Below are 60948 nucleotides of genomic sequence, written 5' to 3'. Positions count from 1 at the left end.
TTTCCAGAGCTCTTGCCCATTGGAACCTCCATCCCCAGGAACTGCTACCAGGGAGAAGGGCTGTCAAGAAGGGAGTCAGAGAGCTTCCAGGAGAACTGCCACAGAAGGAAGACACTGAGCTTGAATTTGGGGTGGAAGCCAAGGGGACCCATTACAAAGAGTCCCATGCTGTCTCCCAGGGCATGTCAGCCTTTATAACCCAAGGAGAGAGCATTGGCCTTCAGCATACTTCTCTGTTCTTTACCCAGGAAAACTTGTGTGGGGCTAAAACAGAACCAGAGCCCAGGAATAGTGCTAGGAAAATACATCATGGTGTGGGATGGAGGAGAGGACCCCACGGTTTTGCTGTGTCTATAGAAAAATGATTACTGAGAATCCTGAAGCATTCACCTTCAGGTTGTAAGTGTCTCTGCCATTCACAAACCAGAAGCCTTAATTAAAATGCTGCTAAAAGAAGCAAATCAATTAACAGATACCTTACAAGATGGTTTATTCTATCTTACACACAGAAAATTCCTTATGAGTATCATGTTACTGCTTTAGGTTATCAGCTAACAAAGGCTGCTAATGAACTACGTTGTTATCAAGTCAGATAAAAGACGCCCTGGGAATCCAGGCAAATTATTATAACACAGCACTTTGTTTTGAAATATTGCTCATCTTTCATCACACACAAGGAGAGTAACCCAATTGGAGGAGAACCAGCCCACGCAACCACCTGGATTTCTGTTGAACTGGAAAGGCAAAGAGTATTCCATAATGCAGCCCCAGAAATACAGGGTTAATAGTATGGGGGAGAGAAATGTTAATGGGGCTTGTGCCACACAGCCTTAGGTTGATGGCAATAATAAGAAGATGGGGATTTCCTAAGCCTCTGCTAGTCATGTCCTCCAGGCAAAAGCCATTCACATTTGTACTAATAACCACAAAATAATGCTATAACATAACAATAATCCCTTACATCTGTGTAGGTCCCTATAAAGTACACCATCGGCTTTTTCATTTAATCCTTTGTTGGCTCCATCATTTGCAGAGCTGCAGGCCATTCCGTGGCCATTGAGACCCCTTCCTCTCACTCCGGCCCAGCCCTCCATTTCTTCCCGTGGAAGGTCAGTCTTTCATTCATGAGACCAGAGACTACTCCATGGTCTTCATGTCTCAAGGACCCTGAATATTCGCAGGGGGATTCTTATGGCAATGGAGATGGTGAGGCCATCAGTTCTAGAAAATGATGCTTACCTGTTGATAAATGGTGGTGCTAAGGAGGCTGTGTCTTGACTTTGGTCCCCATTTCCATGAGCCATTTGCTATGGGTAGGTTCCATTGATATGGACACAATGCTATCATAGAATCATGAACAGCGCCATCATGGAGGACCAGGATAGACAGTGTGGATTTATTGGTTTCCATCTTTTCTTACTGCTGGATAATGTGCTCATGCCTCCCTCTATGCAGTCAGCTTCTCGTGGAAGAGGATTGATATTTTCCTTCAGGACAGAAACACTGTAGACTCTATTCCATCTCTCACGTGCCCTGGGCATTGAGTTCCACGTGAAGGTCCATCACCAGCTTTGGAAGCTCAAATTCATGACATCCCTGAGACTGAAACTGTCCAGACTGCCCAACCTCTCCTGAAGAGGCCACTCATTCAGAGCTCAATCACTTGTTCACCTCTGGAAAGGAAGAGAACCATCAGGAAGACTTATCGACAGAGTGATTATGCTCTCACTAATCATGGCATATGCTGCCACACAATTAAGTAGGTATGAAGGAATTCATCAGCATATCTTAGCAAGGGGAGACATTTCCTTGTGCAACATAGAAAGTACGTGAAGACCAGTGGCTTCTAGATAAAATGGGGAGTTTTTCAGATAGAGCTCAACTGAGAGGTTGTTTTCTGCCTGCCAAAACTCGAGCCACAAAACCTCACCCACTTTGGTGGCAGAAAGGGAAGAAGTCATTCCCCAGGGTTAAAAGGCATATCTGCAGGAAAATGCCACTTTCTGTACTTGAAGAGATTGCCCTGATCTGGGAAGATGCTACAAGGGACCAGGTAGACAGACCTGTGCAAATGTAACTAGAAACTGATACATTCAAGTCTGAACTTGTGCTGTTACAGAGCGTGAGACTTGTCCACACATAGCGTATCTATCTCTATCTCTATATCTACATAAAATTGGGATCACAGAAGAAAAGACGAGGTCACCAAACCAGACCCTAATACGGTAGAGCTCAGGCTGAAAGTAGGGCGCAGACCCTGCTGTGGCCAATTTCAACTACAGGCCTCGCCGACACCTCCATGCACAGAGACTGAATTCACACCAACACTTCACTGCAGTTTCTCATAACAGTCCTAATTTTAACAGAATGGCATATTTATGTTTACATTGAATGTTGCATACTTGTTTATGCCGTTCGATTGTGCATGCTGTCTCAATGTCTTGATATCTAACATGGGAGAAAGTACAACAATAGAAAGATGGGGCAGAGTGAAGCATCGATTTGATAAGCCAAGCCGAAGGCCATAAAAGAGACAGTACCTACCTATCCCATGTGTGGAGGACCAAGGACACACATTGAGGTCAGGGTTACAGAGCTTGATGGCCACAGAGGCAACATGGAAGATAAGCAAGTTGGAAACAAGCAAGGATGGTGACAGAGAAGTCTAAAGGGATTCCAAGAGAGTCTAAAGGCTGTCAGATTTTTGTGCTTCTCCTTTAAAATATGGTAGGCCCAAAAATCAGAGTTTAAGTTGGATGGTCTTGAGGTCCAGGAGCTCAACAGAAATTTCATCCCTTCTATCGTCTTTAACAAATTCTGAGTTCAAATGGCCCTTTCAGGTGTTGTTAAGAGGATCCAAAGTGGCTGGGCCTATGCAGCGTTTGCTCTTGAAATACTGATGTCTACAGAAGATGGGAAAACCAAGAGGGCAGCCTCCTCCCACTCCTGATGGCCCTGAGCTGAGGAAGTGGCACCTGTGAGCTCCTCCAAGGAGGAAGTTGTTCTCTGACGAAGCAGTCATTCCTTTGCATACAGGTGTTTCACCAGCCCCTAGACAGACAGGCACAATATACAAGAAAAGATAGGCAGGACAGAGGCTGGAATATTAGCTGCTGGCTGGACTAGCAGGTGAATCAGGATGCAGACCCGGGCTTGGGATTAAGAGAAAAAGAAAAAGACTTTTGGAGACTGTATCTGCACTGTTCCCACTATTATTTAATACTGCTGGTTTTAGCCAATGCAATCACAGAGGAGAAAACAGAGGCATAAGAACTGGGAAAGGAGATCTACAATTTGGCAGATGACATAATATTATGAAAACTCAAGGAAATCCAGAAGAACACACATACAATTAAAGCATTCCGTAAGGCTGTCACGATAACATTAACATACAAAAATAATCCATAAGCAATCAATGACCAAGTAGGAGACATAATGGGAAACTCCATTCATAAAAGCAACAAAAACATAAAAATATTTAGGAATAAACTTAACAAGAAATGTGAAAAACCCATAAGGTAAAAGCCAAAAACTCTCTTCAGACACATAAACACAGACTTGCAAAAAAAATTCACCTTTCCAGGAAGGACTGCTTAACATCATAAAGAAGTCAATCGTCTTGAGCCTCATACATGAACGTAATGCAACCCCAACAAAAATACAAAGGTGTTTGTTCCATGGGTAGATTCTGGAGTTGGTTCTGAAGTTCATATGGAAACACAAATGTTCAAGAATAGCTAGAAGAGAATAGCAAGAACGTGTCCCTGAATAGAAAGCACAATGGGAGTGCGCCAGATAGTGGAGCGAACCATGAAGCACGCACGAGTAAGAGCATGGTACTAACACATGAATACTCACAAATACCATGGAAAATAATATAAAGTCTAGGAATAGTCCAAGTACACATGGAAATTTAGAACACAATAAAGATTGCAAATAAAACTGGGGAAAATAATATTTTCAATAATGATACTGAAATAGATTGCCATTTGGGAAAAAGATAAAATTGGGAAAAAGACAAAATTGCATCCCACACACCACAATAAATATTAAATGGATCAGAGATCCAAATAAAAAATAAAGCCTTACAAGAACTAGAAAAAATATATATATGTACGTATGTAAACATTTTTTAATTTTATGGAAATTATATATATATAATTTTAATTAAATATATTTTTTAAAAGGAATATGGGAAGATAAAGCAGAGACTCTTGAAAATAGTTACCTCCACGCAGTGGGTGGGGACAGGATAGAGTAGACAGGTATGGGAGTGAGACTTCTCTGAGTTTGCCTGTTTACATATTTTTTATCTTTGAACCATATACATGTTTTACAAACTCAAGAAAATAGAATTAAAGTAAAAGAAATAAGGAAGGAAACATTAAAATAGCACACACATGGAAACAAACCCTATATCAAATTGATAGCATAACCACACAGAGAAAATAATTAGTTCAATTTGAATATAATACTTGATACACACAGAGGGCTAAATTCTAAGAAGAAAAAGAACTGCAAAGAAATCTTCAAGTTACTAAGCAAGTTTGTAGTTGTAGAGTGCTGTGATTGTGGAAGTATTGTGGGTAGTACTAGAGGATAGAGCAAAAGGGTAAAAATATTTATATGGAACAGGGTTTTCACTTTGGAGGAAGCAAAACAGAAATACCCAGTGAGGAAAGCTTAAGTAGAACCTTATGGTATTGAGTTTGTGATTTAAATACACATTTCCTGACTCTGCCCATTGAGAGGGCCTAGAAGCAATGATGTCTCAGAAGCCATGAGCACACATTGTGCCCACATCTTGGCTTCTAAAAGCTATTCCACATAAAAAAAAGAAAAAAGAAAAACCAAGGATCTAAAGGGTACATGGGTGATTCCAGGTACGAGCAGGGATAGTACAAGGTGAGCCTGGGATACTGTGTTGTGTGGGGAAAAAAAAACCAAAAAAAACCCCAGAAATCTAAGAAATGCTCAAAAGCTACCAAGAAGTGACTGGTACTGGACAAACTGGGGACAATTTGAGCATCACAAAGATCCATGATGGCAATGAATTATATAATATGTTGAAGTCCACAGTAATGGTATTCAACAAGTAAGAGAGAAAAGGGGGAAGGAAAAGGTCTTTTTATCCAGAAGAATACCAGCTATTAAATGCAGAAGGGATGCTAGAGTTAGAAACTCAGTGTTTTGTAACCCCCCAATGCAATAACTGAATCAAACATGGATCATGAACAGATGTAAAATCATTGGGTGAAGAATCATTGGGGAGTCAGGATGTTCACGTGGTCTCAAAGTATCACCCTTCAGATTACTAATTACAAAGAGGAAAATTTGTCTCCCTGACACAGGGATCTAGCAGTCACTTCTTTATTCAAGTGATCAAAGGCAGGGACACCTGGGTGGCTCAGTCAGTTAAGCATCTGCTTTCGGCTCAGGTCATGATCTCAGGGTCCTGGGATCGAGCCCCGCCTCGGGCTTCTTGCTCAGCGGGGAGCCTGCTTCTTCTCTGCCTGCCGCTCTCCCTGCTTGTGCTCACTCTCTCTTTCTGACAAATAAATAAAATTTAAAAAAAAGTGATCAAAGGCAGCATCACCCACAGTGACAGAGCCTGGCGTCATGCGCTTCCTGACACAGTACAGTGTCAGACACGCAGTGTCACCTCCGTGGTGTTCTTGACAAAAGTCTCAATCGGCATCTACTCAGGAGGAAACAATCAGACCAGTCCTGAAGACGGGACATCATACAAAAGTACTTCAAAATTGATAATGCCGCAGGGAAAGAAAGCAGAGAAGTTGTCCAACACAAAAAGAGACGAAACAGAGACAAAAATCAAATACCATGGATCTGGGTTTGGAAGACTGAAACTATAAAGATACTTTTGAAACAATCAGAGAGATTTGAATATGGGCTGTGTAATAAATGACATTCCTGAAATATTGGTCATTTTCTTAGGTGTGGTCATCATATAGTGATTATGCAGGAGACACTTGGTTACGTAATTAGGGGTGAAATATCTCTACTAACTTAGGGGTGATATTCCTACTAATTTTTAAGTAGATCAGAAAAAACTGCATGTATACAGAATAAAGCAAATGGAGGGAAATATTAACTTGGGAATCTAGGTGAAAGATGTGTATGTTTTTGTTGCACTGTTCTTTCAACTCTGGTGGATTTGAAGAGTTTTCAAAAAGAAGGAAGGTGAGGGGACGTGGGTAATGCATGAGGCGCAGGCAAGTGGGCCTAGGGAGCGTGACCTGTGACCAATCCTGCACGCTCAGACCTCGTCCACTGCGAGACCCGAAAGCAACAGGGGAAACAGACACTTCAGCCAAATCGATAGCTTGAGGACGCAAAGTTTTGGAATTTTTTTTTTGTAATCACGTGGACTAAGTTGGAGAGTTCATGGTTTGATTGACCTTTAGGGAAAAATTTGACAAAAGAAGAAAGTTAACTATCCTGTTTCTAAAATCCCATTTTCTCAGCTCTAATCAGGAAAAGGTCCCACGGCTTCATTTTAAATCATCCTGAAGTACCACTAAATTAAGACTTTCTGGAGGGAAAAAAAAAAAGAAAGAAAGAAGAAGAAGATGTGGACTCCTGGTGTCCCAGCCAAGGCACGAGGAGTCGTGGCTCGTGGTTAGCAATCCCCTCCCGTCCTGCATGGTGGCCGCCTGGGGACAGCCACCGCCTTTCTCCCTTTCAGAACCAGTGATCGCTCTCACAACTCACCTTTTGGAGAAACTGAGGTTTGACCTGCAAAACAGGAGAATCGGATGTTCATTAAATCATTCCTACGTGACAAAAAGCACATGCGAAGTTTTGCTCCAGGAGAATGGCTTGCCTGTCCTTAAATTTTCCTTTCGGGTCTAACTTCTTCCTGACTCAGCCTGACTCCATCTAGTGTTACTTTTGGAAACTTGGAGTGTGCCTCCCTTCTCTTCCACAGTCCCTGTTTGCGGAGGAGCTCTGGTGTGATCTGTGCCGAGAACAGCTCCCCGCACGTGGTGGGGGGCTAAATGCGGGGGGGGCGGGGGGTGTGGGCAGGAGGGCTCCCACCCAGCCGCCCGCCGCACCCCTGCCCTGCATCTCTCCCTTCCCTCCCTCCAGCCACCTGCGCCCTGCCCGTGTTCCCTTTCTGGGACTTCACTTTCACCATGGTCGTCTGTGAGTGACCTGCGCAGCCACCCCATCCGGATGGACGATGGAAATTGCCTCCTCTGGTTCTGATGTTTCAAAAGAATTCAGAACTTCCAAACGCACACAAAATCGGGACATGATCTGACATGCTTATACATGGGAACATAAATCCGCAGCGACCGTTGCTTCAACAATGCTTTTAAAGTGGTCGGTTGTACTGCACACAGCGGCATCTGCGCACGCGCACACGCGCACACACACACACACACACACACACACGTGTGTCAGTCACTTGCTACAAACCATCACAGCTTCTCCATCCCCCCCACCCCCCAAAACACATGCACGGGATTGGAAATTAGGATTTGGGAACTCTTCCTTTTTTTTGAATTCCATGGCTAAGAGCCCTGACACAGTGTCCGCAGAGACTTCTGGGGGGCACTGGAGTTTCCAAGGCAAAGTACCCTAACTCCAAGTGCCCTTCCATGTGTGGGGGTGGTTTGGCCAGGGGAGCACGCCCAGCCCACGCCCCGTGGTGAGATCACTACGACCACTGACTGGTGACAGAGGGCCACAGCCTGCCACAAAAGTCTGCAGCCACGGGCGCGGGCGCCTCCGCCACCCAGCAGAGGGCCCCGGAGGCCACGCGGTGGGTAGAGGCCACCATCACAGACATCCCCCATCTACGCAGGACTGACTCCCATCTTGTACTGCCCACCACAGACACCAGCTGGACCCCCAAAAGGCAATGCAGGCTCTAGGTCTGGGGTTCATCTATTCATGTCCAGGTCCCCTCTTCCTGCACATCGGGAGTTAATCCTTCTCATCCTACCAGACTCAGTCCGTGGCCTCCCATAGCCCCGTCTGCCCAAAGCCCTGTTTGAACCCCTGATGGAGGTCAGGCTGCCTAGATTCTATAGTGGGAGAGCCTGAGTCAGCACCCAGCCCAGAGCAGTAGGAGTGCTGCCCCTGGGTGTCCTCCTGGCAAGGGGACCCAGCTGCAGCCTCAGTGGAAACTAGCACCATGCCAATGCCCCAAGGGCTGCCAGGAGACAGAGCTCCCCGGGCGAGAAGGCCCCGCAGGGCTGGGAAAGAGAGGGCCAGTAGGAGCCAGCAACTTGGAATTCGACTTTCCCCTGTAAGTGGTCTCATGGATTTGGTGGCACTTGAGAGCTGTTTAGCATGTTTAGCATGTTTCTTCTATAAGGACGAATGGGACAACTCAGCCAGTGTGGGTGACAGGGTGGTCCACCTGTAAATGCCCCCAATTCCATGACACGTTTCCAAAAGCTCCCTGGGACGGGTCACCCAACCCTCCCCTGCGCGAGAACCCCAGGTGCAGAGGAGGTGACCTTGCCAGCAAGAGGAGAACTGGGTGGCCACAGAGGGGCCTGGAGAGCACTGTCTCATGGCCCCACTAACCCCAGGCTGGCCGCATGCTCCAGTTTTCCTAGAACTATCCAGGTTTACACCTAGATCCTAACACGGTTATTAGCAATGCCTCTTCACTCTCCCAAAGTCCTGGTTTGGATGATAAGGAAAATGATCACACTCCTCTCCCCCTGTCCAAGCCCTTTGTGGGAGGGCCAAACAGCACGGGCTGGGTGGGGATTGGGGAGGATGGAACAGAGAGAGACAGTGAGAGTCAGAGAAGAAGAGGGGCAATGCTTGCAGGCAGAGCTGATGAAACACTCTTCAGTAAGGGCCCGGAAACCAGAATATCTGAAGGAGGGAAGATCCTCAGGAAAGTGAACTTCTCAAGAAAATCTGTTTCCAGTTCAGCCCCGGGCCATCACCCTGACGACAGCGTGCCACGCATCTGTCTCTCTCTTCCCTCTCACGTCCACCTCGCCTCCCATACACACGCCATAGCACTTACTGAGCGCCAGGCTCCGGGGAAGAACCGGAGGGGAGCCCAGGTCCCCTCTAAAACCCACCACCCCACCCAGCCCAGACCTCTGTCTGCATGCCAGCCCTTCTTGAGCACCCCCTCTACATGGAAGTCTCCAGAAGCCTCAGGTTCACTGTGTTTAAAAAAGGAGTCCCCATCTCAGCCCCCAAGTCCATTGCCCAAACCTGCTCCACCACCTACTTCCCAAGGGCACCACCCCTCTGGGGCCTCTCCACCCCCACAAACTCTGTACTGTTCTGGATTCTTCCGTCTTGGTGGCTGCACCTTCGCTCAGTGCCTCAGTATCGCTCCGATCCTTGCCCAGCAGGGCTTTGCAGCAGGTCTGAAGCCCTCAAAGGGCTTCCCAGCAGGTGTCCCTGTCCCCAGCGCCCTCCCCACCCCCCCCATGCCACTACAGCGGAAACGCTCTTCCATCCCTCTCCTGCCTAGAATCCATCAGGGATTGAGCAGAAGTTTCAGGATAGGGTGCAGACTCCTTCACTTAGCATGTAAGACCCTGAGTGAAACCACCCCTCTCTCCAACCTTTTCTCTGCAGACCTTCGTGTGAAGCATTGGCTCCTGTCACACGGAACATTTGTTCCCTGGGTGTGCACACTGACACACCTCAGCGTGCCTTCTGCCTGTGTACACTTCTCTTGCTTCCCCCAGGGAAACTTCTTCTCATCCCTCCATATGCAATCCCAGTGCTGCCTGCACTCCTAGACGTCCTGCTTCCCAGCTGGACCCCTCTGCATCCCCCAGGCACAAGGCAACGCATACTTAGCTGTGTCACAACACCCCCCTGGTCCCAACACCCTGCAAAGAGCACCCAGGATGTGCCTGTGTCCCCTGCAGATGGAAAGGGAGCCTGTCTTCCCTTATTCCTCAGCACCTAGCCCATGCCTGAACGCCCATTCACTCATTCATTCAACACATATACAAGTACCTGCTCTGTTCCAGGCATGGTGCTAAATGCCAGAGCCACAAAGATGAAGAGAAAGACCCCACCCTCAAGAACCTTACACTTCAGGGGGAAAACCATCAAAAGAAATAGACGAAGAAATATATCACATAATGTCAGTGAAGGGAAAGTAATATGAAGAAAAATAAAGCTAGGTGAGGGAAAGATAATGATCAGGGGAAGGGGTTTCTATTTTAAACAGGCCATCCAAAATGAAATGGTGGCCTTGAAGCAGAGATACGAAGGAAATGAAGGGCAAAGTTTATAGGTATCTGGGAGAAGAGCATTCCATGTAACAGAAAACAGCAAGTGCAAAGGTCCTGAGGCAGGGCTGTCCTCAGAGGACATATAGTCTCCGTGCAGAAGAGCAGTGTGGCTCATGGCAGCAGGGAAGCCAAGTAACCTGGAGCAGGCTATATGGGCTTCCCAAGTAGGTCATGGCAAGGGCTAGGGACCTCATTCTGAGTTCTGGGGGGAATGTACTGAGGGGTTCTGTATGGGAGGTGGGGCAGAATGTAACTGAGAGTACGCAGAGGCAAGCTCAAGCCCCCTTTGGCTACTGTACCCTGTGGCCCCGCACTCTCATGACTTCTGCCCACTGAAGCAAAGAAGGGAAAAGGGGGCATGGGGTGCAGTCTAGTCTCCTAGGAAGCATTTTGGAGTGGAGAGAAGAGCTAGGATGACAGGCAAAGAAGCACAATGAATAAAACAGGAGGGAAAATGATACCCCGCACTTACCACGATAGTGACCTTACCTTGGGACTCTCTTCTTTAGTGTGATGGTGTCTAAAGAGAGAAAGCAGGGCATTAGGAAGGGGACACTGTGATCAGCGGCACGGCTCACTCAGTGTCAGGCAAGCAGGAGCGAGGCAGAGCCAAGCTGACTCGGGCAGCTCCAAAAGGCTCCCTGGGTTGGGGCCACTGGGGATGGTGGTCTTGGGCTGAGTGCTCTTCATCCTTCTCCTTTGGCTCTGTTGGAGCTTCTCTATCCAGGTCCCATCACTGAGCCCCCCTTAGCTGGGCACTTAACTGAACCTTCCCTGGAGCCTTCCTACCCCCATCACTCCTCATCACCCCCTTCGCTTGCTGCTCCCAGACCCTCTTGGTCTAAAGGGATCTAGCACACCTCCCACTATGTGATGAAGAGGCTGTTTCTTCTCCCTTCCTAATCATAGGGATACAAAAATAATGGCAAATAAACACCTATGACCAGTTAAACCCCTCGTGCAGTCGAGCATGCTGGCATCCCAGGAAGCCCTGGAGGGCTGTGGTTCCTCCCCCTGGCCCAGACTCCCCCTTCTGCATATCTTCGTGGATAATAATCACATTTTCCAGAGACACAGTGAGGCTCCTTCCTCCTCATCCTCTGGAAAATGTCCTGGAAAACTGCATGATGATCCCATTAAGCAGGCTGACAGGACTGGGAATGATTTTTGCAAGTCCCATCTTGAGAGAAAGGGGATGCAGATCAGTGCTGTATTTTGCTATCAAAACTCACAAACTGACTGCTGGGTCTGTGGGTTGAGCTTCCCGGCAGGTGCCACAAGGACACTGAGAACCACGCCAGGGTTCACATCAGCCCAGCCCTGTTTGGACCAAGAGGACACAGCACGGCTCCGAGTAGGACCTGCCCAGTTTATGGAAAAAAAAAAACTCAGCAGCACGTCCACCACCCTCCCAGCCTCATCACCTCCTGGGATCCATTTTATCTGGTCACATTTTTGGATACAGAAATAGACATTTCTGTCCGAAGCCTGCTCACCTCCATTCCCCCACCCTTTCTCCAAGAAATCTGATTCTTAGAAATGGAAAAGTACAGAGAGAGAGAGAGAAGTGGGGAAGGGGAGAGATGGACAGAGACACAGAGAGGTCACTGCATTTCTTTTCAACCCAGTCTGTCAGTCTTTCTCTAGCCAAGTTTTGGAGGGGCTCTCAGGGCCTCAGGCTGCCGGGACCGATCCTGGTCTGGGCGGGGCAGATCCGGGCCAGAGGTCGCTGCTCCCTTACCGTTGAAGCCTGGGTTGGTGCTTCTCAAGTCCGAGGAGTCAATATCAAACAAATGTTTCCTGATCATGCAGATCTTCAAGACCAGGAAGACAGCTGATATGGCGACGCCCAGAGCCGTCCCGATGATGGCGTACTTGATGTCTGCAGGGCAGGGAGGAATTGACCAATGGGTATCCATCAGGCACCAGCCTGCAAAGGTCTTTCATCTACAGCTCCCTTCACATTCGGGGTGAAGTCCAAAGTCACCCGAAAACTCCACATTCCAATCGGCTGAAGCCCAGGGCCACATCCTCCCCCTGCCCCTCACCCACCCCCCATCCCCTCCTCCTGGAACCCCATCCGGCTCTCTTCAGCCGTGGGAGTCATTCCCCAGCAGCTGATGGCTCCTTTCTCTGGCCTCCCCTAGCCCTACCTCACTTGCCTTTGCGTTAATTCATTTATCGAGCACGTGTTAATTGGCTGCCTGCTCTGTGGTGAGCATGGAAGGCAAAGGAAAAGATGTGACTCCGTCTTGAGAGGCCTGCAGTCAGCGGGGGTGGATGGGAACTCGCCCTAACGCCAGGGTAACGGGCTGGCCTGGGCTGGCGTGGAAGCCGAGAGCCTTCCCGGAGGAAAAGGGGTGAAGATTCTAGATCACAGTCTGCAGACTGCACCGTGCCTGCTGAGGGGAGCCCCTGAGGTGGAGAGGAGCTGGGACTGTGCAAGTGGAGGGAGGAGGGGGAGGCATGGCAGAGTGCAGGGCGCTGTGGGGGCTGGAGCCGCTCATCCTACAGAGAGCAGAGAAGGGTGGCCCTGGTGACTCCCGTGCCCTTTGGAGACAGGCTCTCAAGCAGGTCCCTGCCCCTGGGGTAAAACTGTGTTAGCTCCTCGGGCAGATGTGGAAGTGAGTGCTGCCCCTGTTCGGTGAAGACTGGCAGGAAACCAGCCACGCTCCCAGCACACCCCACCCCTGCCCCTCCCCCCCCAGCCCTGCACAAAGAGGAAGCTGGGCAGCCACCCACCGATTTCGGCCCCAGCAGACTTGCCCGTTGCTAACACTGGAGCTCCTCCAACATCTGCAAAGAAAGAAAACCCAGAGTCTGGTTAGAACCAAACTGGTGGCCATGATCAGACCAGGGGTGGAGGGCCAAAGCCCTGTCCCCAACCACTGTGTCCCACAGGTCCGGGAAGGCCTGGCACAGGTACCTCTGCTGCTTGGCGTCCAGCCTCCGGAACACAGAGGGGGGCTGCTGGTTGCCATGGAGCGTCCTGGAGCCTGGCAGGGACGTCAGCGCCCTCCTCCCACCCCATGCCGGGAGCACGGTTCCATTGAGCTCCGTTCAGCCGGCTCTTCCGCATGGCCTCCCAGACCCACACTCTGACCCCTGCCTGCTTCTTTAGCCCCTTCTGTCATTCCCACGAAGCCTCTCATCCCAGCCAGACCGCACTGCTTCTAGTTCCCCACCCAGGCTGGGGGCTCTGCTGCCTCTGGGCCCTTCCCTCTGCCCGGCCCCGTCTTCTCGCCTCTCCTCCTTCCCCTCGTCTCGGTTCCCATGTTGCTTCCTCCTGAGCCCCCACGCCTGGCTCAGCTGTGTGCTCCACGGGGGCTGTTCTCAGCCACCGTAAGTGACCACATCGTTTATTTAACGATGTTACGGAGCACTGCTGTGTCCTGAGAGCTGCTCAGCTATGAATCCACTGGCTGCGCCTTCTCGCCAGTCGCCCCTCTGTGCTGTCTGTGCCCTGTGGAATGTTCTACCCCAGCACTTGACACAGCATCTGGCACTGAGGAGGAATTAACAGACGTTTGCTGAATGAATGGTGGTGACAGATCACACTGCAGAGATGCCTCATGCTTCCGGCCAGAGCTTGAAAGCTTCCATCAGGAGACGGGGCTCAGGCTGGGGCCACGGTCCCTGCAGACCGGCCCTCAAAGACCCACAGCAGAGCTGTAGGCCTTGCAGGGGAAGGCGTCCAGTAATTGGCCACTTACTTCGAGGCGAAACCAGGTGAGGCACTTGCAGGAATGCACTTAGTACTCGCAGCAACATCGCTGGGAGCTAGGTGCGATTATCTCTGTGTGATGAATGAGGAACCAGAGGCACTGAAGACTCGATAATGGGCCCAAAGTCCAAGGGAAGTGGAATGTGGCAGGGCCAGGGTCTGAGCCATGACACTTGCACTGGGAGCCTGTGACGCCCTGCAAACTCGAATCCCAGGGAACTAATGGAATGATGCCACAAACCACAAGGTCAAGGGCTGGAGGGGCTTGGGCTGGGGTGAGCGGATGATGAGACCCAAGCCTGGTTCTAGGTACAAGCTTCCAGGCAAAGGCAGAAGCAAGAAGTGCCATGACCCCCGCTTCTCAAAGGAAGCAGGTGACTTCATTGGGAGAGGCCGAATCTTCCCCAGCTTAGCTCCAAGAGAAGTTCGCCTCCCAATTCCCTACCTATCGGAGCTTGAATGATGGCCAAGGGCCACGTCTGCTGACTACAGACAATGCTGCCTGGGGTGACGTGTTGGGTCGACACTCTACAGAGGACATCTTGCTCTGCATGTGTTTGACGGGGAAGGGATCATCATAATGGACTTTGGGATTTTTCTGGTGGCTTCACTTAGTCGATGGATAAAGCTGGGGAGTTATGCAGCAAAAGCACACAACCTTGTTCTAATCACAAGTCCTCTTAGAAATTCAATGATTTCTGTCTTTCTATCCACTCACACAGACACCCCCACATACAATATGACCTTGGTCTTGTGGGTTCTCCCAAGCCCCTGCTGAGCTCCATTGTTTCTTCACATTCTTTACATTAAACCTGCTGCTCCAGCTAGGTTGAAAACCACTCCAGGGATGGGACAAAATCTTCTGTTTTGCACATGGTTGGACTGGGCTGTTATGAGTAGCTGGGCTAGGAGCTGACTTCCAGACTGATGCCCAAAATTCAGAGCTGCATATGCCCTGTGCTCACCCTGGCTCCTTTCCTGACACGAGTCTGGCCCGTCTCTGCCATTACTGGGCAGCAGGCTGGGGACAGGGCAGGGCAGAGCATCAGCAAGTGGGGCCAGGCACACAGACGGACAGTCTCTCCCCTGGCCCCTTCATACACAAACATCTTTCCTGTGTCTTCTGCTGGTGACCATCACTCTCCATGTGATGCATTGTGATGCATGCAGTGTAAAAACTTTATATGAGCCCGAGATGAAACTTAAATGGAGAAAGAAGAAAGAACACAGGTCAGGAAAAGCGAGATGGAAAATGTCGGAGAGCCAGAGAGAAAGAAACACAAAGAGACTTGGTCACACAGGGACGAATGGAGGCTGGGCCATAGGAGCTCAGACCTCTGGCGGCAGGGCTGAGAAGGAAAGAGGAGAAAGAACATTGTCAAAAACCTGCCAGGTCCTGCCCTCCCTGAGAGCACTGGGTCCCAGTGCTCAGCAGGCAGCCCAGCCTCCCTCATCTGCCTGGCCCACCAGTGACACTGTCCTCAACCTTGGCTCTTTCTGCACCCCCTGTCAGAGACTCCATGGCTGGGGTTCAGCTCAGCCCTCACTCCTCACCCCAACCCGCACTGAGACACCACTCTCCACGTTCCATTTTGTATTGGCCCCAAGCCCTGAGGCGGCCCCTAGTCCCTGGCCCCAAGCAGGCTCTCGGGGCTTCAGGCTCCCCTACCACGTCTGGGGTCAGGGACTGAGTGAGTACCCTTCCAGCTGCAGGCAGACAAAACGGGGCCGTGGACACATCGGTCCCAGTAATTCCTGCTAGCCAGCCAGATGGCCACTCGGCGGCAGCCTTTCCCCTCCTTGGGGAGGGAACTCCCTCCTTACAGCCTTCCCCCTGCACTCCGTGTCTCTGCCCTGCGCTCTAACAAGGCCCCGGGTGAGGATCCATCATAAGCACACTAGCCCAGCCAACCCTAGCCCCGCCTCCTGCCAGGGTCTTGAACAGGAGAAGTCCCTCCTGGGCCATAGACCCCCTTCGAGGCCCCAGGGCTCATTTCCCCTGGTTCTGCAAACTAGCTGGAGGATGGATGGCCCAGCAGCACAGCCAGAAGCCTCCAGCACGCTCCTGCATTCAGATCTGTGAGAGCCCCAGGAGCAAGTCGCAGGGCACGTTCTTTGCTGGAATTCTCTGGGTTCTCTTTGCAAACAGGAGGAGGAAGCTTGGCATCCAGAGGACAGACTCTGCAACCCAGGGGAGAGTCCAGGGGGGCCGGGCAAGGGCTGGCTGTACCAAGGCTCGTCTCCCTGGGGGGCAGGGAGGGACTGTGCGGACTGGTTCATCAGGCAGTAGCAGGCGCAGTGCTGGCCAGCTCCGACTTGGCCGTCGGCACTCCTCAGGCTGAACCAGGCACGGGGGACAGGAGCAGAGACCTCAGAGCCCAGCCCTGGCTGCTACCTAGTACGGAGAGCTGCCTCGAGATGGGTCTCCACCCTCAGTCTCCCTGTGTGCCCAGGAGCTCCCACCAAGTCACACACCTGCCGAGGGATGGTGCCTTTCCCTCAGGTGCACAAAGGCACTTATGGCTCTGAGTCTAGAGTCCCTGCTTCCCCTTCGTGCCCCCTTTGAACATGCTGCTGCCCAAGGACGCTATTCCACCCCTCCCTGCCGAAATAGCCAGTCTCCAGCCCTCCTCTCTGCAGCCCCTCCCACCCCAGTCATGTAGAACACCGCCTGCTTCTGCGAGTGATTTCCAAACAGAAAGGAGCCTCCTGCAAGAGTAAATGGTCCTGAGGCCTTGAGGCTTGCTGGGTCCCCTCGCCTGAGACACGAGAGGGCAGCCTTCAGGGGAAGGCAGCGATGGGGTTGCTCTCTGAGACGGAGCTGAGGGTGCAGTGTGGCCTTGCCCCATCTCAGTTGGAATCTAACCCACCGAGAGCCCATCCCTGACGTCCAGACCTCCTGTGCTGTCCATGACACCTGTTGGGCCCACCCTCAATGGGGGCTGGAACTCTTCACCACCCTTATTTGAGCGGAATCCGGCTATGCGGTTCCAATTGTGGGCTAGTGGGTGTGCGAGCACTCAGATGTCGTTCTATAAGTGTCTGAACTAAAAATAAGGAGAAGCCGCCCTAAGTGTTTGTCACCTGATGCCTGGTCATTTTCATCTTGGAACTTAAATATTGCAGAATGGCTCCTAACTTTAGATCTCATGGATTCTAATGTTTCCAGCCAGAGAAAGGGGCTTCAAGTGTCTAGACAGGCATCCGTCCTCTCCTAACGCTGTCAGGAAGTGCCTGCCGTGTGCTCTGGATAGGGCATCCAAGAGCAACCCAAGACCCCTGGCCCGGATAAAGGAGCTCATGCAGTGACAAGGGAGACAGAAAGAAAACTCAGTGTCATGGGCAATGTCCAGCACCTTCCTGCAAACCTCCGTCTCCACCAGGTAGAGGAAGTCTGAATGGGGACATGTAGGATGGACGCTTGCTGTGTGGCCTGCACGCCTCCCCGGGCCCCTTGGCTGCCAGCAGTCCCTTGGCTTTCCTTTGGGGAACCACTTCCATAGGATTCCCCCAGGGCTGGCTCCAGGACGAATACATGAATACCTGATTAATTAACATATTCCAGCTTCCTGTCGGCAGTGATTGGTTGAGGGGTGGGGCAGATGATCCAATTCAGGCCAGTAAGACTCAACTCAGGGACTTTGAGGGAAATTTGGAGAAACAGGAGTGTCTTCTGGAATTGGTAACAGTGGGGCTGAGGGAGGCCCACTGGATGGAGAGAACCTGCTGGGACTGAAGCCCCCACAGAAGAGCGTCAAGCCGAGACCAAGTCTTAAAGATAGATTTTGAGTGCCTGAATCCAGCTGTGCCTGAAACACCTCTTCCTGACTTACCAGTCACCTTAGTAAGGAAACACTTTCTTTAGCTTAATCTGATCTGAGCGAAGTCACTGTCATCCGCAATCAGAGGAGTCCTGATGACTTGGGTGGCAGGTCCTTCATAAAGCATCACTGGAAATCAGGTTGGCGAGGCGGGGAGGGAAGCAGAGAATGCTGGCTGGAAACAAGCTGCTCACAATACAGCCTCTGATAAATCCAGCTAGGATCCACAGGCTAAGCCACCATTGCCCCTCTGCCTGGCACATGCTGCTGTCTTTGATGCAACGCCTTCCTTGTTCCCGTGGAAAGTTCTTACTTTCTTATCCTTCAAGGCCTAGCACAAAGCCACCTCCTCTGGAAGTCCCCTTTTTCTGGGTTTGTTCAGGATCACCCCGCCACCTTGTCGCTCCTCTGCCCCCACTCCGTGTACACCGTCCAGCAGGCTGTTCTACGGCACAAAGGACACGCTTCAGGATAAGCAGCTTCTCTCCAGGACCAGGATGAGAGGTGAGATTCCTTGGAACTCAGTTTCTCTTCCTGTGAGATGCAGAGAGAAGCTGGAAGGGGAGAACCTTGAACTAACTGGGAAGTGACCCCAAAACCACTGAACATGAAACCAGAAGTGGCTTCAAGTGATGAGACTGAGTATCCAGTAGTGAGTGATACTGCAGGCTCGGGAGGGAGGTGAAGTTCAGCCAAGGAGAAGCGAGGGACCATTGCTGCTGTAACTCTGAGATGGGAAACTCTCGTGGCACCCCCACGGAACACATGTGGCCCACACGTGGCTGCCATTGCTGTGGATGCTTCTGTCTCCATGGCCTGAGGTCCCGGATCAAGTACAGCGCAGCGAGCATCCCGCCTCAGTCCTCTCCTGGGCTGGCCTGGGTGACGGAGCGCTCCGGCTCCCGGCCGCTGCTGGGGGTGCGCTGGGGTCTGACACAGCTGTGACTTGCAGAAACCTCAGGCTCCCCATCCCCAAGCCCGGGAAGCTCCCGAAACTGCTCTTGCTCCATCTCACCTTCTGGTCTCATTGGCCGAACTGCAGCGGCCAGCTCGGAGTGAACAGACCTTGCTGCTCCTCTCCCAGGGCCGCGGTGTTCCCCGCTTCCCGGCAGAGCTCCTAGACCTGGAGCAGAGCCCGCACCTGCCGGAGCCATGCACAGTCCAGAGATAGAAAGTGAAAGGAAAACTGAGGACAAAGGACAGCAGAGCAAAGACGGCTCCGAGGGGCCTCGGTCCACGGCCAGAGGGCACGAGGAGTCAGACCACCAGCTCCGCAAACCCAGCTCAGCACCCCCGGCCCAGCCAGCCGTGCGCCCTGATGCCCGCTTGAACCTGCCCACTGAGAGGGAATTCCTTGCACAGGGTCCCTGTCACACATGGAAGTACGCAGCCATCAGCCATCTGGGAGGACAGAGGGGGGCCTCCCCCAGCCTGGGGGAGTCAGAGAAGGGCCCCTGGAGTAAGCATTATTTAAATTAAAAACAAAAAGACAAGTAGGACCTAGTGAAGATGGGGGGGGGGCGGGTAATGGGGCCAGGCAGGGCAGGTGTCCAGGCAGAGGAAAAGGCAGCAGCAAAGGCCAAGAGGCCGGAGGGGGAACAAGGGCTTGGGAATAAAAAAGGCAGCTCAGCGAGTCAGAGCAGCGAGGGGGCACCGGTAAACTGAGGCTCTCGGGGCTTTCCAGAAGATGAGGACGGGACAGCTAGCCAGGACACACCTGCCCTGAGCAGGAACCAGAGTCCGGAGGCCACCAGGAGGAAAGAGAGGCTGACCCGAGGCTCCCAAACGCAGGGGAAAATGCCTCCAGCCTCCAGAAATAGCATCATAATTAAGAGGAAAATAATACTGGTGGGTGACCAGACAGTACCAAAACTTGTGCCCACTTTGTTTTTCCTGCGCAGTCTTTGCTAATTAATTCTTAAAGATTCACACACGGGGATTAAAACACTCAGCTACAGAAGCCAAACTGATCAATACCTTTCCAGGCTAATGGAGGAGCTGAAGGCAGGGAGCCGGCTTCGGCCCAAGGTAGAACCAAGGGCACTCCAGGGATGGGGAGCAGTCCCAAAGGGGCAGGGCCCCCCAGGGCGTCCCAGGCCCATGCTGGCCAGCAGGCGGTGACATCAAATGCTGTCACACCTAGCAGGGGAGCTGCTGAAACCTTGAGGGAGCCGGAGGTGCTGGAAGCCAAGGGGAGCTTGAGGCTGCCCTGGTGGGGTGCATGGTGGTGTCCAAGGAGGGCAAGACCAGAGGACCCACCATGGGGCCACCCAGCTAACCCTGCACACACTGGTTAAGGGGGTTGGTCCATCTTTGACTGTCTCCAGGGGGGCATGAATGCTTCATATGACTGACTCCATGGTGGGTAGAAAGGAATGACACTTGGAACCAGAGCATCTGAATCTCCATTCTGCCACTGCTCATCCAGTGGCCTGGGGCCAGACAGGACATGACTCGCAGCTCGGTAGCCACTCTGCAACGCGACTGACCAGGAAGCCTCCTCACCACACACAGAGTGCTGTGAGGATCCCCTGAAGGTGTGCGGGCATGGACCGAGGTGCAGGAGGGAACTCTCCTCCACAGGCCCTCAGCCACCCACTTGAGATGGTATCTTCAGCTTTCCAGAGGCCACGGGAGATGCAGGGAGCATTGCATGCCAGGAAGCGGCTCTGGGCAGGAACTCAGGTCAGAAAGATTGTCCTCCCCGTCAACATTACCGGAAGTCGCAGAGCCGGGCAGAGGCCTCCAGAAGGCTTGTGAGGCCAGGTGGGGGGCAGCCCACCCACTCAACCTCGGGGCTTCGGACCAGGGAAGGCCCGTTTGCAAGAGTGCCTTTGCAGAGAGAGCTAGGGCAGCTGGAAGCAGCGCAGAATAACTAATTAATGATGGTAAAGTGTTGTGGAAGGGGGAAAGCGCTGCGTAACCGCTAAGTGGTGGCGTGCTTATTATTCATGCAATATTCATACTGTGCTCTTCAGCCTCTGAGAAGCTCCGCTCCGCAGTCCTCGGGGACCGGCTGAGGGAAGCATGAGCCCCGGGGGCGGGGCTGCGGGATGACTGCTGGCCTGGCCCACGGGCGAAAGGCCCATGACACTGCGGCGGAAACGGCAACACCCAGCCAACATGAGAGCCCCGGGGCCTTGGCAACACCCCACCACCTGCCTCCATCTACCAGGACCAAGGTTGTCTGAGCCCTACTGTGTGCCAGGGTCTGCGCTGGACACTTCTTTTTCAAGGCAGCTCCTAACATTCGCAGAGTCCAGGGCGTGCCGCAGTCTAAATATTTAAAAGTTAGAGATCTATCCACACATGACCCAGCCCGCTTGCCCCTCAGGGCCCTGCAGTCCACTCTCCAGGGGTCATCTTTCTGAGGGGGAAGCTCAGCCCTGCCGAGGGCCTGAAGGCTGGCTGGCTGGTCTTCTGGGCAGAGCAGGAGGAATTGGAGCCTGGCTGGGGTCTCCTGGAATGCCAGGATGCTGCGGGAATCAGGGCAGGGCCTGGCCCCGTCAGCCTTCCCACCCGGCCTTCTACCCAACACCTCGCCTTCCCCCCCTGGACTTCTGGCCAGCGCTGAGGCATGCCTCCCAAACTAGCTTGCCAAGTGGAGGAAGGAAGTGAGATTTTCTGGTTATCTGCCAAGAAATGCCTGTTGGTCACTGAAATAAAAGCAGTCCCCCTGTTGCTGTCTAATTCCCAGGCCCCCACAAGGCTGGGTTTCCTCCCTGGACACACCACCCTCACTATTGGTGGCCCAGTGCACAAACAAGCCCCCCTCCCTTATGGGTGCATGCTGACCCAGTTCCTGAACTTTGAAAACACTTTATGACAAGACCAGAAAGAAAAAAACTCCTTGCATTTGAACGTATGTATGATATGGGGGCACACATACATTCACACTCCTGAATAGGAGGGTCCTGGGGTTGGAACCTGGGTCAGCCTGGTTCCAGGAAAGGGCCTCACATTGGCACATAGGCTGGACAGTGGCTCCAAGTTGACCACAGTTTCAATAGGACTCCCCCTCCAGGAAGCCCTCCCAGACACCCTAGTTCGGATCAGGGGCTTTTTCTCTGTCTCCCTCCATGTTTCCTACATCTCAGCACCTAAGATACCACATTGCAACTGTTCTTCTGGTAGATTTTCAACTCCTTCAATCGGGGCTTAACTCTGTGTCACAGCAGAGCCTGATAAAAATCATTATTTGCTTACTGTAAGCGAAAACTCTGACGTCCTTGTGCCCAGCTCCAGGCCCTTCACCTCATCCCCTGGACAGCAGCTCCTTGACAACATGGCCCAAAGGTTTACATAAGTTTCTGAGGGGCTGCAGCCAGGTTCCAGGCAGAAATTCCCCAGCTGCTCATCTGTTTTGTTCAGACGAGCAGGAGAGAGCAAGCCAGTTCATCTTACTGAGAACCATTAGCCCGTTATTTAATGGAATCAAATTTAATAAAAGGAGCAGTTCAGGCAATTCTGGAGAATAAATGAGGGTCTGGATGTGACAGAGATGCTTACAGTGACTTTCAAGAGGAAGCACAAGTGGTTTAATTTGGAAGTGAGTGAAAAAGTCTGCTGATCTCTGTGATGGCCACACCAGCTCCCGTCCAGGGTTCAAGGACCACCGGGAATTCCCAGCAGGCACTTTGCCGAGGTCACGGCGCTGCCCTTACCTGAGGGCATTTTCTTCCCTCAGGATCCCCCAGGATCAGTGCTGTGTGTCTGAGAGGAGCCCAGGCCCCCCTCCCCAAAGAGCTTCCTCCCAATCACCCATCCGCCAGGCTCTTAAAAACTCATTTCAGAACTCCATTTCTGGAGAGAGAGACCAGGCTTACTTTTCCCTATTCTTCTCAATAAATATAGCATAAAACCTAGATATTATACAAAAACAAACAAACAAACATAAGAAGATCCTGAAAGATGGAGAGAGGAAGGCAAATGGGCTGAGGACCCTGGAATCCCCACTGGATGCAGCATGTGGCCTGAGGTCGAAGTGTGGCTGTCACAGCTCATAAACATATGAGTCAACAAAACAGACTTTCATTCTCCTCTAAGATTTCTAAATTCTGTTTGACAGTTTAGGCTAAAAAATAACATGTCTAAAATAGGTCTCAATATATGTAGAGGAAATATTTAAGAGAGGAAAAGGACATAGAGACACAATTTCCACTTTTCACTAGAACTGTTATAATGTTGACAACAGTAGATGGTGATATGTTATGTATATATATATATATATATAATGTAATACCTACAGCAACCACTGAAAAGGGTATGAAAAGAAATATGTTCAAAAACACTAGAGACAAATCAAATGGAATTCTAAAAAATGTTCCAGTAACACACAGGAAGGTAGGAAAAAGAGAAATGAAAAATAGAGGACAAGGAGAAACCAAAATATAAAGTGGCAGACTGAAAGCTCCAATATATCAAGAACTACATTAAATGTAAATTGCTTATATCTACCAATTAAAAAACAGATTTGCAAAGTTTACTTAAAAAATGATCAAACCATATGCTGTCTACAAGAAACTCACCCCAAATATGATATAGATAGGTACAAAGTAAAAGAATGAAGAAAGAAAACCAATCAGACATTAACAAAAAGAAAGAAGAATGGTTATATTTATATCAGATACATTTTAGAGCACAGAAAATTATTAGGGCCAGAGATATTACATGACATTGTATTATATTACATAATGATAAAAGAGTCAATCCACCAAATAGACACAGTAATCATAAATCTCTATAATCAAACAACAGAGCTGTAAAATATGTGAAGCAGAAACCGATAACACTGAAAGGAAAAATAGACTGATGCACAACTATAGTTAAAGGCTTCAATAGCCCTCTCTCAACAATTGATATAACAACTAGACAGAAAATCAGTAATAATATAAAAAATTTCAACCATACTATCAAGCAACAGGACCCAACACCAGCAGAATATGCATTGTCTTCAAGCTCTTATATAAGATATATCAAGGTATCTAGACTATATTCTGCATCAAACATCAACAAAATTAGAATAATTTCACTCATACAAAGTGGGATCACAATGGACTCAACTAGAAATCAACAATAGAAAGATAACAGGAAATTTTCCACACTTGGAAACTAACGATACTTCTACAAAATTCATGGGTCAAAGAGGAAGTCCCAAGAGAATTCAAAATATTTATTAACTAAATGAAAATGAAAACACACATATCAGAATTTGTGGGGCATAGCTAAAGTGGTGCTGAGAGGGCAATTTATAGTACTAAATGCTTACATTAGGAAAGAGGTAAAGTCTTAGAACAATAATATCTCACTTGAAGAAACCAGAAGAACATCAGAATAAAGCCAGAACACACAGAAAGAAATAAGTAATAAAGACAAGAGCAGAAATCAATAGGGTTGAAAACAGAAAAAATAATAGGGAAAATGAGTGAAACAAAAATCCAATTCTTTGAAAAGATCAATCTGACAAACCTCTAATGAGACTGACAAGGGAAACAAGAGAGATGACACCATATCAGAAGTGAAACAGGAACATCACTACAGATCCTATAGACATCAGAAGGGTAATAAGGGAATATTATGAACAGCTCTACACATAAAAACCTGGTGACTTATGGACACCTGAGTGATGCAGTCTGTTAAACATCTAATTCTTGGTTTCAGCTCTCAGGTCATGATCTCAGGGTCCTGAGATTGAGCCCCATGATGGGCTCCACACTCAGTAGGAAGCCTGCTTGAGATTCTCTCTCCCTCCCCATCTGCCCCTCCTCCCCATGTGTGCACTCTCAATCTCTCTCTCTCTCTCAGAAATAAATAAATCTTTAAAAAAAACCTGATGACTTAGATAAAATGGGCCAATTCCTCAAAAAGTACAAACTGTCACAACTCACCCAATATGAAATAGATTCTTTGAATAGCCCTATAACTATTAAAGAAATTGAACTCATAATCTACAAACCCCAAGGAAGAAATCCTCAGGCCCAGACAGTTTCAGGGGAGAATTCTAACATATGTTTAAAGAAAAATTAACACGAATTATGCACAACTCCATCCAGAAAATAAAAAAGAAGGGAACACTTCCTAATTCATTTTATGAAACCAACATTACCATGACATTAGAACCAGAGAAAAAATGGTGCAAAAAAAGACAACTACAGACCAGTGTCCCTCATGAATACAAACTCAAAAATCCTTACCAAAATGTTATCAAGTAGAATTCAGCAAAATAAAAGAATTACACATCATGACCAAATGGAGTCTATTCAAGGATGCAAGGCTGGTTTGATATTCAAAAATCCATCTGTGCAATCCACCACATTAACAAACAACAGAAGAATAAAATCACATATCATATTGAGTGATGCAGGAAAAGCATTTTCAACAAGATTCTAAACCCACTTATGAGAAAAATTCTCAGAAAACTAGGAAAAGAGGGAAACATCATCAACTTAATAAAGAATCTATGAAAAAATCCTACAACTAATATCATACTTAGTCGTAAGAAACAAGATGTTTTCCCACTAAGATCAAAGACAAGGCAAAGCTATTTGCCATCGCCCTACCTGTTCAACATAGTACTGGAAGTTCCTGCCAGTCCAATAAGGCAAGAAAAGGAAATTAAAATGGCATACCATTCAGAAAGGGAAAAATACAACCATTTGCAGATCATGGTCCACGTAGAAAATCCCAAGGGATCTAAAAAAAAACTCCTAGAATTAATAAGTGAGTTCATTAAAATGGCAGAATAGAAGATCTACATACATAAATCAATGATATTACTATATACAAACAGTTACACAGAGAAAGAGAAAATTTAAATACAATACAATTTACTATCACCCCCCAAAAAATACTTAGATGTAAACCTAATAATACATATACAGGTCTCATATATTAAAAAATCCACAGTGGTGATGAGAGAAATAAAAAAAGAATCTTTTTTTTTTTTTTTTTTAAGATTTTATTTATTTTTTTGACAGAGACACAGCGAGAGAGGGAACACAAGCAGGGGGAGTGGGAGAGGGAGAAGTAGGCTTCCCGCTGAGCAGGGAGCCCGATATGGGGCTCGATCCCAGGACCCTGGGACCATGACCTGAGCCGAAGGCAGACGCTTAACGACTGAGCCACCCAGGCGCCCCTAAAAAAAGAATCTTATTAAATGGAAATACAAACCAAGTTTACCGAAAAGTCAGCATAATAAAGATGTCAAATCTCCCCAAATTGATCTATAGATTTAATGTAATTCCTATCAAAATCCTTGCAAGATTTTTTTGTTGATGTAGATAAGATTATTTTAAAATTTACATGGAAAGGTAAAGGAAACAGAATTGCTAAAAACCTTTTTTTGAAAATGAAGAATAAAGTAGGAGGGATCACTCTACCATCTTGAAACTTACATACCTACAGAAATCAAAACTCTGTGGTATTGGCAGAGGGACAGATCTATAGAAAAGAAAAGATGACCCAGAAATAGTCCATACAAGTATGACCAATTGATTTTGGACAAGGGAGCAAAATCAATTCAATAGAGGAAGAATAGTTTTTTCCACCAATGGTGCTGGAGTGACTGGATATCTATAAGCAGCAACAACAATAAAGTATGCTGAGCTAAATTCACAAATGAACTCTAAGTGTATCATAGATTCAAATGTAAAATATAAAACTATATAACTTTGTGAAAGGTGAAATAGAAATAGGGTGTTTAAAAGGGAACCAGGAGGCCATTAAGGAGATGGACCTTATGCACGTCCTCAGTGGGTAGAACCATAAACTTTTGAACTGATTCAAACTGCAAATATTGCAAGGATTCAGCCAGAACACCTGGGACTTGCTAAGAGAAGTTAAGAGAAGGCTTAGTGATAGTCTTGGCAACCAATTATATGCAATCAAGATTACTTTTCTGCTGCCAACACCAATCAAAATTCTTTGTAAACAACAAACAAGTATTCCCTTTGTCTTTAGAAATCCTTGACTTTTGTCTCCTGGGGGGGTGGTGGGCGGGGAAGGGAGAGGCAAACTATTTGTGTTGCTGCCCAAATCTTCTGTGTTCCTGAATTACAATTGTGAGGTCCCCAGTCAATGATTTTGTTTTTATTTTAGCTCAGTCTTTTTTTTTTTTTTTCAGTTGACAATTTTTAGGAGAAAATATAAGATAAAATCTTGGAGACTTAGGCAATTGAGTAGTGAAAACTTCTCAGATGTTCTATCAAAAGCATGATCCATAAGAGAAAAAAATATCAGTATATTTAAAATTAAGTACTTTTGGGGGCGCCTGAGTGGCTCAGTCGGTAAGCATCTGCCTTCGGCTCAGGTCATGATCCCAGAGTCCTGGGATTGAGCCCCACATCAGGCTCCCTGTTCGGCAGGAAGCCTGCTTCTCTCTCTCCCACTCCCCCTGCTTGTGTTCCCTCTCTCTCTGTCTCTCTCTCTGTCAAATAAATAAATAAATAAATCTAAAATAAATAAATAAATAAATAAAATTAAGTACTTTTGTTCTGTGAAAAACCCTGTGAAGAGGATGAAAAGACCAGCTAGAGACTGGGAGAAAGTATTTTCAGATCACATATTTGACAAAGGACTCACATTCAGAAGATATTAAGAACTCTTAAAATCCAATAGTAAAGGAAAAACCAAGCAAACCAATTAGAAAATGGGCAGTCATGAAGAGAATGCTGGCTTGATCAGGACATTTCTCCTCACCTTCCTGGGGTCCTCCCTTTTTCCTTTATGTTCCACTGATTTTCTGAGTGACCCTACTGTATTGTTTTATTTTGTTACATTTGTGATAAATTGTTGCACAGCAGAAGAAAACTAACATGTCAAGAATTCTTTCTTCCAGGAATCCACTCACTGCATGATTGTGAACCATTGTCCTGGCAGGAATCTGAAACGGGAAAAGCTGTCAGGAAAGATTTTTTACAAAGATCTCAGGGACTAAGTTAGAGCCAAGGAATAAAGTGATGACTTTGACTTGTAAGATAAAAACGAATTTAATTCTCTTTACCCCGGCCTCTGCCATCTTTTCATTATAAATTAAGGGCGGGAAGAAAGCCTCTGCTCTCTTCAATAACTCTGGCTCTTTCAATGAAGAATGTTTTAGGCACTGAAACATAATTAAAGTGATATTGTATTTCTTTTATTATCATGATTATAATAATACATAGATTTCAGCGGGTGCTTTCTAACAGAATTAAAACGGAGACAGATGGCTGACATTTTGGTCGGCATTAAGAGTCCATAGGAATATTTTATCTGGCAGCCTTTTAAAAAGGAAGGTGCAAACCTCTAAGAAAATGCCTAGAAATTTCACCAGATATTTTCAATAGCTATTCTTAGAGCAATATTTTAGCAAAATTTAACAATATTGATCGGTTGGTAGTTAAGCGGCAAATAATTTATTTAGAATTGTGACAACCGTAATCCAAAATCTAGCTTCAAGTCTTTTATCATCATGTCAAAAGAACATGAGCCTTTCTCACATAGGTATCTTCTGCTTCCAAATGTGAAACCCTGAGAAGGACCCAAGAGCAGTTATGCATTGTCTAGTACAGAATGGATAAATGAAATCACTAGAATATCAGGCCAACTCCAAAATGAGGGATGTTCTTTGAAAGAAAAGGAGATGGAAGCTTCTAAAATACCAATGTCATAAAAGGCAAAGGCTGAGGAGATGTTCCAGGTAAAGAAGGTTAAAGAAACAAAGTTACCAAATGCAACATCTGCCCCTCCATTGGCTCCTTTGCTGGACCACAGCGAAGGTTACAAAGGGCATTGGTGGGTCCAGTGAAAATATTGGACTGTGATAGATTATGTGAAAGTATTTTGTCAATGTTAACTTTCCTGATGTTGCTAACTGTGCTGAGGTTATGCAAGAGATTGTCTCTATTCTTAAGAAATACACACTAATGGGGGCGGAGCAAGATGGCGGAGGAGTAGGAGACCTGGATTTCGTCTCCTCTCAGGAATTCAGCTGGATAGGGATCAAACCATTCTGAACACCTACAAACTCAACAGGAGATCAAAGAAAAGAAGAGCAACAACTCTCTGAACAGAAAAGCGACCACTTTTTGGAAGGTAGGACGTGCGGAGAAGTGAATCCGAGGCGATATTCGGGAGGATAGACGGCGGGGGAGGGGCCTCCGACGGCCGCTTCTGGCAAGTGATAGAGCCACGGAGCACAAAATCGGAACTTTTAAAAGTCTGCTCCGCTGAGGGACGTCACTCTGGTGGCGAAGTGGGGGGTGGAACCCTCGCGGGACAGTGTGGTCTCAGGACCCTCGGGGTCACAGAAAGACCGGGGGTGCCTGAGTGCGGCAGAGCTCCCAGGTATCGGAGCAGGGAAGCCGGCTGCAGAGACGGAGCCCAGGCGCGGGCTCTCAGCTCGGGGTTGCTATAAACCGTGATCCGCGGCACAGTCGGGCCACAGCTCCTCCAGCAGGGACCCAACAAGCGGCAGATCCGGGGAGACTCACCTTCTTCCCCCGGGAGGAGAGGTGCGGGAGTGCAGCGCGGGGATCTGCTGGGTTTGGAGACTCCACCCGGGGTCGGGTGCCAGATAGAAAGGCGCGGTCACAGGCCGGGTGAGCGCGGAGTGCGGCCGGAGACCGGGGAGACCGGAGTGACTGACGGCTTTTCTCTGGGGGCTCGCTGAGGAGCGGGACCCCGAGTTCTCGGCTCCGCCGGGGCGGAGACTGGGAGGCCACCATTTTCACTCTCCCCCTCCAAAGCTGTACGGAGAGCTTGCAGGGAACAAAAGCTCCGGAGAGCAAACCCGAGCAGATTACTTAGCCCGGACCGGCAAGGGCGGGGCAATTTTGCCTCCGGCAAAGACATTTGGGAACCACGGCAACAGGCCCCTCCCCCAGAAGATCAGCAAGAACAGCCAGCCAAGACCAAGTTTACCGATCAATGAGAACGGCAGAACTCCAGCGCTAGGGGAACACTGCACATAGAATTCATGGCTTTTTTACCATGATTCTTTAGTCTTTCAAAGTTAATTATTTTTTTTAACTGTCTTTTTTTCTTTTTTCCTTTTTTCTTTTTTTTTGAATTTTTCTTTTTCCCTTTTTCAACCAACATCTTATCAATCCCTTTTTTAAAAAAAAACATTTTTATTTTTCATTTTTAAAGTCATATTCTATCCCTTCATAGTAGTTACCCATATTTTTGGCATATATATATAAGTTGTTCTCTCTTTAAAATCTTGAGATAGTTTCTTCTAACAGATCAAAATATACTCTAAATCTCTAGTGTATGTTTTTTTTCTACTCCCCTGCCTGATCACATTCTCTCCCTTTTTTCTTTCTTTTTTTTTTTTTTAAGCCTCTTCTTTCTTTTTTCAAACAACTTATCAAATCCTTTTTTAAAATTTTTTATAATTTCCATCTTTACAGTCATATTCCATCCCTTCATCATATCAACCCTTATTTTTGTACATATATAAGTTTTTCTTTCTTTAAAATTTTGAGAGGGACTTTCTTTTAACAGACCAAAATACACCCAAAATCTAGTGTGTGGCACTGATCTATAATCCAGCCTGATCATATTTGATCACATTCTGTTTTTGTTTTGTTTTGTTTTGTTCTGCTTTTGTTTGTTTTTATCTTCATCTTTTTCTTTTTTCTTTTTTTCTTTCCTTTTCTTTTTTCTCTCTTTCCCTTTCTTTTCCCACTGCTTCAGGTCTTTTCTGATTTGTTTAGAGTATATTTTCTGGGGACGTTGTTACCCTGCTAGCATTTTGTTCTCTCATTAATCTATTCTCCTCTGCATAAAATGACAAGACGGAAAAAATCACCTCAACAAAAAGAACAAGAGGTAGTACCGACTGCCAGGGACCTACTCAATACGGACATTAGTACGATGTCAGATCTAGAGTTCAGAATCATCACTTTAAAGATACTAGCTGGGCTTGAAAAAAACATGGAAGTTATTAGAGAAACCCTTTCTGGAGAAGTAAAAGAACTAAAATCGAACCAAGTAGAAATCAAAAAGGCTATTAATGAGGTGCAATCAAATATGGGGGCGCTAACTGCTAGGATAAATGAGGCAGAAGAAAGAATCAGTGAGATAGAAGACCAAATGATGGAAAATAAAGAAGCTGAGAAAAAGAGAGATAAACAACTACTGGATCACGAGGGCAGAATTCGAGAGATAAACGATACCATAAGACGAAACAACATTAGAATAATTGGGATCCCAGAAGAAGAAGAAAGAGAGAGAGGGGCAGAAGGTATAATGGAGCAAATTATAGCAGAGAACTTCCCTAATTTGGGGAAGGAAACAGGCATCAAAATCCAGGAAGCACAGAGAACCCCTCTCAAAATCAATAAAAATAGGTCAACACCCCGACATCTAATAGTAAAACTTACGAGTCTCAGAGACAAAGAGAAAATCCTGAAAGCAGCTCGGGAGAAGAGATATGTAACCTACAATGGTAGAAACATTAGATTGGTAACAGACTTATCCACAGAGACCTGGCAGGCCAGAAAGGACTGGCAGGACATATTCAGAGCACTAAATGAGAAAAATATGCAGCCAAGAATATTATATCCAGCTAGGCTGTCATTGAAAATTGAAGGAGAGATAAAAAGCTTCCAGGACAAACAAAAACTAAAGGAATTTGCAAACACGAAACCAGCCCTACAACAAATATTGAAAGGGGTCCTCTAAGCAAAGAGAGAGCCTAAAAGCAACATAGACCAGAAAGGAACACAAACAATATACAGTAACAGTCACTTTACAGGCAATACAATGGCACTGAACTCCTATCTTTCAATAGTTACCCTGAATGTAAATGGGCTAAATGCCCCAATCAAAAGACACAGGCTATCAGATTGGATTAAAAAACAAGACCCATCGATATGCTGTCTGCAAGAGACTCATTTTAGACCCAAAGACACCCCCAGATTGAAAGTGAGGGGGTGGAAAACCATTTACCATGCTAATGGACACCAAAAGAAAGCTGGGGTGGCAATCCTTATATCAGACAAATTAGATTTTAAACCAAAGACTGTAATAAGAGATGAGGAAGGACACTATATCCTACTTAAAGGGTCTATCCAACAAGAAGATCTAACAATTGTAAATATCTATGCCCCTAACATGGGAGCAGCCAATTATATAAGGCAATTAATAACAAAAGCAAAGAAACACATCAACAACAATACAATAATAGTGGGGGACTTTAACACCCCCCTCACTGAAATGGACAGATCGTCTAAGCAAAAGATCAACAAGGAAATAAAGACTTTAAATGACACACTGGACCAAATGGACTTCACAGACATATTCAGAACATTCCATCCCAAAGCAACGGAATACACATTCTTCTCTAGTGCCCATGGAACATTCTCCAGAATAGATCACATCCTAGGTCATAAATCAGGTCTCAACCGGTACCAGAAGATTGGGATCATCCCCTGCCTATTTTCAGACCACAATGCTTTGAAACTAGAACTCAATCACAAGAGGAAAGTCAGAAAGAATTCAAATACATGGAGGCTAAAGAGCATCCTACTGAAGAATGAATGGGTCAACCAGGAAATTAAAGAAGAATTAAAAAAATTCATGGAAACCAATGAAAATGAAAATACAACTATTCAAAATCTTTGGGATACAGCAAAGGCAGTCCTAAGAGGAAAGTATATAGCAATACAAGCCTTTCTCAAGAAACAAGAAAGGTCTCAAGTACACAACCTAACCCTACACCTAAAGGAGCTGGAGAAAGAACAGCAAATAAAGCCTAAACCCAGCAGGAGAAGAGAAATAATAAAGATCAGAGCAGAAATCAATGAAATAGAAACCAAAAGAACAGTAGAACAGATCAACGAAACTAGGAGCTGGTTCTTTGAAAGAATTAACAAGATTGATAAGCCCCTGGCCAGACTTATCAAAAAGAAAAGAGAAATGACCCAAATCAACAAAATCATGAATGAAAGAGGAGAAATCACAACCAACACCAAAGAAATACAAACAATTATAAGAACATATTATGAGCAACTCTATGCCAACAAATTAGATAACCTGGAAGTAATGGATGCATTCCTAGAGATGTATCAACTACCAAAACTGAACCAGGAAGAAATAGAACACCTGAACAGACCTATAACCACTAAGGAAATAGAAGCAGTCATCAAAAATCTCCCAAAACACAAAAGCCCAGGGCCAGATGGCTTCCCAGGGGAATTCTACCAAACATTTCAAGAAGAATTAATACCTATCCTTCTGAAACTGTTCCAAAAAATAGAAATGGAAGGAAAACTTCCAAACTCATTTTATGAGGCCAGCATTACCTTGATCCCAAAACCAGACAAAGACCCCATCAAAAAGGAGAATTACAGACCAATATCCCTGATGAACATGGATGCAAAAATTCTCACCAAAATACTAGCCAATAGGATCCAACAGTACATTAAAAGGATTATTCACCACGACCAAGTCGGATTTATCCCTGGGCTGCAAGGTTGGTTCAACATCCGCAAATCAATCAACGTGATACAATACATTAACAAAAGAAAAAACAAGAATCACATGATCCTCTCAATAGATGCAGAAAAAGCATTTGACAAAGTACAGCATCCTTTCTTGATCAAAACTCTTCAGAGTATAGGGATAGAGGGTACATACCTCAATATCATAAAAGCCATCTATGAAAAACCTACAGCGAATATCATTCTCAATGGGGAAAAACTGAGAGCTTTCCCCCTAAGGTCAGGAACGCGGCAGGGATGTCCACTATCACCACTGCTATTCAACATAGTATTGGAAGTCCTAGCCACAGCAATCAGACAACAAAAAGAAATCAAAGGCATCCAAATCGGCAAAGAAGAAGTCAAACTCTCACTCTTTGCAGATGATATGATACTTTATGTGGAAAATCCCAAAGACTCCACCCCAAAACTGCTAGAACTCATACAGGAATTCAGTCAAGTGGCAGGATATAAAATCAATGCACAGAAGTCAGTGGCATTCCTATACACCAACAACAAGTCAGAAGAAAGAGAAATTAAGGAGTCGATCCCATTTACAATTGCACCCAAAACCATAAGATACCTAGGAATAAATCTAACCAAAGAGGCAAAGGATCTGTACTCAGAAAACTATAAAATACTCATGAAAGAAACTGAGGAAGACACAAAGAAATGGAAAAACGTTCCATGCTCATGGATTGGAAGAACAAATATTGTGAAGATGTCAATCCTACCTAGAGCAATCTACACATTCAATGCAATCCCCATCAAAATACCATCCACTTTCTTCAAAGAAATGGAACAAATAATCCTAAAATTTGTATGGAACCAGAAAAGACCCCGCATAGCCAGAGGAATGTTGAAAAAGAAAAGCAAAGCTGGCGGCATCACAATTCCAGACTTCCAGCTCTACTACAAAGCTGTCATCATCAAGACAGTATGGTACTGGCACAAAAACAGACACATAGATCAATGGAACAGAATAGAGAGCCCAGAAATGGACCCTCAACTCTATGGTCAACTAATCTTTGACAAAGCAGGAAAGAATGTCCAATGGAAAAAAGACAGTCTCTTCAACAAATGGTGTTGGGAAAATTGGACAGCCACATGCAGAAGAATGAAACTGGACCATTTCCTTACACCATACACAAAAATAGACTCCAAATGGTTGAAAGACCTCAATGTGAGACAGGAGTCCATCAAAATCCTAAAGGAGAACACAGGCAGCAACCTCTTCGACCTCAGCCGCAGCAACTTCTTCCTAGAAACATCGCCAAAGGCAAGGGAAGCAAGGGCAAAAATGAACTATTGGGACTTCATCAAGATAAAAAGCTTTTGCAAAGCAAAGGAAACAGTCAACAAAACCAAAAGACAACTGACAGAATGGGAGAAGATATTTGCAAATGACATATCAGATAAAGGGCTAGTATCCAAAATCTATAAAGAACTCATCAAACTCAACACCCAAAGAACAAAGAATCCAATCAAGAAATGGGCAGAAGACATGAACAGACATTTTTCCAAAGAAGACATCCAAATGGCCAACAGACACATGAAAAAGTGTTCAATATCGCTCGGCATCAGGGAAATCCAAATCAAAACCTCAATGAGATACCACCTCACACCAGTCAGAATGGCTAAAATTAACAAGTCAGGAAATGACAGATGTTGGCGGGGATGCGGAGAAAGGGGAACCCTCCTACACTGTTGGTGGGAATGCAAGCTGGTGCAGCCACTCTGGAAAACAGTATGGAGGTTCCTCAAAAAGTTGAAAATAGAGCTACCATATGATCCAGCAATTGCACTACTGGGTATTTACCCCAAAGATACAAAAGTAGGGACCCGAAAGGCTACGTGCACCCCGATGTTTATAGCAGCAATGTCCACAATAGCCAAACTGTGGAAAGAGCCAAGATGTCCATCAACAGATGAATGGATAAAGAAGATGTGGTATATATATACAATGGAATATTATGCAGCCATCAAAAGGAATAAGATCTTGCCATTTGCAACGACGTGGATGGAACTGGAGGGTATTATGCTGAGCGAAATAAGTCAAACAGAGAAAGACATGTATCATATGACCTCACTGATATGAGGAATTCTTAATCTCAGGAAACAAACTGAGGGTAGCTGGAGTGGGGGGTGGGGTGGGAGGGATGGGGTGACTGGGTGATGAACACTGGGGAGGGTATGTGTTCTGGTAAGCACTGTGAATTGTGCAGGACTGTTGAATCTCAGATCTGTACCTCTGAAACAAATAATGCAATATATGTTAAGAAAGAAAAAAAGAAGAAGAAGAATGTAGCAGGAGGGGAAGAATGAAGGGGGGGAAATCGGAGGGGGAGAAGAACCATGAGAGACGATGGACTCTGAAAAACAAACTGAGGGTTCTAGAGGGGAGGGGGTTGGGAGGATGGGTTAGCCTGGTGATGGGTATTGAGGAGGGCACGTTCTGCATGGAGCACTGGGTGTTATGCACAAACAATGAATCATGGAACACTATATCTAAAACTAATGATGTAATGTATGGGGATTAACATAACAATAAAAAAATTAAAAAAAAAAAAAAAAAAGAAATACACACTAATGTATTTAGGGATTGAAAAAAAACCCCATGATATATACAACTTACTCTCAAATGGCTCTGAAAAAAAGACGTCTCTCTCTTTCTATATATAGAAGTATATATATTTATATCCTCATTTGTTTTGTATAAACATATCTCTCTAGAGAGATAACATAAGATAAAGCAAATGATGTGATTTGATTAAGAAATCGGCAAATCATACAGGGGTTCTTTGTATTATTATTCTTGCAATTTTTCTTTAAAAAAGAGGGGAGAAAGGAAAGATTGTGAAATAAATGATATGAAGACAAGTGATGTTTCATATAGAAAAAACTAAAATTAGATCCTTTGCTTAGGCCATACACAAAAATAAATTCCAAATAAATTAAAGGTACAATCATGGAAAATGCGACCACTTTAAATTAAAAAAAAAAGTTTCTTAGACAAGGGAAAAAAAACAGACACACCAAAAGTCAAAGGATAATAAATGTGATTGTATCTCATTTTAAAGAATTCTGCAGAGCAAAGAATGCCACAAAGATAAAAGATAAGTGATATACTGAGACAGGATATCTCAACACATGACAGAGCCAAATAATTAATACCCAGAAAAAATACATAAAAGACCAATAATCAAAGAAAACCACAGGAAATGTACAGAAAAAGAAACCTGGCTGTCTGATAAACACAGGGAAAATGGTTATTCTGACTAGTAATCAGAAACGTGCAACCTAAAAACTTGGAGATAATATTTTACAACTCTGATTGGCAAAAAAATGAGAAGTCTCACACTATTGAGTGTCACTAAGCCTGTAGGGGGACAGAGAGGTCCAGGCCTCGCCATTGGAGAGCAATTTGGCAATATCCAATGAGGGGAGAATTGCCCATACCCGTGACAGCAACACCTCTTCTCGATCGTCTCCCAGAAAACAGCCGCACGGGGCTTCTAGAAGATGGCTCATTGCAGCATCAGCGACCATACAAGAACTAAGAAACAACCTAAATTTGATCAATACTGGAAGGTACAACTGAATTATGACGTAGTGTTTCAAAAGAATCGTATAGGTAGTTGAAACAAATACGTTTGATCTATGTGATCAGCATGGGGACCTAAGGCAGCATGTTGAGTATGCTGTGGGGACATTCATGTCACATGTTGAACCTCTAGAAAGCAATACAGGAAGGAAGCGCAAAGCAGGGGTGCTGTTTCCTCCGGAGGAGAGAGGAAAACAAGACAGAAGAGGGGAGCCCAGAGGGCATTAACTCCATTTCTGACATTCTATTTCTTTGATGGATATGTTGATTTATCTATCTACTTTCAAATACATGTATCTAAAAAACCAGCCAAATTTTAAAATGCATTAATCAAGGTGTTGGGTCCACGAATGTTTGTTATATTGATCTCACTCTTAAAAATAGTTTTAGAAGATTGGAAAACTGGGTTTCCCAAAACTCTCCAACTACTCTGTATGTGGAAAATAGTGGCTCATGCAAGCCTTGATATCACAGGAGTAGGGAGAGATGTCCTTGTTGCTCCCATGTTCCCAAAAGCCCTCATGCACAGCTCTCTCCTATGCCCCGGGGTGACTGGCCTGGTCACCTGCCGTGTATTAGTAGGCATCACTAGAGAATCTCCCAGGTTCCTTTCACCAGTTCATAAAGGAAAAGCTCAATTACTTCTTACAACTTTCAACAGGCTATCATGCTATTTTTTGGTGCATAGAAATTTATTTATTTGGTATTAAGAATATATATGATCATTATGAAAAATGTCAATACAAAGAAATCAAAAGATGCCTCATTATCTATTTCCTAGAAAAAGTAAAAGAAAACTATTAACAATGTGCTGTATTTCCTTCTAGTCAATTTTTGGATAAGCAAGCAAACATATGCAAAATATAATTCTGTACCTGTAACTCTGTAACTATCACTTTGTCACCTCTCCTCTGTCCATGTCACCTGTCCTCTGTCCTTCGAGAAAGTTATGTCTTTCATGTAAGCGTATTGGATTTAGCCAGATTCTGACTGAAAATCATTTCTTTCTGGTTTCTACTGGGGTCTGCAGTGCTGAATAACATCCTATTAAATATTTTGGGGAGCTGTTACCCTATTATTTCATCAGGATAAGTTCCCGAAGGTGGAATTTCTGGGTAAAAGGTTGTGAACAGTGGGCACTTCGCTGCATATTGTCAGATTGCCTCCTGAGAAGATTGGGTCAATCAGTGTTCCAAATATCCAAGGATGAGTGCTCACCTCACGTCACATACTGGCCCCGTGCTTTAAATGTGGTCACAGACGGAGTTCTCTCAACAGCCCTGTGAGGTTGGTACAATCATTATCCCCAAGTTACAGATGAGAAAACTGAGCAAGGAGAGGATGGACAATCTCCCAAACTCCCGGGGCTGGTAAACAGCCAAAGAGGATTTACATTCGGGTTGTTTAGAGCGAGGCACACACTCCTAAACACTACTGTCTCTACCCAATAGTATCCGAAAACACTAACCGGCTGTGATACCTTGACCAACTAATTAAAACCTCATCCTTAAAAGGCAAACAATGGTGGGACCTATTTATGAAGTTGTAGGGATGGAATGAGCTACTGTAAAGTGCTGAAGGGAGTATGCAGCATGATGGATGCACTCAAAAAGGTTACATGTTACTATTTCTTTTATTATTTGGAACCTTGAGCATTTTCAAGGCTTATCATTTGTTTGTAATTCTTCAGCAAGCTGCCTGTTCGTATCATATGCACATTTTTTTCATTGGATTTCTTAAATTTAACTTCCTTTATTTTCCCCCCAGGACAGACTGGTCTGTATATCTAGATAGGTCAAAAGCAGAAACAAGTTAAGACGCCTGCCACCTTCTGCCACGTTACTGAGCACGCTTTGCATTTTCTGCCCTGCACACACCTCGTTCTTGCTTGCTCGTTCTAACCACCCCTCATCCACCGCCACTCATTATACATGCCCATTTCCACGTGTAAACTGCTAGATGCCGAGGCTCTCTGCCTGCCATGCTAACTCCCAGAAAGCCAAGGTCTTTGTTCACTCCTGGGCTGGATGCAGGCTTCGGACAGAGTCCTGCCCACGGGAATAACATTGCCCATGTCCGGAATACAGACTATTGCTTCCTCAGACAGAAGATTAGATCTGGAGATAGACTGCCTGCCTTTGAGTCTCGACCCAGTGCAAGTTCTGAGAAAAAGCATCTTTGTGCAGATGAGGAACATTTGTTGCCTTTTTAAGAAATAACAGTTAATGTCAAAGCAGATTTTGCAAAGTGCATGGCTCTTTCATCTCTGTTTATCTCTGTCTATACATATCATTCTAACCATCATTCTGTGCCTCGATCTTTATCTCTCCTGATTTTCCTCTCTGTCTGCTTCTCTGGTCTTACATTTCTCCCTCTATATCTGGCACTACTTTTCTATGAGTCCCTGCCTTTCTCCCTTCTTCCTTCTTTTGATGCACAGAATTAAAAATGACTTTAAAAAGCCAGGATACGGGGCACCTGGGTGGCTCAGATGGTTAAGCATCTGCCTTCGGCTTGGGTCATGATCCCAGGGTCCTAGGATCGAGCCCCACGTCTGGCTCCTGGCTCAGCGGGGAGCCTGCTTCTCCCTCTGCTTCTCCCTCTGCCTCTCCCCCTGCTCGTGCTCTCTCTCTCTCTATCTCTGTGCCTCGAATGAATAAATAAAATCTTTAAAAAAAATTTAAAAAAATAAAAAAATAAAAAGCCAGGATACCTCTGGGTGACTGAGAGCCTACTCCACTCCATAATAAGACTGATTCACCACTAACTATAGAGAAGCATCTATATACCTACATTTTCCCATTTTATGTAATTATTTTGGTTTGACTTAATTAAATTGAACTTAATTTTCATACAATCCTAGAAGAGATGCATTATTATCCCCCCTTTTATGGGTTCAGAAACTGAGAGAGGGTCTAGGAAGCTTGCTGCAGTTTGTAAGCAATGGAGCCACAATTTAAAGCCAGATTTGTCTGGGTCCTGAGCCCACAACTCTCTCTACCACATGACCCTTTCCTGTTCTCCTCTGGCCCAGAAGCGTTTGTAAGTTGCAGCTGGAATGAAACAGACAAAATCATTGCTCACTGTCTCCTGTCTCAAAATGTGGAAAAGCTGTCTATCCAAAGGGACACATCTGTGCTTAAGGGACTGAGCCCCAGGGGGCTACTGCTCCCCTGGCTTCCCACTCACTGAGGCAGCCCTGCCATAGCAGAGTCCCGTCCACCCCATTTCTGCATTCCTCACTTACCCAGGAGGAGGAGGAAGGCCCTCAGCATGCTGGCCCCCGAGCCCATGTTGGCTCTGTGCTCCTGGCTCCTCTCCGAACAGGCACGGCGGGCTGTGCGACACAAGGCTGTGAGGAACGGGAGCCAAGCTCCACGTGACAGACAAGGAGGAAGCTGCCTCCACGGCTAGGAGGTTGCTCAGTTCCTCTCGGCTCTGTCAAAGGGCAGGGCTGAGGGAAGCCCCTGTTGTCCTGGCCCTGCCATCGGTGGAAGGGAGCTAGCCCACGAGGAGGGCTCCTCGAGGCTTTCTGGGTACTGGTTATCACCCCACCTATCTCCTATAACCCGCCCCCCACCACCACCACACACACACCAGCATGGGAACAGAAGTGCCCCTGGGTGCAGATTCTTGCTCAAAGACCCAGGCTGATAAGTCTCAGAGGTGGCGGTGTGGGCGAAGCTGGTCAACGTGGATTTCTAGGTCCTGCAGCAACGCCCATGGCCTTGGGTCAGGGACAGGAAGTCCCCCACCAGCCCACAGTGCACCCCAGTCACTGTTTTTTTGTGCCATGCACTCCTCTCAGTCTGGGGAGGCTGACTCTCTTCTCAGAATAACATTTTTAATGTCCAAAATAAATTAGCTAGGATCATAAAAGAAACCAGTTATATTGAAATACAGTTATCAAAATATTTAGAAAGGAGACTTATGATATAGAAATATATGTGCTTCTTTCTCTACCCAGTGAACAGCAAGATCTAGCACAGATACAGTAAGTCCACAATCCTGACATCGTGACAAACAGAAACAATATTTAGAGACGTCTGTACCAGCTGGAATGTGGATTAAAAAACCTACAGTTGCTACCAGCAATAAAGTCACCTGCGTGGTAATATCGCGGTGGCTTATTGCTTACCCTCACGTAGGAAAGACATGTTAAGTTTCCATTAGAGGTTAGAGGACAGGGATGTGATTTTTTTCCCATCCACATTCCCAGACCCCACAAGAAGCCCCTTATGTTGGAAGATCCTTGGTTCTCAATAGGCTCAAACCAACAGATTTGGGGCCATACATTTCCATACTTCTTGACACCTGCCTGACTGTCGAGCCACCACCTCAAATGTGCAAGAAATCTCGCTTTTAAAAATGTACAGCCACTTAATGACAAGTGTTGAGCCCCATCCAAATGGACAACAGTGAGCCTCTTTTCATTCTCAAGCTTCCTCAGCCAAGTCCCTAACACAGCTAACTCACTGAGCACATTTGTCCCTCTGAGCCTCACGCAAATGATGGACGTGAGCGGAGCAGGATGTTCGTGAGAAAAGCCGTTTGCTTCGTTTTGGTGCCTTAGGGTTCCAGCCTTCTATCCAGACACACTTTATTTCATACTAAACACTTTGGGTCAGTCTTCACCTACACCAGGAAACGGACTCCCTCTTGCTTCTCCTGATACGAGTGAACTTTTAAAACTTTTACCCCTCTTTCTTTTTCTTTTTTTAACTTAAATTCAATTAGCCAACATAGAGTACATCATTAGTTTCAGATGTAGTGTTCAGTGATTAATCAGTCGCATATAACACCCAGTGCCCATCACATCACGTGCCCTCCTTAATGTCCATCACCCAGTTACCCCATCCCCCCCACCTCCCCTCCAGCAACCCTCAGTTTGTTTCCCAGAGTCAAGGGTCTCTCATGGTTTGTCTCCCTCTCTGATTTCTTCCCATTCAGTTTTCTCTCCCTTCCCCTATGGTCCTTTTGCATTATTTCTTATACTCCACATATGAGTGAAACCATATGATAATTGTCTTTCTCTGATTGACTTACTTCACTTAACATAATCCCCTCCAGTTCCATCCATGTCAATGTAAATGATAGGTATTCATCCTTTCTGATGGCTGAGTAATATTCCATTGTATATATGGACCACATTATCCATTCATCTGTTGAAGGGCATCTCGGCTCCTTCCACAATTTGGTTATTGTGGACATTGCTGCTATAAACATTGGGGTGCACGTACCCCTTCGGATCCCTACATTTGTATCTTTGGGGTAGATACCCAGTAGTGCAATTGCCGGGTCATAGGGTAGCTCTATTTTCAACTTTTGGAGGAACCTCCATACTGTTTTCCAGAGTGACTGCACCAGCTTGCCTTCCCACCAACAGTGTAGGTTGACCCAAGGCCTTTCTCCACATCCCTGCCAACATCTGTTGTTTCCTGTCTTGTTAATTTTAGCCATTCTGACCAGTGTGAGGTGGTATCTCACTGAGGTTTTGATTTGGATTTCCCTGATGCTGAGCGATGTTGAGCACCTTTTCATGTGTCTGTTGGCCATTTGTATGTCTTCTTTGGAGAAGTGTCTGTTCATGTCTTCTGCCCATTTCTTGACTGGATTCTTTGTTTTTTGGGTGTTGAGTTTTTAACCCCACTTAATGGAGATGTTTATAGGAGAAATATTTCACTTCCTGAGCAAACTGTAAGAGAATGCCAGAGCAGGCACGGTAAGTCATCAGCAGTGGCTGGGGGATGTGCGAAGTGCATCAGGGGAGCCGCAAGCGGGCCCAGGGCTGCCAGGTGCACAAAGAGGTCTCATGTTTTGTGAAATCACATTTTTAAATGTCAGCACCTAATTTTAAAATGTTCTTACATGGGGCAGCTCAAACCAGACAGCAGTATGTAACTTCTGCTCTAAAATACCTCTGGAAACCTCTTCTAGGGCTCAACCTTTCAGATATAAACCCAGGAAGGGAGGTTCCTTTCAGATATAAACCCAGGAAGGGAGGTTCCTGCAGCAACTTCTGTTTTTAACCCTGCCACAACCTCCTGAGACCTCCTGAGACCGGAAAAGTCAGCGTCTGCCCCCTACTTGAGTAGAGAAGAGAGGAATACAGGTGCTCAAAATCATCCCATAAGCTAGAATCTGAAAAGATAACCTGACACCTAGGCCATGCACCTGGGTGAGATGGGGGGCCTCCGTGTGGTGTGATGCCCCCCAGCCAGAATGGGTGCCCCACCCCCTGGCCCCTGTAACAAACGCCTCTTCGTTTTACGACGTCTGCTTCTTAACCTGAGTCTGCTCCTGCCACAGCGGTTGGGAGCCTGTGAAGGCAGGGGCTGAAGCCTAGTCCTGTGCCTGACACAGCTCATGATCTCAGTGGCTGCATCAAGGAAGCAGTTTACTTGCTTAGCTCACACCCAGGCGGAGCCAGCCCAGCCTCCAGCCTCCAGCCTGTGAGCGGGAAGGCTGTGGACTCTGCTGTGATCTGGAGGTAACCCGCTCTGCCAATCCAAAGAGAAGGAGCCCACAGCTCTGATACTCCACAGGGGGCTGCCCCTTGTCCAGCATGGTCACCATCTGGACTCAGGAGCTCCTCTCTTCCCCCAGCACCTCAGCACCAGCCACAGAGCTCACAGACCATACCCCATGTGCCTGTAGTGCAGGTCAGGAAATCTGTCAGATCCACCATCATTACGGAAGGTTTTTAAAAATGAGAGATAAGGAAGATTTGAAACACACATCGATCTATCGGACTTAAATAGGACTCTGCACCCAACAATTAGAAGATAACTATTCCTCTCAAGCATGCATGCAATATTTACAAAAAAAAAAAAAAAATACTACATCTGGGCCATGAAGTAACTCTCAAAAATTTCAAAGAATGGCTGACATACAGATTATATTTTTTACCACAGTGCCATCGAATCAGATGACAGTAACAAAAAGTACATTCAGTTTCCATGTGTTTGGAAGCTTTAAAACACATTTCTAGGTAACTTAAAAGTCAATAAAAAAATAACAGTAAAAATTAAAAATAACCAGAACCTAAAGATAATGAAAATGTTTCATACCTGATTGTGTGGATTGAAAGTAAAGTAATAATTAGAAGGAAAGGATATAGTACTTAGAAAAGAAGGGCTGAGAAGGAATGAGCTAAGCAACCAATTGGAAGCAGTTTAGAAAGAACAAGGCTAAGAAAAGGCAGAAGAAAGGCAATAATAAATATGAAAGCAGAAGTGAAAAAAACAGAAAGCAAAGATTCGATAGGGAGGGTCAACAAGTCCTAAAGTTTGTCTTTAAAAAGCTAATAATATGAAAAAAATAAAAAATGAAAAGCTAATAATATGACAAACTTCTCATAGAATAGAAAAGAGAGAAGACACAAATAATAATATTAAGAATAAAAAGGGGTGGTAAATACCATTTTAATGAGTTAAAATAGAAAAACCATATAATTATCTCAATTGATGTAGAAAAGTATTTAATAAAATTCATCACCCTTTCATGATAAAAACATCTAATCAACTAGGAATGAACAGGAACATTCTTTACCTAATAAAATGTATCTACCGCAAAAAAACCAACAAACATTATTATGGTGAGCCACAGAGATGCAATCCCTTTAAAATTAGGGATAAAAAGGGATGCCCTATATCACCATTTCTATTCATTATTGTCTGGAGGTCTGGTTAGTGCAGGTTTTTGGTTTTTTTTTTAAAGGGGGACTATGAAGAATAAGCATTGAGAAGGAAGAAAAAAACCTATATTCTCAGGTGATATGTTTGTCTATATAGAAAGCCTCTAAGAGTCAAAGACTATTTGTCAAAAACAATAATATGGCTGAATATAAGGTCAATTTTTTTTAAATAGGCTCCACACTCAGCATGGAGCCCAATGCCGGACTTGAACTCACGACCCTGAGATCAAGACCTGACTTAAGACCAAGAGCCAAATGTTTAACTGACTGAGCCACCCAGGTGTCCCATGGCCAATATTTTTAAAATCCACTGGATTGCTATACACCAGTAATGAACAGAGAACATATTTTTAAAAAATTAAAATTATACCACCACCAATAATATGTGTGTATATACACAAATATATATGGAAAATAATAAATCATGTATGAAAAATAATAAATATATTTAAATATATAAATGTATATATTATATATATTTAATATAAATATATTATAAGTAATATATTGTAGAAATATTTATATTTTATATAGTATAAATATATCTTATATAATATAGACATGTATTAAATGTCATATGTAATATATGTTATAAATCTAAGCAAAGTTACTCAAGACTTACATGGAGAAAACTTTAGTTAACAGAATTAAAGAAGGCTTAAACAAGCAAAGTGTGTCATCATGTATAAGAAAACTCAAAAATCTTAAAGATATCAGTTCTTCTCAAACTGATCTATAGTATCAGTGCAGTCTTATTATGCTCAAGCTCATTAATAATCAGAAAAATGAAAATCAGGACCACAACGTGATACCATTTTACACTTTTAAGATTGTTAAGAATAAAATCTTAAGTAATACATTTGGAACAACATAGAAGAACCTGGAGGACATTATGCTAAGTGAAATAAACCAGATATAAAAAGACAAATACTGCATGATCTCACTTACATGTAGAATCTAAATAGCTGAACTCACAGAAGGAGAGAGTAGATTGGCTGTAGTGTCGGTGCAGTTATAATAGCATCCCCTTTCATTCCCAAAGGTTTGACAAAGGCCAAAAAGTTTGGATCATAAATTATATGGTCTCTTTATTCATAACTCCTTATTAAAGATTCCATAATTTAAATGTAATTAAAGCAAATATTAATACTAGCAGAATTGTTTTGATAGAGATTCAAATTATTTGTATCATTCTAGTCATAAGTATCAATAGATTTAAAAATTTACACAAGATTTGAAACATTAATCCCACTTAAAAAAAACATATTTAAGGAATTAATTGAGCAAATGTAGAAGGATGTATAAAGACGCTCACTATGCAATTTTTAAAAAATTAAAAATCAAAGGACAAGTAAAGGCAGGAACCAACCTAAGCTGGCCCACGTATATACTGAAATAACTGACAGCATAGTGTATACCAGTAAATGTGTACCTTTACCTTCCTCAACTAGCTTGAGTTTCAATAAGCAAATTAGTGTATACATCTGTTTCCAGGGAAAGAAGAAAGGTAAAGAATGTAGGTAAACATGGTCAGTGGTGCAGCCCACTTGTCCAAAACCTTTTGCAAATAAAGAACAGTGTGACCTTTGACTATGGTTAGCAGAAATAATAAAGTAAAGCAAGGTATGTGTGCATTTGGAGGTTGGCTCCAGGGAATCATATACATAAATGTGATCTCATTTGCCATAAATACATATGTATTGTCATTTTTTTTTTTTAAAGATTTTATTTATTTATTTGACAGAGAGAGAGACAGCGAGAGAGGGAACACAAGCAGGGGGAGTGGGAGAGGGAGAAGCAGGCTTCCTGCAGAGCCGGGAGCCCGATGTGGGACTCGATCCCGGGACTCCAGGATCATGACCTGAGCCGAAGGCAGTCGCTTAACCAACTGAGCCACCCAGGCGCCCCATATGTATTGTCATTTTAATATTATTTCCTGATTATAAAAATTATATTTATGCCTTTACATACATATGACTTCATTTCTTTCCCAATTTTGCATGGCTGTACATAGCTCTGTTGCTGACCCAAGAATAATATTGTGATTCTAAATTTTCTCAAATATGGCCAGGTCAGGATAAAAAGTATAAAGTCCATTAAGGTACTAATGCAAATTTCATTATTAAAGTAATCGATCTTGAAATAATGAAACTACCAAAACTAAAAGCAACTTTCACTTTAAATTTTTCTCTAGTGCCCCACTGGAGCCAAGGAGCTGCACAATCACCAAAGCGACTTTGGGGAATAAGGGCGAGTTCACCAGTACAAAGCCCCTTTGGCTCAGGGGCTTCATAGCCAGAGAAACCTAGGAATTGCCTGTTAGGTGCCACTCTCAAAGGAAGCTCTGGGGACAGAGCATCTTTCTCAGGCTGGGCCTCTAACCTCATCCACACTCAGCCATGCACAGGATGTTGGAGATTTAGGACACTTCGGCATATGTAGTATTTCCCACACTCTTGAAAAGAAGAACTTCATTCTCAGCCCATACCTCGTGCAAAAGTTGGCATTTATCAAGTTGAAAATCAACAAAAATGCAAACTACCGAGATGCTCTGTTTCTTGACTTCAACCTTTAGTAAAGGATTGTCTACTATCTGGCATCTCAGGTGATGATGCAGGAAGCTTCTTGGAGAACACTAGCAAACTCTGCCTCATTTTCTCAGAAGGAATTAAAATTTTTCCTGGCTTCTCTGCCTGAGAAATGAGCCTTGAGGTATCCACAGAGTCTCAATTTGCAAACAGGATTCTGCCCTAGAATCACAAGAGCTTAGCATAAACACCATTTTCTTTGTATTAACAAATGTTGTCAGATAAGTAAAGATTCCAAAAATGGGACCTACATGAAAAATCTGTTCTTACCAACATAAACCCAAAGATCTAACTACTTGGGGAATATTCCCAACAGGATATTGCTAATTAAAGCAGTAAGACTTGGGATGGAGAAGAAGATAAAAATTTTGGAGAAAGAGTGCTGGGGTTGAGTCAGCCTTTTAAAAAAGAAATTTAGAGGGTGCCTGGGTGACTCAGTCAGTTAAGTGTCAGACTCTTGGTTTTGGCTCAGATCATGATCTCAGGGTCATGAGATCGAGCTCCAGGTCGGGCTCTGCAGCAGGGGATCTGCTTGAGATTCTCTCTCTCTCCCTCTGCCCCTCCCCATCCCCTTTAAGATAAATAAATAAATAAATCTTTTTTTAAAATTAGAAAATAAATTTAGAGTCAGCTATAATGTAGTGATTAAGAGCACAGACTCAGGGCCAGATGGCCTTGACCCTAAACTTAACCTCTCTCCATCTAGTTTCTTCATTTGTAAAAGAGAAATAAAAATGTTACGAGGGTTGTTAGAGGAGTGAGGGTTGTTATGAGGAGTAAGTGAATTAATACATGTGAGCCTCCTAAAAAATGATCACCACATTGTTAAGTGTAAATGTAAGCGGTTGATGTTATTGTTATTTTTTGTAATGTTGATTTACAAAAGTAAACTCAATTGCAAATGACCTATAAAATAAATATTACAAATCTGTACAATGGGTGACTTAAAAAAAATGGAGACTTACCACATTCCCTCATAGACTAGCATAGGGTCCTCACAGACCAGCACAGGGCTTCTCGAAGAAAAGGGAGAAGGGACACCTGGGTGGCTCAGTCAGCTAAGCATCTGCCTTTGGCTCAGGTCATGATCCCAGGGTCCCCAGATCAAGTCCTGCGTCAGGCTCCCTGCTCAGCCTTCTCCTTCTGCCTGCCGCTCCCCCTGCTTGTGCTCTCTCTCTCTCTCTCTCTGACAAGTAAGTAAATAAAATCTTTTAAAAAAAAATGGAAAAGGAAAGTGAGAAGACTGGGGACTCCCTAGGGTCTAAATGAAAATTGTGGGAAAACCTCATGGAGATAGAAGGTGGTTGGGTCTCAATGTGTACGTGTAGGAAATGGCAGTCTGGAGCTGAAAGGCCTGGGCACTCCAGACCAGGTTTAGGTTTAGGCTGGTGGGGAGCTTTCTACTTGACCTACTTTCACGTGAATTGCCCAGATGAAACAAAAGAACAGCAGGGTCAGCTGGAGTCATGAGTTGTCATCAGGACAGCATTGAAGGGAAGGGTGCCAGTGACAGCAGTGGATGTTGACTGGGCCCCCCCAGAGCACATTCTAACACTGCTTCTACCCTTCCTCACCCTCTACACACACAGGCCCTCCTCATGGAGGTCACTTGATTCTCAGAACTGAGAGGAAGTCCAAGTTACTGAGCGGTCCCATGATGGCTGCTAAGCCCGGGGGCTGGGGAATAGTGGAAGGCATGTAAACAAGTGCTTGAACCCAGGTCATAAAGCCAAGCAGCCTCCACCCAACATGCCCTGACTCTCTGAGTGAGGCCCCCATAGAGCCGTGATCATGCTGCAACTCTGGCTCTCATCACCAGCCAGGAGAAGCCGATCGTCCCAAGGTCATGAGTTCACAGGGAAAAAGAATGAGATATCTGAAGAGCACAAGCACAAGTATGAAAAGCAGAAAAGCTAAACATATGATGACATAAGAATTAGTGTTAATGGAACAGGAAAAAACACAATAATTTAACATAAGGATAAAAAAAAACCATACCCAAAGAGATAAGAGAGGATATTGGAAACATTAAGCAGAAACAAGCAGTTATTAAAAAGAAGAAAAATGGAATCACTGGGTATGAAAGTTGGTAATTAAGGAACACTAGAGAGGAGATGAATAGAAGGAAAATACAGCAGGAAAATTAATCAGTGAGCTTTGAAAGATCAGGTTTAGGAACTCTCTCTCTGAAAACATCAGAAAGAGGAAAAAGAATAATAAGGTGGATGTTAAGAAGCTTGGAGGACAGAAGTGAGAGTGTCAGCATTGATATAATTGGAGTATCGAAAGAAGAGAAAAAAACAGTGGGGATATTTGGAGAAATGATACATTAAATTTCTCAGATACAGAGATTAAAGATTTCAGACTGAGATGGCTCAAGGAATGTTAAGAAGGATGTCTTAAGGGAGGAAAAAAAAGACTCAGGTATGTTTTGTTGAAATTAAATAACATCACAGAAAAAGAAAAAAATCTAAGAGCTTCAAGAGGAATAAATGTACATCACTGACAAAGGAAAACAGATCAGGTTATATCCAATATCTCAACAGAAACAGTGGATGCTCCATAAAATGGGGACTTCAAATCAAGAATTTTATGTCCAGCTAAACTCTCATTTAAATGCAAAGATAAAACAAAGATAGTATCAGGAATGTAAAACTTCATAATCTCTGTCAAAACACTTGCAAGAAATACTCCAGCAAAAAGAAATAGTTACGAAGTCAACAAAAGATACAGGAAGTTAGGGTTAAAAAAATTTTAAAAGTCTATTACCCAAATGTGGAATTAATCAAAACAATGGAAAGAAATATATATATTTAAATCTGTCTTTTCTTCTTTCTTCATTTTCCGTATCTTTTTATTTGTAAGCTAATTCAGGATACACATACACCTATGCACACACACAGACACGCACACATTGTTTTCCTAATTAAAATTCCTGATGATACTCATGGGGTGGGAGTGGGGGAGTGAAGATAAAGACTGGGAGAATATCAGATGGAAGTAAACATATGCTAAAGTAATTACCTATTCCAAGGAAGTTGTAAGTATTGGCAAGCTCAAGAAATTGACAGGGAGAAAAATCATAGGAATAATCACATGAGGTTAAGGATAAACATCAGAATAATAAAAATAGACTGTAAATTTTTTTAAAGATTTTATTTATTTATTTTTGACAGAGAGAGACAGAGAGCGAGAGAGGGATCACAAGCAGGGGGAGTGGGAGAGGGAGAAGCAGGCTTCCCGTTGAGCAGGGAGCCCGATGCAGAGCTTGATCCCAGGACCCTGGGATCATGACCTGAGCCCAAGGCAGATGCTTAACCGACTGAGCCACCCAAGTGCCCCTAGACTGTAAATTTTAAATGAACAAAAGAAAAATTATTCCAGTGGAACATGCAAGAGGAGAAAGTGAACAAATAAAAACAAAAAGTAAAGTGAAGGGAAATGGTAAAAAATATATCATAGAAATAAATTGTAACCTAAAATAATTACAAATAAGTAAAATAAATGTATGTGCAAAAATAACATTGTGACTTTGAAGTAAAACAAAGGTTTCCTATTTTTTTTAAGTCTTTTTTTTAAAAGATTTTATTTACTTATTTGAGAGAGAGAGAGCTAAGGGGAGGGGGGTTGGGGGGAAAGGGCAGAGGGAGAGGGACAAGCAGACTCTCCGTTGAGCAGGAAGCCCAACCCCAAGACCTGGGATCATGACTTGAGCCACCCAGGCGCCCCAACAAAGATTTCTTAAATGAGACACAAAACATAGTAGAGAAAATTTATATATTATAATTTATTAAAATTAAGAACTTCCACGCATCAAAAGACATCATTTAACAGAGTGCAAATGCAACTTATAGAAAGGGAAAAGATATTGATAATGCATGTATTTGACCCAGGCCTCATTTCTAGGCCTTAATATTTTTATACATCCATAAAACTAGACTAACACTCAGTTAAAAAGTGGACAAAAGACTCGAAGATGCACTTCACACACACACAAAATACTAATGGCCAAGAATTATATGAAGAGATGCTTAATTAAATTTATTAGCAGAGAAATACAAAGTAAAATGTCAGTATAATTCCACTACACACCACCCAGCTAAAATTATAAAAGCGGAAAATGCCAAGAGTTGGTGAAAATGTAGAGGCACCAGATCCCTCATATATTGCTGATAGGAGCACAAATCTGTACAACTAAAAAATTCTTAGTGGTATCTACTAAGGTTGAATATACCCTATGACCCAGCAATTCTGTTTCTAGGTATATAATCCAAGAGAAATGTAAAAAAGTGTCTACATGTGTGCCCCAGAAGACATGCACTAGAATGTTCATAGCAGTCCAAATAATAATAGCACAAATCAGGAAATCATCAAAATGCCCTTAACTAAGGAAATAAATACACTGTATATTTATACAATGAAAGTCTATACAGTAATGAACATGAACAGTCAAAATATTTACACAACAATGTTGACTGATCTCACAAACATAATATAAACAAAAGACGGATCCAACTGAATAAAGCACAAAAACAGGTCAAATTAATCCCTACTCTTATAAGTCAGGATAGTGGCTTCCCTTGGGGGATAATGACTGAGAGAGAGCACAAGAGAACTTCCGGGGTGCTGATAATGAACTGGGGGCTTTACATGGATGTGATCTTTTTCGTGAAATTCTCTGAGTTCTTAATTTTGTTATATACATTTTCTGTATGTATATTGAACTTCAGTAAAAATTTAAATATATAAATAAAGATAACTCACTAATTATAAGACAGAAACACGAACATTGGATTTTTTAAAAATTCTGCATGTGTTGTCCGTGTGTTGTTAAATAAAGACATATTTTAAAAAGAAATTCATAAAAGTTGAAAATAAGAAACAAAAAAATAGCAGATAAATACTAAAAGCAGGGTATCAATTTCAATATTGAATAAAACAATTTAAGGTGCCAAATAACATGAGAAGGAAAGGTGGATATTACATATCTTGGTTAAAAAAATAAGGTAAGAAAATATAATGATAATACACATGCAGGCCCCTAAAAATGTAGTCTCAAAATATATAGAGCAACAACTGAGATAAACAGTTATAGTTGGAGAATGTCCCATGTCTATTTTGGAAACTAAGAGATCAAGTAGACGAAAATAAGCAAGAAGTAAACAATTTGAGTAACATTATAAATAAGCTCATACTAACACATTTATACTCAACAAAGAGGCAATATAAATTTTGTGACGCATCATTTCTGCTCACATCCCATTGGCAAGATCTTAATTAAATGACCAAAACTAACAGCAAAGAGGCTGAGAAATACAGTCTTTCATGCATGGGCCCTGCATAAAATTGAGGGATTTATTACTAAGGAAAAAAACCCACACAAGACAAATGATTAACAAAGCTGGTTTTTTACAAATACTAATACAATAAACCTCTAGCAAGATTTATCAAATGGAAAAGAGGCAGAACATCAAAATAAATAAAATACTATCATATAATTGATACTTTTTAAAAAGAATTGTATAAAGACCTAATGATCAAAATTAAAAACCTCAAAAAATGGACAAAAATCAGTAAAAATTCAAAATGCTGAAATTAGCATAAGAAGAAATATATAAATTAAAGAAACCAATAGCTTTCAAAAAATTGAAAAGGAAATCAAAAACATTCGTCCTTTTAAAAACCCATATTTACATGGCCTTGTAAGTGAGCTTCACCAAATTTTACAAGAATAAATAATTCTTTTATACATTTTTACAGAAAAAAATGAATAACACCTATCCTGCTCATTTTAATAAAAGCTCATATTACCTGGATGCTCAAATCAGATAAGGGCAGTACAAAAAGAGCATTCATATATAAATATAGATAAATCTTTGTACATAAAATATTCACAAATAAAATTCAACTGCTTACTTAAAAAAACTGATAAACTCTGACCAAACAGGTTTTTATTCAAGAAATTTAAGAATGATTTCAGAGGGGGGGCGGAGCAAGATGGCGGAGGAGTAGGAGACCTGGATTTCGTCTCCTCTCAGGAATTCAGCTGGATAGGGATCAAACCATTCTGAACACCTACAAACTCAACAGGAGATCGAAGAAAAGAATAGCAACAACTCTCTGAACAGAAAAGCGACCACTTTCTGGAAGGTAGGACGTGCGGAGAAGTGAATCCGAGGCGATATTCGGGAGGATAGACGGCGGGGGAGGGGCCTCCGTCGGCCGCTTCTGGCAAGTGATAGAGCCGCGGAGCACAAAATCGGAACTTTTAGAAGTCTGCTCTGCCGAGGGACGTCACTCTGGTGGCGAAGTGGGGGGTGGAACCCTCGCGGGTCAGTGTGGTCTCAGGACCCTTGGGGTCACAGAAAGACCGGGGGTGCCTGAGTGCGGCAGAGCTCCCAGGTATCGGAGCGGGGAAGCCGGCTGCAGAGACGGAGCCCAGGCGCGGGCTCTCAGCTCGGGGTTGCTATAAACCGTGATCCGCGGCACAGTCGGGCCACTGCTCCTCCAGCAGGGACCCAACAAGCGGCAGATCCGGGGAGACTCACCTTCTTCCCCCGGGAGGAGAGGTGCGGGAGCGCACCGCGGGGATCTGCTGGGTTTGGAGACTCCACCCGGGGTCGGGTGCCAGATAGAAAGGCGCGGTCACAGGCCAAGTGAGCGCGGAGTGTGGCCGGAGACCGGGGAGACGGGAGTGACTGACCGCTTTTCTCTGGGGGCTCGCTGAGGAGCGGGACCCCGAGTTCTCGGCTCCGCCGGGGCGGAGACTGGGAGGCCGCCATTTTCACTCTCCGCCTCCAAAGCTGTACGGAAAGCTTGCAGGGAACGAAAGCTCCGGAGAGCAAACCCGAGCAGATTACTTAGCCCGGACCGGCAAGGGCGGGGCAATTTTGCCTCCGGCAAAGACATTTGGGAACCACGGCAACAGGCCCCTCCCCCAGAAGATCAGCGAGAACAGCCAGCCAAGACCAAGTTTACCGATCAATGAGAACGGCAGAACTCCAGCGCTAGGGGAATACTGCACATAGAATTCATGGCTTTTTTACCATGATTCTTTAGTCTTTCAAAGTTAATTTTTTTTTTTTTTAACTTTTTTTCTTTTTTCCTTTTTTCTTTTTTTTTGAATTTTTCTTTTTCCCTTTTTCAACCAACATCTTATCAATCCCTTTTTTAAAAAAAAAACATTTTTATTTTTCATTTTTAAAGTCATATTCTATCCCTTCATAGTAGTTACCCGTATTTTTGGCATATATATATAAGTTGTTCTCTCTTTAAAATCTTGAGATAGTTTCTTCTAACAGATCAAAATATAATCTAAATCTCTAGTGTATGGTTTTTTTCTACTCCCCTGCCTGATCACATTCTCTCCCTTTTTTCTTTTTTTTTTTTTTTAATCCTCTTCTTTCTTTTTTCAAACAACTTATCAAATCCTTTTTTAAAAAAATTTTTTATAATTTCCATCTTTACAGTCATATTCCATCCCTTCATCATATCAACCCTTATTTTTGTACATATATAAGTTTTTCTTTCTTTAAAATTTTGAGAGGGACTTTCTTTTAACAGACCAAAATACACCCAAAATCTAGTGTGTGGCACTGATCTATAATCCAGCCTGATCATATTTGATCACATTCTGTTTTTGTTTTGTTTTGTTTTGTTCTGCTTTTGTTTGTTTTTATCTTTATCTTTTTCTTTTTTCTTTTTTTCTTTCCTTTTCTTTTTTCTCTCTTTCCCTTTCTTTTCCCACTGCTTCAGGTCTTTTCTGATTTGTTTAGAGTATATTTTCTGGGGACGTTGTTACCCTGCTAGCATTTTGTTCTCTCATTAATCTATTCTCCTCTGCACAAAATGACAAGACGGAAAAAATCACCTCAACAAAAAGAACAAGAGGTAGTACCGACTGCCAGGGACCTACTCAATACGGACATTAGTACGATGTCAGATCTAGAGTTCAGAATCATCACTTTAAAGATACTAGCTGGGCTTGAAAAAAACATGGAAGTTATTAGAGAAACCCTTTCTGGAGAAGTAAAAGAACTAAAATCTAACCAAGTAGAAATCAAAAAGGCTATCAATGAGGTGCAATCAAATATGGGGGCGCTAACTGCTAGGATAAATGAGGCAGAAGAAAGAATCAGTGAGATAGAAGACCAAATGATGGAAAATAAAGAAGCTGAGAAAAAGAGAGATAAACAACTACTGGATCACGAGGGCAGAATTCGAGAGATAAACGATACCATAAGACGAAACAACATTAGAATAATTGGGATCCCAGAAGAAGAAGAAAGAGAGAGAGGGGCAGAAGGTATAATGGAGCAAATTATAGCAGAGAACTTCCCTAATTTGGGGAAGGAAACAGGCATCAAAATCCAGGAAGCACAGAGAACCCCTCTCAAAATCAATAAAAATAGGTCAACACCCCGACATCTAATAGTAAAACTTACGAGTCTCAGAGACAAAGAGAAAATCCTGAAAGCAGCTCGGGAGAAGAGATATGTAACCTACAATGGTAGAAACATTAGATTGGCAACAGACTTATCCACAGAGACCTGGCAGGCCAGAAAGGACTGGCAGGACATATTCAGAGCACTAAATGAGAAAAATATGCAGCCAAGAATACTATATCCAGCTAGGCTGTCATTGAAAATTGAAGGAGAGATAAAAAGCTTCCAGGACAAACAAAAACTAAAGGAATTTGCAAACACGAAACCAGCCCTACAACAAATATTGAAAGGGGTCCTCTAAGCAAAGAGAGAGCCTAAAAGCAACATAGACCAGAAAGGAACACAAACAATATACAGTAACAGTCACTTTACAGGCAATACAATAGCACTGAATTCCTATCTTTCAATAGTTACCCTGAATGTAAATGGGCTAAATGCCCCAATCAAAAGACACAGGCTATCAGATTGGATTAAAAAACAAGACCCATCGATATGCTGTCTGCAAGAGACTCATTTTAGACCCAAAGACACCCCCAGATTGAAAGTGAGGGGGTGGAAAACCATTTACCATGCTAATGGACACCAAAAGAAAGCTGGGATGGCAATCCTTATATCAGACAAATTAGATTTTAAACCAAAGACTGTAATAAGAGATGAGGAAGGACACTATATCCTACTTAAAGGGTCTATCCAACAAGAAGATCTAACAATTGTAAATATCTATGCCCCTAACATGGGAGCAGCCAATTATATAAGGCAATTAATAACAAAAGCAAAGAAACACATCGACAACAATACAATAATAGTGGGGGACTTTAACACCCCCCTCACTGAAATGGACAGATCGTCTAAGCAAAAGATCAACAAGGAAATAAAGACTTTAAATGACACACTGGACCAAATGGACTTCGCAGACATATTCAGAACATTCCATCCCAAAGCAACGGAATACACATTCTTCTCTAGTGCCCATGGAACATTCTCCAGAATAGATCACATCCTAGGTCATAAATCAGGTCTCAACCGGTACCAGAAGATTGGGATCATTCCCTGCCTATTTTCAGACCACAATGCTTTGAAACTAGAACTCAATCACAAGAGGAAAGTCGGAAAGACCTCAAATACATGGAGGCTAAAGAGCATCCTACTGAAGAATGAATGGGTCAACCAGGAAATTAAAGAAGAATTAAAAAAATTCATGGAAACCAATGAAAATGAAAACACAACTATTCAAAATCTTTGGGATACAGCAAAGGCAGTCCTAAGAGGAAAGTATATAGCAATACAAGCCTTTCTCAAGAAACAAGAAAGGTCTCAAGTACACAACCTAACCCTACACCTAAAGGAGCTGGAGAAAGAACAGCAAATAAAGCCTAAACCCAGCAGGAGAAGAGAAATAATAAAGATCAGAGCAGAAATCAATGAAATAGAAACCAAAAGAACAGTAGAACAGATCAACGAAACTAGGAGCTGGTTCTTTGAAAGAATTAACAAGATTGATAAGCCCCTGGCCAGACTTATCAAAAAGAAAAGAGAAATGACCCAAATCAACAAAATCATGAATGAAAGAGGAGAAATCACAACCAACACCAAAGAAATACAAACAATTATAAGAACATATTATGAGCAACTCTATGCCAGCAAATTAGATAACCTGGAAGTAATGGATGCATTCCTAGAGATGTATCAACTACCAAAACTGAACCAGGAAGAAATAGAACACCTGAACAGACCTATAACCACTAAGGAAATAGAAGCAGTCATCAAAAATCTCCCAAAACACAAAAGCCCAGGGCCAGATGGCTTCCCAGGGGAATTCTACCAAACATTTCAAGAAGAATTAATACCTATCCTTCTGAAACTGTTCCAAAAAATAGAAATGGAAGGAAAACTTCCAAACTCATTTTATGAGGCCAGCATTACCTTGATCCCAAAACCAGACAAAGACCCCATCAAAAAGGAGAATTACAGACCAATATCCCTGATGAACATGGATGCAAAAATTCTCACCAAAATACTAGCCAATAGGATCCAACAGTACATTAAAAGGATTATTCACCACGACCAAGTCGGATTTATCCCTGGGCTGCAAGGTTGGTTCAACATCCGCAAATCAATCAACGTGATACAATACATTAACAAAAGAAAGAACAAGAATCATATGATCCTCTCAATAGATGCAGAAAAAGCATTTGACAAAGTACAGCATCCTTTCTTGATCAAAACTCTTCAGAGTATAGGGATAGAGGGTACATACCTCAATATCATAAAAGCCATCTATGAAAAACCTACAGCGAATATCATTCTCAATGGGGAAAAACTGAGAGCTTTCCCCCTAAGGTCAGGAACGCGGCAGGGATGTCCACTATCACCACTGCTATTCAACATAGTATTGGAAGTCCTAGCCACAGCAATCAGACAACAAAAAGAAATCAAAGGCATCCAAATCGGCAAAGAAGAAGTCAAACTCTCACTCTTTGCAGATGATATGATACTTTATGTGGAAAATCCCAAAGACTCCACCCCAAAACTGCTAGAACTCATACAGGAATTCAGTCAAGTGGCAGGATATAAAATCAATGCACAGAAGTCAGTGGCATTCCTATACACCAACAACAAGTCAGAAGAAAGAGAAATTAAGGAGTCGATCCCATTTACAATTGCACCCAAAACCATAAGATACCTAGGAATAAATCTAACCAAAGAGGCAAAGGATCTGTACTCAGAAAACTATAAAATACTCATGAAAGAAACTGAGGAAGACACAAAGAAATGGAAAAACGTTCCATGCTCATGGATTGGAAGAACAAATATTGTGAAGATGTCAATCCTACCTAGAGCAATCTACACATTCAATGCAATCCCCATCAAAATACCATCCACTTTCTTCAAAGAAATGGAACAAATAATCCTAAAATTTGTATGGAACCAGAAAAGACCCCGCATAGCCAGAGGAATGTTGAAAAAGAAAAGCAAAGCTGGCGGCATCACAATTCCGGACTTCCAGCTCTACTACAAAGCTGTCATCATCAAGACAGTATGGTACTGGCACAAAAACAGACACATAGATCAATGGAACAGAATAGAGAGCCCAGAAATGGACCCTCAACTGTATGGTCAACTAATCTTTGACAAAGCAGGAAAGAATGTCCAATGGAAAAAAGACAGTCTCTTCAACAAATGGTGTTGGGAAAATTGGACAGCCACATGCAGAAGAATGAAACTGGACCATTTCCTTACACCACACACAAAAATAGACTCCAAATGGTTGAAAGACCTCAATGTGAGACAGGAGTCCATCAAAATCCTAAAGGAGAACACAGGCAGCAACCTCTTCGACCTCAGCCGCAGCAACTTCTTCCTAGAAACATCGCCAAAGGCAAGGGAAGCAAGGGCAAAAATGAACTATTGGGACTTCATCAAGATAAAAAGCTTTTGCAAAGCAAAGGAAACAGTCAACAAAACCAAAAGACAACTGACAGAATGGGAGAAGATATTTGCAAATGACATATCAGATAAAGGGCTAGTATCCAAAATCTATAAAGAACTCATCAAACTCAACACCAAAAGAACAAAGAATCCAATCAAGAAATGGGCAGAAGACATGAACAGACATTTTTCCAAAGAAGACATCCAAATGGCCAACAGACACATGAAAAAGTGTTCAATATCGCTCGGCATCAGGGAAATCCAAATCAAAACCTCAATGAGATACCACCTCACACCAGTCAGAATGGCTAAAATTAACAAGTCAGGAAATGACAGATGTTGGCGAGGATGCGGAGAAAGGGGAACCCTCCTACACTGTTGGTGGGAATGCAAGCTGGTGCAGCCACTCTGGAAAACAGTATGGAGGTTCCTCAAAAAGTTGAAAATAGAGCTACCATATGATCCAGCTATTGCACTACTGGGTATTTACCCCAAAGATACAAAAGTAGGGACCCGAAAGGCTACGTGCACCCCGATGTTTATAGCAGCAATGTCCACAATAGCCAAACTGTGGAAAGAGCCAAGATGTCCATCAACAGATGAATGGATAAAGAAGATGTGGTATATATATACAATGGAATATTATGCAGCCATCAAAAGGAATAAGATCTTGCCATTTGCAACGACGTGGATGGAACTGGAGGGTATTATGCTGAGCGAAATAAGTCAAACAGAGAAAGACATGTATCATATGACCTCACTGATATGAGGAATTCTTAATCTCAGGAAACAAACTCAGGGTTGCTGGAGTGGGGGGTGGGGTGGGAGGGATGGGGTGACTGGGTGATGGACACTGGGGAGGGTATGTGTTCTGGTAAGCGCTGTGAATTGTGCAAGACTGTTGAATCTCAGATCTGTACCTCTGAAACAAATAATGCAATATATGTTAAGAAAGAAAAAAAGAAGAAGAAGAATGTAGCAGGAGGGGAAGAATGAAGGGGGGGAAATCGGAGGGGGAGAAGAACCATGAGAGACAATGGACTCTGAAAAACAAACTGAGGGTTCTAGAGGGGAGGGGGTTGGGAGGATGGGTTAGCCTGGTGATGGGTATTGAGGAGGGCACGTTCTGCATGGAGCACTGGGTGTTATGCACAAACAATGAATCATGGAACACTATATCTAAAACTAATGATGTAATGTATGGGGATTAACATAACAATAAAAAAATTAAAAAAAAAAAAAAAAGAATGATTTCAATCAGAAAAATCTATCAATGCAATTCTCTGTATTTGTGGATCAAGGGAGAAAAACTTACGGGATCATCTGAGTAGATACAGAGAATGCATTTAATTAGGTCCAACATCTAGCTATGGTTTTTAAAACAATGACCAAAAAAGTGGTGTTGAAAAAGAAAAACCAAAGCTGTATTCCTTCCAAATGAAATGATTACCTGAATAGAAACCTCAACAGAAGGTACAATTGCGGAAATTAATAAAGGAGCTAAGGTAGGTATTAGAATACAAAGCAACAGCTTTCTTTTATAGCAGCAAAAATAAATTCAAAAATATGTTCAAATATTAAGATACCATTCACAGTGGCAACATAAATTATAGATTATCTGGAAGTCTTCTTAATGAAGAATGCACAAATCATTTATGGAGACATAGATCTCTGGTAAAGGACATTAAAGAAGGCCAAATAAATGCAAAGAACACCACAGTTGTATGTGGCACAAGTTAACATTATAAATATGACGATTGCCTGCACATTAACATATAGATTTAATAAGATGACAAAAATGCCAGATAAATTTTTAGGAGCCTCACATACTCATACTGATCTTAAAACATATGTGGAAAAATACAAGATAAAAAATAGCTAGAGGGTTTTCAAAAAAGGACAGCATGAGGACAGAGCAG

The 60948-nt window shown here is 43.9% G+C and overlaps 1 protein-coding gene across 3 annotated transcripts; it reads right to left on the bottom strand.

Moving 5' to 3' along the window:
• Nucleotides 1–473: 473 nt before the first annotated feature.
• On the bottom strand, nucleotides 474–40441 carry TMEM273 (transmembrane protein 273). Of its 3 annotated transcripts, none has more exons than XM_078077449.1 (6): nucleotides 40120–40441; nucleotides 13002–13055; nucleotides 12001–12141; nucleotides 10749–10779; nucleotides 6733–6794; nucleotides 474–1673 (listed from the first exon to the last, which is right to left on the bottom strand). In XM_078077449.1, exons 1-6 carry the CDS (start codon nucleotides 40163–40165, stop codon nucleotides 1660–1662), a joined length of 348 nt encoding a protein of 115 aa, XP_077933575.1. In that variant the 5' UTR covers nucleotides 40166–40441; the 3' UTR covers nucleotides 474–1659. The 3 variants fall into 3 exon arrangements, with proteins under 3 accessions (XP_077933575.1, XP_077933576.1, XP_077933577.1); XM_078077450.1 differs by having other exon boundaries at nucleotides 6733–6756; nucleotides 40120–40430; XM_078077451.1 differs by lacking the exon at nucleotides 6733–6794 and having other exon boundaries at nucleotides 40120–40433.
• Nucleotides 40442–60948: the final 20507 nt, after the last annotated feature.

Source organism: Halichoerus grypus, chromosome 7 (assembly GCF_964656455.1).
Source record: "Halichoerus grypus chromosome 7, mHalGry1.hap1.1, whole genome shotgun sequence".
NCBI lineage: Eukaryota > Metazoa > Chordata > Mammalia > Carnivora > Phocidae > Halichoerus > Halichoerus grypus.
Note: the sequence above shows the minus strand (reverse complement) of the source record. Positions and strands in the feature narration are given on the sequence as shown.

What these genes read in the sequence shown, in the direction of transcription:
- TMEM273 (XM_078077449.1), bottom strand. Translation starts at nt 40,165, where the DNA reads ATGGGCTCGGGGGCCAGCATGCTGAGGGCCTTCCTCCTCCTCCTGG. An exon ending in GGCCTTCCTCCTCCTCCTGG is followed by an intron (nt 13,056 to 40,119) that starts GTAAGTGAGGAA and finishes CTTTCTTTGCAG; the next exon opens with ATGTTGGAGGAGCTCCAGTG. An exon ending in CTAAAGAAGAGAGTCCCAAG is followed by an intron (nt 6,795 to 10,748) that starts GTAAGGTCACTA and finishes TTTGTCACGTAG; the next exon opens with GAATGATTTAATGAACATCC.